General features: G+C 48.8%; 5 protein-coding genes and 3 long non-coding RNA genes across 9 annotated transcripts; 4 read left to right on the top strand and 4 right to left on the bottom strand.

Moving 5' to 3' along the window:
* The first annotated feature begins 7,193 nt into the window (after positions 1–7,193).
* On the top strand, positions 7,194–8,241 carry LOC147647577 (uncharacterized). Its single transcript, XR_015281494.1, has 2 exons — positions 7,194–7,510; positions 7,804–8,241. It is a non-coding gene; the product is annotated as an uncharacterized LOC147647577 (long non-coding RNA).
* Positions 8,242–13,432: 5,191 nt separating this feature from the next.
* On the bottom strand, positions 13,433–19,069 carry LOC111943506 (uncharacterized). Of its 2 annotated transcripts, none has more exons than XM_086871665.1 (10): positions 18,802–19,069; positions 18,374–18,445; positions 17,924–17,995; positions 17,649–17,720; positions 17,457–17,558; positions 16,896–17,003; positions 15,845–15,943; positions 15,293–15,400; positions 14,497–14,671; positions 13,433–13,968 (listed from the first exon to the last, which is right to left on the bottom strand). In XM_086871665.1, the coding sequence occupies exons 1-10, from the start codon at positions 18,896–18,898 to the stop codon at positions 13,725–13,727; spliced, it is 1,149 nt and encodes a 382-aa protein (XP_086727791.1). In that variant the 5' UTR covers positions 18,899–19,069; the 3' UTR covers positions 13,433–13,724. The 2 variants fall into 2 exon arrangements, with proteins under 2 accessions (XP_086727791.1, XP_086727792.1); XM_086871666.1 differs by having other exon boundaries at positions 13,433–13,909.
* A 78-nt stretch (positions 19,070–19,147) lies between these two features.
* LOC147647576 (uncharacterized) lies at positions 19,148–20,927 on the top strand. The gene is made up of 2 exons (XR_015281498.1): positions 19,148–19,306; positions 20,616–20,927. It is a non-coding gene; the product is annotated as an uncharacterized LOC147647576 (long non-coding RNA).
* Positions 20,928–21,023: 96 nt separating this feature from the next.
* LOC147647575 (uncharacterized) lies at positions 21,024–25,571 on the bottom strand. The gene is made up of 3 exons (XR_015281500.1): positions 25,445–25,571; positions 23,809–24,826; positions 21,024–23,153 (listed from the first exon to the last, which is right to left on the bottom strand). It is a non-coding gene; the product is annotated as an uncharacterized LOC147647575 (long non-coding RNA).
* Positions 25,572–26,771: 1,200 nt separating this feature from the next.
* Positions 26,772–43,448, top strand: LOC111942893 (CD276 antigen homolog). The gene is made up of 13 exons (XM_086871643.1): positions 26,772–27,273; positions 29,640–29,716; positions 30,396–30,743; positions 35,493–35,777; positions 38,085–38,183; positions 38,372–38,398; positions 38,945–38,971; positions 39,504–39,530; positions 39,798–39,824; positions 39,996–40,022; positions 40,242–40,262; positions 40,396–40,422; positions 42,870–43,448. Exons 2-13 carry the CDS (start codon positions 29,668–29,670, stop codon positions 43,415–43,417), a joined length of 1,512 nt encoding a protein of 503 aa, XP_086727769.1. The 5' UTR covers positions 26,772–27,273; positions 29,640–29,667; the 3' UTR covers positions 43,418–43,448.
* A 1,395-nt stretch (positions 43,449–44,843) lies between these two features.
* LOC111942894 (uncharacterized) lies at positions 44,844–50,032 on the top strand. Its single transcript, XM_086871658.1, has 3 exons — positions 44,844–45,411; positions 45,978–46,140; positions 47,053–50,032. Exons 1-3 carry the CDS (start codon positions 44,968–44,970, stop codon positions 47,694–47,696), a joined length of 1,251 nt encoding a protein of 416 aa, XP_086727784.1. The 5' UTR covers positions 44,844–44,967; the 3' UTR covers positions 47,697–50,032.
* Positions 49,965–56,403, bottom strand: LOC111942895 (natterin-4-like). Its single transcript, XM_086871667.1, has 4 exons — positions 54,368–56,403; positions 52,862–52,887; positions 52,421–52,496; positions 49,965–51,136 (listed from the first exon to the last, which is right to left on the bottom strand). The coding sequence occupies exons 2-4, from the start codon at positions 52,874–52,876 to the stop codon at positions 50,124–50,126; spliced, it is 1,104 nt and encodes a 367-aa protein (XP_086727793.1). The 5' UTR covers positions 52,877–52,887; positions 54,368–56,403; the 3' UTR covers positions 49,965–50,123.
* Positions 55,103–66,648, bottom strand: CHMP2A (charged multivesicular body protein 2A). Its single transcript, XM_086871694.1, has 6 exons — positions 66,624–66,648; positions 65,383–65,564; positions 62,237–62,416; positions 61,191–61,321; positions 59,990–60,051; positions 55,103–57,518 (listed from the first exon to the last, which is right to left on the bottom strand). Exons 2-6 carry the CDS (start codon positions 65,548–65,550, stop codon positions 57,391–57,393), a joined length of 669 nt encoding a protein of 222 aa, XP_086727820.1. The 5' UTR covers positions 65,551–65,564; positions 66,624–66,648; the 3' UTR covers positions 55,103–57,390.
* Between the last annotated feature and the right edge of the window lie 1,667 nt (positions 66,649–68,315).

Raw genomic sequence — 68,315 nt, 5'->3', positions numbered from 1 at the left:
GGGAAGTTTTTATGGGCCCCAGATGACCGGTGACTTCTAGAGATGGTTTTGGAGCGAGAGACATTCAAACTCAATGTACTCTTCCCCTATTTTACCCACACCAGGATTTCCCAATCCCAAACCTTGGCTGGATGGAGAGGAAGGCTGTGAGGAAGAGGAAGATGCCCCAGGACACCCAAGCAGGTGAGGAGGAAGTCAGTGCCCCTTTCCCCCTCTCTTCTGCTCCATCTCCCAGCCCAGCATGGCCCCGGCTGCAGGACAATCCCGCTGCTGACGCCGTCCTGCTGGGGATGCACTGGGGGGATCTCCTTCCCCTTCCATCTGGCATGGAGGCAAATCCCATCCTCTCCTTGTCCTTCCTCCCCCAGACAAGGAGCTGAGGATGGAGACCAGGGAGGACAAATTCCTGGGGCAGAACCTCATGGAAGAGGCCGTTTTGAGCAGCTTTACAGCGCAGGAATCCAATGGGGAGGAAAAGCCCCAGAGATCCCACAGGAGGAGAGGCTCCAAACCCATCCCAGGGTGCTCTGAGGAGGAAAGACCCACCCTGTGCCAGGAAGGTGACCAGAGATCCAGCCGGGGCTCTGAGCTGGTGGTCCATGAGCAGCTTCAGGATGGGGAGAAGCGCTACAAGTGCTTGGAGTGTGGGAAGAGCTTCAGCCACAGCAACAGCCTGATCTGCCACCAGATGATCCACACTGGGGAATGGGCCTATGAGTGTGGGAAATGTGGGAAGGGCTTCAGCTGCAACTCCCAGCTCGTCATCCATCATCACATCCACATGGGGGTGAGGCCCTACGAGTGTCCTGAGTGTGGGAAGAGGTTTCGGAGGAGCTCAGATCTCCTCGTGCACCAGCGGATTCACACGGATGAGAGGCCCTTCCGCTGCCCCGACTGTGGGGAGGGCTTCAAGTACAACTCCAACCTCATCAACCACCGGCGCATCCACACTGGGGAGAGGCCCTTTGAGTGTGGGGAATGTGGGAAGAGCTTCCGCCAGAGCTCCAGCCTCATTACCCACAAACGCATCCACACTGGGGAACGGCCCTATGAGTGTGGGGAATGTGGAATGACCTTCAGGTGTAGGTCCCAACTGATCATCCACCAGATGATCCACACTGGGGAGAGGCCCTACGAGTGTCCCGAGTGTGGGAAGAGGTTTCAGACCAGCTCCAGTCTCCTCCAGCACCAGCGGATTCACACGGATGAGAGGCCCTTCCGCTGCCCAGAATGTGGGAAGGGCTTCAAGGAAAGCTCCCACCTCTTCAGGCACCGGCGCATCCACACTGGGGAGAGGCCCTATGAGTGTCCCCAGTGTGGGAAGAGTTTCTCCAGGAGCTGTAACTTGACCAGACACCAACAGAGGCACCACTAAGGGAAGCCCTGTGAGTGCCCCGAGTGAAGGAAGAGCTTCATGTGCTGCTCCAGCTCCATCCCCTATGGGAGGCCCCACGCTGGACAGAGCCCTGATGACCCATGTTCCCAGTGATCTGCATTGGGAAGACAGTGAGCTGGTGGTGATTTTTTTTGGCTCTAATATTCTTTTGATTCATCTTCATCCCTTTAAAATTTACAAAATTGGAGTAACAACCAACAGATTCATCAAAGGCATCTAATACCTCACTTTTTACTAGTGCTTCAAGGGATCTGGAATTGAGGGAGGTACATGGGAGGGTTTTGGGGGTTATTTGGTGTATTTGTCTCCATCTTTTGGCACTCAAGGAGATGAGAGAGTTTGATCTGTCACCTCAAAACCACTCAATGCCCCCCAAAAAATATTCATTCCCACCCACAATTACTGGATTCCACAGGTTCTCAGGGTGTAATGCCTTAAGCTTTAGCTTTCATATTTTTCATATTCTGCGCTGCCTAGGTTTGTAGTTTTGAACTTCATATTAAGTTTTGGTGAGCTCTCTTCACAGAGTAGGTAGACAAAACAATTCCTTTTCTAGCTTGATACTAAGGGCACTTGTTACAAGTTTCAGGCCCAAAAGCATAAACAAAGGTGGACTGAAGAGAGAAAACAAGAAGGACAGGACTTCGTCATCTGAAGCTGTAATTGGACCATGAACCCAAGTATGGTGATGGACCTCAACTTCTAAAAATGTGAGACCTTGTGATCAGTTGTCCATTTTTGTGACCATTTTTGCTCCATCTTGGGTGTACTTTTGGCCAGGCTCTTGTACTGCCCAAGGTGTATCCTTTAAGGCCTTTAATAAACTTTATTCTTAACTTTGTCTATCCTCTGTTCTAGGTCAGCCTTCTCAAGGCATCAGGTGGAATGGAGTTGGAAGGGGATTGGGCCAAGTGGGATGCAAATCAGGAGGGGTGAGATGGGCATTGGGTGGGGCAGGATGGATGTGATGGAGCTTTGGAGGTGTGAAATGGGGGAAATAGGGCTTGGGAAGGGGGTCTTGATGTCCAGCAGGGATGGGATGGGTTGGGATTGGGACTGGGGAGGTGGGGTGGGGTCTGCAATGAGACAGTCAAAGTTTGGGGATAATGAACAAAGGGGGAGCCCATTACTGAGTGAGTTTTTGGATATTCCATGTTCCTGCAGAGATTTTGGGGTATCTTATGTTTCTGAGGTGGTTTTTGGGCACTCCCCAAGTCTTACGGGGCTCCTGAGAGCAGCTCCATGGAGCCCCATTGCCAGGAGTGGTTGCCATGGGCATGAGCTCAGAGCTGTTGCCAGAGTGCATTGCCTCAGTGCTGGAGAGCAGAGAAATGATGAATGGCCCCAGACATCTCCAGTGTGCGTTTGGTGTCAAGATGAAAAATGAGGGATGGGACCACTATGCTTTGAGATGATTTATTGCTCAAGTAGTTCGATAAGATATCAGTCTCAAGGCATGAGATTAATAGAGGAGCAACAAGTCAGCCATAGCTTGTGGAAGTCAGAGTTTCTTCTCCGCACAGAAATATATAACATTTTGGTCCAATAGGCCAATGGAAAACTGTTCAGACTATTCACTGAATCCTCATAGAGGTGTAGTGAATGTTGTTTATTTCTATCTTTAGCACACTTTTGTAGGGTCTGACAGGGTTCGCGGGGCTTAACAAGCTACTATTGGTTAACACGTATTGTTTACATTCTTTTGCATGTACACCATGCCATTGTTTTTCTTTATTCTCACTGTTCCAGGAGAATTTCAATGACACTGCCTTTAATATTGTCACCTGAATTAAAAGCTGGGTTGTGCAGACAGGCTTTTACTAAAATATCATGCTTTTACTCTATTAAAGTATTTCCCTACATAGGGAATATACATACAGTAAATACAGGATATGTTATAATACACAGAGTCCTAAGATCTTTCTTTTGTTGCCCAGGGTGTGCAGGGCATACGGGAAGAGACGGAAATGGGTGCTTGTGCTCAGCAACCTGTCAGGGCATGCTGTGGTGCAGGGAAAATGGCCAGAAACCCTTGGCCTTTGGTGGTTCTGCTGAAGGCACAAGCCCTGTCCCATCCAGGAAGCGCCATCTGTGTCCTGCTGCCCGTGTGGTGCTGGCTGGGTTGCTGAGGGCTCCCAGGTGCCTCTTGATCCGGCTCCTCTGGAGCTCCTGTGGGGCTGCAGCGCTGCTGCTGGGCCAGGCTGGGGGAGACACTGAGGGAACAGGGCACTGGGAGGCTGTAAATGGATGAGGGGCTGTGGAGGCCCAGACGGGACAAAACCATGGGAAGGCGTGAGGGGGATGTGTGGAGGCTGGAGGCTCCAAGGGGACAGGAGGCCCCTGAGGGGCCGGGGTGGTGGGAAGACCTGAGGAATTGGGAGTCAGAGGCCATAAGCAGCCCCCGGGCAGCCGCCTTGTTCCTGACACCCAGCTGCTCCGGTGCTTCCAAAAAATGTCTCCCAGGCCTGCAGCAGAAGCCCTCGAGGCTGGGACACCAGCCCTCCAGGAGGGTGGGGACAGCCCAAGGTGCCCAGGCTGGGCTGGCTGGGGACATGGAGGGCAGGGGGGTGCTGCCAGGCCACGGCCACTGGGTGCCTCCAGGAAGGGGCAGTGGGCAGAGGCAGGGCTGGCCACCAGCCCAGGCCCTCACGGCTGCCCAGGCCACGGTGCTGTGACCGAGGCCCCCCTGACACAGAGCTCAGGGCCCACAGAGCTGCTGCCACCATGGGGAGGGTGGCGATGTCTCCTCGAGCAGGGCTGCAGAGTCGCTGCTGCTGAAGAGGCTCTGGAGCCCACAGAAACAGCAGCAGAGTGGGCACAGGAACAGCAGCACCCCGAACGTCGGCACCTGCACAGTGAGGTGTCCGCAGCAGCCGAGTGCCAAACGGGGAGGCTGTGGGCACAGCTGCCTTTGGTTTGGCAAAAGCCTTCAGCAGAGTTGGCCACAATGGCTTTCTCTTCACTTGCAGCCTCACAGCAACACTTGGCAGCTTCAGCTGCAGCCTGTGCCCGTGACTGACTTGGATGGCCGTGCTTGAGGGTGGGCTCCCCTTCCACACTCAGGTGTCCCAAGGCAGTGGCATTGGTGCCATCGTGAGAGAGAGACACTGATGGGGTTCGAGCCTTGTGCTACACCTGTCCTCCCTCTCTTCTGTGAAGGCATCTTAATGACAGAGGCGTCAGCTCTGAAACTAAACCCTGGACTTGCTTAGAACAATGGAAGAAGCAGCATGTGCTGAAAAAAAGCAGGGACTTACACAGCTCAGTTTTGCTCTCCACTTGGGGAACCACAGAATTCCAGAGCACTTTGTGTTGCAAAGAATCATAAACATCATCCAGTTCCAACCACCCTGCCATGGGCACAGGTGGTGTGCAGACACAACTGTCACTAGAACTGGAAGAACATTTCTCCATGTTTACCTTTTCTTCTCCTGGATTTCAAGCAAAGATGAAAAAATCATCTGGTGAATCACAAATGAATATTGTAGCTCACAGAATTAGGAGCAGGAGTCTCCAGTGGCCCATGGTGTGTCCATTCAACCATTGTTAGATTGTCCAGTTGGACTCAGCCCGGTGCAGCCTGGGCACAGGCACCAGGCTGGTCCGTTTCAGCATCCCCAAGTCTTTGTGGTTCCCTGTGCACCCATTGCCTCCTGAATCCATTCTTGAATTCCCAGTTACTGCTGTGCAGGACATGAGAACACAGGAATAGCTTGTTTGGCTCATTCTTGTGTTCGCTGCTCCTGCCTAAAGGAATCATCAGGACTACATGCTGATGTAAAGATATAGCCAAACAGCAAAGATTTTTTCTGTAATGTCTAATACTAAAACCTTGTGTGACTGTTCAGACACTCTAAAATCCAGGGTGAAAATGACAGCTTTGGTATGGAAGAATCCTAGAAATTTTGACATGTGATTTTTCTAGTCAAGGATTTTAATGCCAATGCGGAAACTACAAAAATATTAAAACTTCTCATTTGCAACCCCTTTGAAATGGCATCAGCACACTTACAGGAGACAGGGTGTGACTGCAGGGACAGTACTTGGCAGTTCATGGCTTCAGATGTGGGAGATAAGTATTTTGCCTGGGTTCAACCTGATGTTCATGTTTTCCCAGTGTTTTGATTGACTGGTCATTGCAGGTAAATTTAATAAATGCAAAAGGATGTAAAAGCACAATTTCTGGAGAATGTGCACCTGGGAGAAAATTGGGAGAAAACCTTGAACACAGCCAGCAGGCTCTGGAAAAATTTTAAAAAGTTAAAATTAAAAAAAGATGTAGCTCTGTGATTGTCCAGGCAGGACTTTTTGTGTCTGGGGAAAATGTCTGCCTTGTACCAGCTGCACACAGACAGACAGGCAGCAACTGAAGCCTTGAACATCAGAGAGTGGGCTAATGTTTCTCCCAGAAAAACAGACCGAAGATCAGACTGAAATGTGACAGTGCCTCCGTACAATCAAACCATCCTAGGAAACTCAGCAGCTGATGGTGTTTTTGTGCTACTGCAAACCCCTTCCATGGAAAACCTCATTCCAGGAAGGAGCAACATCATCTGACAGATAGCAAGTGGCCAGCAGTAGCTCCAGGAGCTTCCTGCAGGAAGGAGCCCAGCCCCCAATGCACATGGGCTTTGGCTGCCCTCTGGCACAGAAGCCCCTCAGGGGCACAGGTGTCTGGGGCAGGAGATGGGCACCAGCACTGCCAGGGCTCGGGGGGTGGCAGGTCTGCCTCGGTGGGGACTCTGCCACACCTGCTGATTTCAGTGCTGGCTGGGCCCCAGGGCTCAGAGCAGCATTCGTGCCCCTGCCCAGTGCCGCACCCAGGGGCGCCAGCCTGCGCCGCACACACCGCTCCCTTCCCTGGGCCGCACACGTTCTTCTCCAGGCTCCCGTGGCCCCGAGCCAGGTGCCAATGGAGCCCTTGGTATGCGGATAGAAAACCTCTGTAACTCACAGAGTAGTTATGAGAGTAGGTATGAATTTATTCAGTGCTGAGGTGCATGGGGGATATCTCCTCCAAAAGCATGCACACCTTGGAGACTTGTTTCTCCCTTTTTATTCTCTACAAACCAGGGTTACACAGTATGCCTAATACATATTCATTTGCTAACCCTGCCTTTCCCCGCTTCATACTAAAATTAGTTCCACGCCTATTTGCAGCTGCACACTGCTCCTTGTTGGTCACTCTGGTGGTCGTCTGGAGGCCTTTGGGTCTGAAGTCAGCAATTTTCCTGCAGCTGAACTTGTGGCTTAGGGGTCCAAAAGAATCCAAGGAACCCCCCTCATCCTGTGGTGCATTTATGCTTGCATCCTGTTTATGTATTCTAGCTCTTTATCTCATCCTGCAGTCTTTATTCTCTTCCTGCTCTTAGGGGAGCAGTCAGCATTTCACACGGGTTTTGTAGCCTTTCTTTTACTCAAGGCAATTTTTATAAATGATTCCTAATTCCTAATTTCTCTGTTTCACCCTGGCCCACTGGGGCTGTGGGCCGGGTCGGCACCGCGGCTCCCCAGGCAGCACCCGGCCCTCTGCCCCCTCCAGAGCCCGGCGCCAGCGGCTGCTGGCCGGGCCTCAGGGCTGGGTGGGCACGGGAGGCCGGGGCTGGCCGCAGGCAGTGCCCGACCGAGGGGCACAGCCCGCGCCAACCCTTCCCTCCTGCCGCTCTCTGCAGCTGGCACAGGACGAGAGGCGAGCAGCTGAGCACCTGCGCCGGGCCCTGCCGTACCTGCAGAGCCCACAGGAGTCCCTGCGAGCGGCGGCCATCAGGTTCATCGGTGAGCCACGAACCTGGCTGGGCTCCCTCCCCGCCCCGCCGCAGCTCGGGCCCAGCCCCGGCTGCTGCCCCGGCAGCGGCACCCGGGCCCGGCGCCCTGGAGCCCCGGCTGCCCGCGGGGCTGCTGCCGGCCTCTGGCAGCCGTGCCCTTGGGCTGAGTCAGGATGCGGCACGGGCCCGGGCTGAGCCCTGCCGGGGGCGGGAGGGCGTGTGGCCCCAGGGCTGGCAGCGCCGCTGGCAGGGAGCTGTGCCGCTGGGGCCCTGACAGGCTCTGTGTTCCCAGAGATGGTCGAGGTGCCAATGAGGGGGCAGCAGGAAGAGCTCTAGGCCTTCAGTAAGGGTGAGTGAGTGCTGTCCGTGGGGGCTGGCGGGGGGAGCTGCAGTCTCTGCCCTGGCCACTGAGGGCTTTGCTCCCTGTGTGGACAAGGGGTGGTGAGGGCAGAGCACAGAGAGATTTCAGGGACGTGGGGCGGGGGATTTGGCGGGTGTGCATTCGTGACCAGGACCTTGCAGCTGATCCCGTTGGCCACTCTCCTCTTGTAACTCTGGCAAGAGCAGGCTGGGATGGCCTTGGCAGGACATTCTCCTAGGATTCCCACAGGTGTGGGCTCTGATTGTTCCTCTCTCTTCCAGCCTTTTAAGCCCTGAGGAGGAATGACAGCCCTTCCCAGACAAACATAGTAGTTCAACTGATATTCAGTGAAAGAGCTGCAGAAGTACACTCATCTGCTGGCTCAGAAGAAACAGTGTTCATTGAAGACCTCCAGATGCCATGGAAGATGAGAACACCTTGACACCAGAAGAGACCAGCTGGAGCTCCAGGCACAGCTAATGATTGGCACAGCTGAGCCTGTGGGAAGCTCATGTGGCTTCAGCCCTCTCCCTGCCTGTAGATAGTTCCCTCCCTGCAGCCCTCAGACACTGCCCACTCCTTCTTTTTCCCTTCCACTCTCCCTCCCTTTTGACAGCTCCATCCCCCCAGCCCTCAGATTGTGCCACCCCCTTTTTTGCCTCTCAGCTCATCCCTTTGCTTTGCCTTCCAGCAATAAACAGTTTGGCTTTTTCACTTAACCTGCATCTATGTGGAGCTGAAGGGTCACAATTCTGGAGTTCTGTGACACAAATCCTGAGCCCTGAGACACACGGGCCCCTCCTGCTGTTCTCTTCTGCACTGTGTTTTGTTCAGAGATGCAGAGGAACGAGCGCAGATCAGGCTGGATAGGTCCCTGTGCTGAAGGTCCAGTTCCACAACATAGTGGAGTTAAAGGTCTTGCTGAGCACCCTGAGCCTTGGATTTTGGAAGAGCCAAGCTGAGTATGCCCTGAACCCTGCTGTGAGGGGTTCTGTGTCAAGCATCCACAGACAGCAAAGGAGCTTAGAATGCCTGAGGCTTTCAAGAATAGCTTCCTGAAAGCACAGTAATGCTCCATCCCTGCTCAGGATCAGGAAGAGGGCAGAACCAGAGAGCATCTGGGCTTAACAGGGAGCTGTGGGTGTGTCTAAGAGCAAATGAAGCAGCAGCACAGTGGCCGAGACTCGGACGCACAACCGTGCCAGTGTCCGGAGCGCTGTCAGGCAGTGCCGGGATCCCGGCCTTGGTTCTGGGCCCCACAACTGAGGAACTGCAGCCCCTGCCTCAGAGCCTGTCAGAAAGCCAAGCAAGTGAGACCAGAGGGAGGGCATCCTTCCAGTCTCTCTTGGGCATGGCCACAAAACAGCTCCTGCTCCTTCTTCCTTCGCCTCTGTTTGGGCTCTGCTGTTACAAATGGAGACAAGTTTAGACAAGTTCTGCCTTTGTCTCAGCTTTGTGGCAGCAGCTCATTTTGAGGCAGCCTGCACCCCAAATGTCTCTCATTCACAAGTTCTTAAGAATGGCTGATTGGGTTTATTATAAAATGAATTCTTTATTGAATTGACAAAGGATTAACAGACATCAGACTTTAAATAGACCACTTAGTACCTAGGACAAAACAAAAAGAGCCACTACTAGATCAAAAATACAGTGGACAATAAAGGGTACCTTGTTATAAATCCATGTTGTGATACTGGCTTTTGCAAGTATTAAGATGAATGCTGTATGTTCTATGCTTTTGCAATGTCTTTTTCTCCTGCTAGCAAGTTTTAGGCATAGGTCAAGAAGAATTTTGGACGTTAGGGCAATGTCCTGTCTGTGCAAAGCAAGATAACCTCCAGGAAACAAATGATGGGGCCCAGGCTGCTATCAACACTGACCACCTGCAGAAGAAGGAAGCCCAGACCAAATAAAAATGTGATAAAGGGAAATAAAATCTGTAAGACACATGCTCTAAAAAGGCAGATTCAGGGGGTAGACATGCAAAATACTTTTTGGAAAAATATGAATATGCATTAAAACCCCACAGCAGAATGGGAGTGTTCCAAAGATATCAGGTGTGTTCCTGGCAACGCACCAGGATACCCTGGCTGGTTTAACCCTTTGCTTTATTGTCTTTGTCTCCTAATTGTCTTTTTGTTTATATTAAACCTTTTATAATTTATTAAGTGAGTGAACCTCGTTTTTCACAATAGGAAGGAGTTCTTCACAGAAAGGCTGATTGGGAATTGGAATGGGCTGGCCAGAGGGGAGGTGGTGGAGTCACTGTGTCTCTCCAGTGGTGTGGGGGAGTGACATCAATCTCTGTGCAATAACTGATTTTGCTTTAAAACAATTGCTTCAAAATTGCTTCCTGTTCCACCGTGAGTGTCTGTGCTGGTTTGTATTAGTTGATAGTTGGTGAGGAGGGAAGAAGCCACCCATGCAAATGCTTTTTCTAGGAGGGGGCTGCTAAGAGCTTCCTCTGTGCTTAGCAAAACCAATAGCTGGCTGGCTCTGAGAATTGACAACCTATGAAACCATTTAGAAGCTGGATTCTCCTCTGTGAAATCCACATTTTAAAGACAGTCAAGCCGAGGAAAGCTCTCTGTTGTTTCCAGCTGTGAAGAGTTAACTGGGTGCTGGTCAGGCTGGCCCTGCTCCACCCTGGCCAGCACCGAGCCGGGCTCCGCCAGGCCCCCTTCACCACAGCCCGCGCAGCCCCAGCGGCTGCCGGGCACAGGGAGGGGAAGCCATCGGCCCGCAGCTGAAATTGAAGGAAGCAGGGGCCTGGGACCAGCCATGTGGGCAGAATAGCCATGACTGTTCTGGCTGGGCCCCCTGAGATCTTTGCACAGCTCCAGGGCAGCCTGAAATTCATCACTGTGACTGCTTTTGGACCAGGCAAAAACCATCATGATCATCTGCAGGCCTGGGTGAGATATTAACTATTTCAGTGCACAGATGAGACCTGCAGACCTCGATCCTCCTCTTGGGTGAGAGAAAAGGACAGAGTGAGGACATGTAGAAGACAACATGAAGACGCCAAAGTCAGTAAAGAAGGAGTCAAGTCCCAGATGAAAGGAGAATGAGGAGATGCCTTAGTATTGGGGCTGAAAGTTCTTTTGGTAAGGCCATGGACATGGACTATGATACACTAAAATATCCCCTTTAATTCATTAGAAAATATGGAGAGCTGGAGTGTTCAAACTCTAAACATGGGCAGAGGCCTGTAAGAAACGGTCCGAAGTTTCCCTAATCTGCCTCACAACCATTGCAAGAACAGAGACCGAGACCCTGAAGACACCAAGGGAATTTGTGCAGGGGTTCTGGCCTGGTTGAGGTGGAAGCTTGCCAGGCGATTGTTTGCAGGCGTGCTTGCTGTGCTGTCAAGGTACACTGCCTTCATTCCTGCTGGTGAGCAGGGACTTGTAAGGAGCGGCCTGTTCTGTACCTTACACCTGCTTCCCAGAGCAAGGGGTCTCATCAAAATAGCCGAGGAATTTCCCCACCTCTTGGCCAGCTGCCCCTTGCTTTGAAACAGACTGTAAAAATGACTTTTCCAAGTTACTTTTTTTGAGAGAGATGGAAGAAGACACCGGCGACCCTGTCTTGTCCGTTGGTAGCTATAACCCCCCCCCCCCCCCCTTTTTTTTCTCCTTGCATTTTGCCTCTTTATCCCTCTCTCCCTCTCTCTCTCCCTATCCTCTATCGCATCACCCTTGTTGCTGGCACTAAAATAAAGATGTATTACTGCTGATGTGATTTAAACTGAAATCCTTTGGTGTCCTTTTTGCAATCTGAGATCAAACGAACCTCTCATGACTCCCACTTGTGTTAGCGGATCGTGACACTCGGGAGCGGGGTGACCCAAGGTGCGGCTTAGAGCAAATGCTCCACGGCACGAGGATATTGGTAGGCGCACGGTGGAGACCAGGATGAGGAGGAGATCTCCAGTATGGGTTCCAAAGGCTTTTACTCCACTGGAGCGTCCAGGGACTGAAGACCAAGAACACAACTGAGTGTGGGTTTTTATATGGGGGAGGCCAGAGGGAGGGTACAAAATTTTAACCAATCGGAAGAAACTATGGGAGGAGTGGAAGGTTCCATTCAACAATACAATAGGGGAAACAAGGGGAGCAGAGTGGGTCACATGGGCCAATGGGGAATTGGAGATTAGGGGATTTCCAGAGGGGTGGTTCAGGTAGGAGGCTGGCCTAAGGGAAGACTGACAAATGGGTGTAATGACAGATGGGGAACATGAGAAAACAAGGGCTAGGCTTGAGGCAGGTTGGATTGATAGGTGGGCAGGAGGATACAAACTCGGAGCAAACCAATGACTATGGGGAATAATTGGAGAAACCATTCAAACAAAGCAGACATCACAACAATAGAACTGTTAACCATTACAGGAGGTGGCATCTTCAAGAGGCTATGGCATGTGAGTGAGCTCTTGCCACATTGACACTCATTGTTCTACGTGGAAAGGGACATTGAGAACTTGCCTCCAGCATTCTCCATGGATCTCAAACTGTCATGTGCCAGGGCTTCCAGATAATCCATGTTCTGATATCAATCTAGACGGGAGCACAGATCAGAAGCCTTTCCATGGTGCCCCCAGTGGAGCCGCGTCCACCTTTGTCTGTCAGGAAAAGGGATGCGGGAAAAGTGGGCAGGTGCCACCCTGCTCTATTTGTGTGCCAGGCCTGAGCCTCAAGTGTTTCTGGTTTCTTAGCTAATTTCTCCCTGGCTCCTCTTTAATACAAGCAAGAGAATAGCATTGCACAGTCCAGTTTGACAAATAAGGCTTGTGCACAACTGAGTGCTTCCACTAAATTAAGAACCCAATGTGCTTGAAAGCCGACCTTCTGTTTGCTCAGGCCTCCTCACCTCTGTAGATGAGGTGACTTTATGCTGCTGGTATGTGGGTTTTAGGACTATGTGGGTTTTTATCTGTGATAGAGGTGAGGAAGTGTTGAACTCATTCCAATGAGCTGGCCAAAGCAGTGACTTTAGTGTCTCTTTGGCTGGGAAGTAGCACTAGCCTTGTTGAACGCAGCTGCACGAGCAGGGCTCCTCCAGCAGCAGGGACACACCATGAACCAGGAGGGGACCGTGGCACCAGAGGGGACTGTGGCACCAGAGGGGACTGTGTCACCAGAGGGGACCGTGGTACCAGAGGGGACTGTGGTACCAGAGGGGACCGTGGCACCAGCTGTGCCCAAGGCCTGAAAAGGGTGGCAAAGTCAGGTGGTGCTGCCTGGCTGCATGAACAGCTCAGGCAGGGCGTGGTGAGGAGCCAGATCTGGGGGCCATCCAAGGAGTCCTGTCAAGAGCAAATTGTTCTAATATTCTCTCTGGGAAAAAAAAGGAGCAATCTTTAGAGTGAACTGAAGTGCTAATAAATATTTGCTCACGTATGGTGAGGTTTCTCTGCAAATGGGCTTTGATGGGAAATTTCTGACCACATTTAGTTTTGCTCTTTAAGTTGAGCACCTGAGTAGCTTTGTTGAGGAATGGAGAATTGTTTGTAGCTCAGTATTTTCTCAGGAGGAGCCTTACATTTTAGCACAGGAGGAAGATAAGGCAAAGGTTTAAAAGCTTTCCCCTCCTGAAGTGACACACTTTCTGAGGAGTCTGAGGAGAATTCCCCTCAGCCGCTGCCAGGGCTGTTTGCCTCCTCTGCAGGCTCAGGATTCTGGGAGTTCCAGGAGCCTCAGTTGACACGGTATTTTCCTCTGAATATTTCTTGTTGTGCAGTATACAGGGAGAATATTTTGTGTGAGATTCTCATCTGGGCTTTGAGGTGAATCTCAGTAATTCTGTTGATTTTCATGTCCAGATGAACTTTTTGTAGATAGAAAGGAAAAGGGAAGAGGCACCATGGAAAATTAATTGTTCAAAATTTGAGTGGCCCAACCACAATAAAACTGAAGTCTAAACTGAAAAAAAACTTTTATTTTTTTTTTTCCTTGATAGGTGGGTTAAAATATGAAGTGTAAATAATGTTCTTTGAAAAGGTTCAGCCAGCACCCAGCTGTATGAAAATCAAAAGGGATAAGGCAGGGCATGGGAAGAATCTTCAGCCCTTCCCGTTGAAGGTAGAAGAGTAGGACAAGTGCCTCTGGCTGTTACCCACAGGTAATGTGTTATTTGAAGCCAAGAGCAGATGCCCCAAGCTGCTGGTGGCCCAAGCCCTGTCATGGCCGTTCCACTTTCAGTCCTAGCTGGACCAGGGTGGCTGGCTCGGGAGGGGAGGAGGTGAGGGGATCTCAGGGGGCTTCCTCATCACAGCCGGGCTGGGGGGCCGTGGGGGAGGCACGGAGTGCTGGTGCTCTGCTTTCCAGGTCGACTCCTGCTTCTGAGGCCACATCTGAGAGCTGTCGAACGAGGCAGTCTCTGGGCTCCCTGGGGGCAAGGGAGAGTCACACCTTCTTGGCTGGTATGCTGGAGCTGCAGCAGGGTGACTGTGGAGAGAGGAGGTGGCTGAGGCCCCCAGCTGCCATGGGCACTCAGGGACCCTCCTGTACAGCAGGGCCCAGAGCGGCCAAGGCTCCCCAGCACGGCTGGAGCTGCTGGCACAGCTTGGCCCAGCTGGACAGCTGCCCCTCAAGGCCCCAAGCAAGCAGGGGATGGCTCTGGGCAGGGTCCCTGGCCAGGAGCGGGCCCCAGAGCACCTCTGCCTTTCAAGGGCAATCTCGTCCCCGCTCTTTCTCCTGCCCACCTTGCTTTGCCTCTGCCCGCTGCTCCTGGGGCTGCTCTTGGCCAGGCAGCCTCAGTGGGAGCCAGCACTGGCTGCAGCCCCAGCGGGCTCCCCAGGACAAGGCCCAGCAATTAAGAGGCCAATGAAAGGCCTGGGCAGCAGCAGAACTCTCAGCAGAGTTATTTGGGCAACCACTGATTACCCACAAGTGCACAGCAGCCTCACTGGGAATGTTTCCTGACTATGAGCAGCCTTTCAAGAAGCTGGAGGGTGGAGATGAACAACAACTTACCGTTTCTTGTTCTTCCACCACCGGAATCCAACATAGCACAGGACCATGGAAAGTGGCACTGTGAACAGTGTCACTGCTGTGCCTATCATGCAGGACTTGCGCACATCCTGCGGGCAGAACACTCTTGGGGTGCTCGGTGGATTCTCAGCATTTATACTGGACTTGCCAAGTGCATCTGTGGGAGCAATGGGCAGCATGAGCCTGTGCTGTGCTCCATTGCTGAGCTGGCAGCACGGTGGATACAGCCAGGACATTCTCTGTTTCCCCCAGAGCTGGGGCCTGCAGGCACCTTGCCACCCCTTGGCACAGGCTGTGCCACCCAACAAAGCCCAGAAGGCCGAGAGCAGAGCCCGGGACAGCACAGCTGCTTGGGCAGTGGCCCCTTCCAGGGACATGGGCCAAACCCATCCCTGAGCAGCCACTGCCACCCCTGACCCTCCCTGCTCTGTGACAGCTCCCCCAGCCCAAGGGGACAGAGCCAGGCCCTGTAAGGGGCCAGTGCATCCCCTGCCCAGTTGGGAGCCAGGGCTGGCTGTGGCCCTGGGCTCACGGCAGGGCTCCCACTCGGGGCTGCTCCTGTGTCTTGGGCCTCTGGATGCTTAGGGCCAGCTCCAGGAGCAGCTGCTGGGGGAGAGATGTTGGTGCACAAGTCCTGATTCCCAGGGGCTGGGAATGAGCTCCAGAGGCCTGGAAGCCGCGGCACCTCCAGCTTTGGCTGCTGCCAGGCCATGCAGGCCCTGAGGGAAGAGCTGCTGGCACACAGCCCTGCCGAGGGAGAGCCCAGCACAGCAATTACCTCCTGTGCCTGGGCCTGGCATCTCCTCCTTTCCTGCAACAGGAGCTCGCACAGGGCCATTCCTTCCTCTAGCATATGCCATCATCTGCACAAACATCTGCTCCAGCACTTGAGAAAGGAAAAAGGACAGCTGGATAAGATAGAACTGCTCACCATTAGGGGAGGTGGTATCTTCAGGAGGCAATTCTTGTTAAAGTCATGGATAAAGGTCAGGAAAATATCCAGGTTATTTGGGCTGGGCCAGGGCCCTCCCTCCTCCAAACAGTCCCTACACCTGATCTAGCCCAAGACCAGGAAATTGCAGGGGATCTCAGGGTGTGCATGGCCCATGCTGCAGTTTGGGCTCCCTGTCAGCTGATGCCAAATGCCTTCCTGCAGAGGCTGGGGAGAAGCTGCAGCCAGGCCAGGCTGGGAAACAGCCCTGCAGGCCATGAAAGCAGCAGCAGGGCAGCAAGGCTGCCATGGATCCCTTCCTGCTGTGCCAGGCACAGCGTGTCCAGATTTGCCCCTGGCTGCTGAGTGTCAGGAGGAGGCTGAGGGACATGAACCCACCACGGCGTCTCTCCAGATCACTCAGCATCCTGTCCAGAAGTTGGGATGCCTCCAGGGATTTCTTGTCTTCTATCTCTTTGTTCTTCCATCTTGGAGGACCTTAATGGAAAGTAGTTCCATTTCTCCTTCAGTCCAGAGTGGCAGTGAGTGCACCTGGGTGACTGGTGCCCTCCAAGGCACTCCCTCCTCTCTGCCTTCCACTCAGGAGCAGGAGCAGGGGGACAAGGTGCCTGCAGTGGGCCCACAGTGGGATGGAAGGAGCCCCTTGCATGGCAGTCAGGGGAGAAAGGACTCCCTGGAGCTGCCAGCAGCTCTGAACTGCACCCCAGGCAGGGCCAGGGCTTGGCAGCAGCAATGGGAGCAGCTCAGGCTCCCTGGGGCTGGCAAAGGAGCCACACACGGCACAGCCCCGGGGCACAGCCCTGGGCCCAGCCCCTTCCTCTCTGATCTTCTCTGTGGCTGCACAGAGCACATGGAAGGTGACACTGGCATTGCACATAGGAGGAGATTGACAGCTAAATGCTCCTTCCTCCCACTGACAGCAATGCTGTGGGATCACTCAGGGCTCCAGAAGGGAGTGGGGCAAGGTTTCCAGAATCCATCAACCTTCAGATTCTTAAGGGAAATGGCATGAGAGTGAGCTCTTGCCACACTCACACTGATAATTCTGTGCAGAAATGGACATAGAGAACTTGCCTCCAGCATTCTCCATGGGTCTCAAACCATTATGTGCCAGGGCTTTCAGATGCTCCATGTCACCATCCCAATCTAGAAGGGAGCACAGATCAGAACCATTCCATGTTGAGCTGGGATCCCCTTCTGCCTTAGGGAACTGGGCACTGCAAGGGGGTCGGGGAAGGCCATGGGAGCCACATGTCAATGGACATGGCCAAAGCTGCAGAGGGACCTGGGCAGTTCTGGGCTGGCCCTGGACACTCTCAACACCTTTTCCATGCTCTGTGCAAAATCCCTGAAAGGCAGGCACTGCCAAGCAGCAGATATTTACAGCTCAAGCCTCAGCAGGGCTCAGGCCCAGGGGCACAGCAATTACCTCCTGGGGCTGTGCCTGGCATGGCCTCCCTTCCTGCAGCAGAGGCTGCCCATGAGCCACTGCTTCCTCCGGGAAATGGCACCTTCAGCACAGCCTTTGGGTTCATCTCTGGAGAAAGGAAAAGTGATAACTGGATTGGATGGAACCATTCCCCTTTCAGGGAAGTGGTGTCATCATGATGCGGTACTAGTCGAGGTCAAAGATAAGGATTAGGAAATCATATAAACTTATGGGATTAGCCAGAGCCCTCCCTCCTCCAAACAGTCCCTACACCTGATCTAGCCCAAGACCAGGAAATTGCAGGGGATCTCAGGGTGTGCATGGCCCATGCTGCAGTTTGGGCTCCCTGTCAGCTGATGCCAAATGCCTTCCTGCAGAGGCTGGGGAGAAGCTGCAGCCAGGCCAGGCTGGGAAACAGCCCTGCAGGCCATGAAAGCAGCAGTGGGGCAGCAAGGCTGCCATCGATCTGCTTCCTGCTGTGCCGGGCACGGCGTGTCCAGATGTGCAGAGAAAGCCCTCGGCTGCTGAGTGTCAGGAGGAGGCTGAGGGACATGGACCCACCTTGTCCTCCCTGCAGCATTTCCTTCAGCATTTGCTGCATGGTATTGGATGGCTCATGGGGTTTCCAGTGTCCTGCAGCTTTGTTCTTTCCTCTTGGAGGACCTAATTAAAAAAATATATATCCATGTCCCAGGAATGGATCCTACAAAATCAGGGTTCAGCTTGTGGGATCAGCAAGGACACAATACTCACCCCTGCAACGGGAGCTGGGCTTGCGTGCAGCATCCAGCCCAGGAGCCTGGAAAGTCCTCCCTGCAGACACACCTGTAACTCAACAGCCACAGAAGCTTCAGTCATGTCTGCTGATCTGCACAGGCAGCACTGAGCTGCAGGAGCGGTGAGGGGATCACGCAGGGCGAGGGTAACACACGTGCACAGCTCTGTCCTGGCACCTGCAGCGATGCTGCCCTGGCTGAGCTTTGGGCTCTGAGCTGGCAGCTCTCCCAGGGGGAAAGGCCTTGACCTACCCTCACCATCTCCCAGAGCCTCAGTCCTGGATGTGGGTTGAGAAGCCAGATCACCTTCACCAAGAGGCTTGGCTGCAAAGAAAGGCAGGACAGAAGAGTTCCCGTGGCTCTGTAGGAGATCCTCAGGCTCCCTGGGGCTGGCAAAGGAGCCACACAAGGCACAGCCCTGGGGCACAGCCCTGGGCCCGGCCCCTTCCCTCTCTGCTCTTCTCTGTGGCTGCACAGAGCACACGGAAGGAGACACTGGCATTGCACATGGGAAGAGATTGACAGCTAAATACTCATTCCTCCCACTGACAGCAATGCTGTGGGATCACTCAGGGCTCCAGAAGGGAGCAGAGCGAAGTTTCCAGAATCCATCAACCTTCAGACTCTTAAGTGAAGTGGCACGTAAGTTCTTGCCACTTCGACACTGATTATTGTGTGCGGAAAGGGACATTGAGAACTTGCCTCCAGCATTCTCCATGGGTCTCAAACCGTCATGTCCTAGGGCTTTCAGATGCTCCATGTCACGATCCCAGTCTAGAAGGGAGCACAGATCAGAACCATTCCATGGTGTGCTGGGATCCCCTTCTGCCTTAGGGAACTGGGCACTGCAAGGGGGTCAGGTAAGACCATGGGAGCCAGATGTCAATGGACATGGCCAAAGCTGCAGAGGGGCCTGGGGAGCTCTAGGCTGGCTCTGGTCACTCTCCACCCTCTTTACAGGCCCTGTGCAAAATCCCTGGTGGGGTAGCAGGACCAGCCCAGGGGCTCTGGGGACTCTGTCCCTCCCACAGAGGAAACCCACCCTCAAGCCCTGGGGAAAACCATCGCCAATGCTTCCCAGGGAGAAGGAAGTGCTGTCCCAGGAAAGGGAAGCCAGGCCGTGGGCTCACCTGCTCCCTGTGCTCGCCACGGAGCAGCCTGGGCAGCCCTGTCAGGCAGGGCCACTGCCAGGAGGAGCAGGAGGAAGAGGCGCAGAGCAAAGGCCATGGTGCCTTGCCCACTGCCAGTCCTGCAGCTCTTGCTGCCACCACTGTCCTGACACCGCTGTCACAATGTCAGCACCGCTGCTGCCGCCGCCGCTGCTGCCACAACAGTCGTGGTCAAGGACTGACTGCTCGGTCCTTGTGGTGCTGTGCAACCACGGGGCTCTGGGACCTCTGTGACCTCAGAGCCTGCTGTCACCTCAGCCTGCTGTCACCCCAGAGACTGCTGTGACCTCATGGCCAGGGTGGAATTGTGTGGGGAGTGGGATCTGCCTCCTTCAGTAGGGAGCTCCTCCTGCCCAGCAGCTCTGTCCAAGGGCTATGACAGGGTCCCAGCCCAGCTGATCTCACAGGCTGGGGGATGAAGGGATGGAGAGCAGCCCTGCTGAGAAGGACTTGTGGCTGCTGTAAGGTGAGAGGCTGGACATGAGCCAGCCATGTGCCTCCTAAGGAGGCTGCCCAGCAGCTTGAAGGAGGTGATTCCACCACCCCTCTGCTCTGCTGCGAGCCCACCTGGAGTACTGCATCCACCTCTGGGTGCCCAACACAGGAAGGACATGGTCCTGTTGGAGCTGGTCCAGAGGAGGGACAGAATGCTCTGAGGGCTGGAGCCCCTCTGCTTTGGAGACAGGCTGGGATAGCTGGGGGTGTTCAGCCTGGAAGAGAGAAGGCTCCATGGAGACCTGATTGCTCCCTTTCAGTACTTTAAAGGGGCTTGTAAAAAAGATGGGACAGAATTTTTAGTAGGGCCTGTTGTGACAAGACTGAGGGGGAATGCTTTCAATCTAAAAGATGGTAGATTCTGACTAGACAGAAGAAAGACATTTTTCACACTGTGGGTTTTGAAACCCTGGCACAGGTTGCCCAGAGAGGTGGGCATCCATCCCTGCTGACATTCAAACTCCTGACCTAAAGGTGTCCCTGCTCACTGCAGGGCACTGGACTAGATGGCCTTTAGTTGTCACCTCCAAACCAAGCCATTCTGTACTCCTGTGCACCAGCAGAGCAGTGCTGGAATAATGCTGGGGTGATGATGCCGGCACCTGTGTTTTGGTAGTTGTGCCATTTAGCTGTTGGCCAAGAGAGGATTGATGGGCTGCACAGTGAAGTCTGCAAGAACAGTGTGCTCAAGGAGAAACAGGAGAGGAACATTGCTTCCAGTTCAGATAAATGCCAGGATTTTGCTGCCCATTCCTTGTTAAGAAATAAAGGAATGTCCTGAAGATCCCTTCAATGTGGGTGCAGCATTGGCTGTATCAGTACTTGTATTCAGTAAAACAGGTGAGTTGCTACAGCTTCTTGCCCCATTTATCTCTGGATAAAACCCAAATACTGCATTGCTCCATCTCTACTTTCTTCCAAGTAAAGGCAGATTTTGTTCATTCTTCAGTGGGACATATTCATCTGTTGACAAGCAAGTTCTTCTTGCCATTCACACAACGTTGATTTGCTCTAATCTAATTTTAATTAACACCTACCTCTCACTATAATTAAGGCTGATGGATTCTGAGACAAAGTGTTGCATAATTTTCCCTGGCGAGATTTTTTCTCTAATTCAGTGACATATGAAGACAGGTGTAGCCTACCATGCATACTAGAAATGAAAAAATAACATTTGAAACAGGATTTTATCCTTTCTTCCTCCTCTTCCTCCCAGGAATTTGAATCCCTGAAGTCTGAGCTCTTCATCTGCCTCACAAACATTGTTTTAATTCACACAGGCATCCATGAAGCGAGCAACAAATCAGGACGGTGGCTGTGAAGCTGGAAGCAATGCAGGTTTAGAGCACCAAATATAATAATCCATTTCCCAGGTTAAGCCAACCCAAATAACTCTGCCTGTCCTCAGGGATGTTTCAAAGATTATCACAGTAAAAACTGGGAGTTAGGAGAGAGAATATCAACAAAATTAAAAATGCAGCTTCCTGATCTATTTTTATTCCTATAAAAGCAGAGTCAAAATTGTTTATATATTGAACATTAACTAAGAAGTGAACAACAGGTTGCCAAAATAATCGCTCAGGAAACAAAAACACCTAAATAAAAATAAGTTTACATGCGGATTTATAAGAAAACAAATATTCTAATGAAAAAACAGACCTGCCAAAACTAAAAGCAATAAGGCTGCCTCGTCTGTCTCAATACAAAAAAAGAAAAAAAAAAATCATTGAAAGCCAAAGTGAGCCACAAGGCCTTGTTGTACCACCAGAAAAAAATCACAAAATATTGCAGTGATTTTAACTTGTACAGCCTGTCTGGAGAGACCTGCCAAGTTCTGTAATGACCTTCCAATAAACACGAGAAACAAGATTCTAACGAGCTTGGGAGTTTTTCTTCAAACCCAGAGAACTGAGATGAGCGGGACTGCCCTCTAAGGAGGATCCCAAAGGAGCTCAGCTCAAAGGAGGCTGAGAAATCCAAGAAGAGAAAGAAAAATACAGCAAAAGTATTTTGCAAAAAAAAAAAAAAATTAAAAAAAAAAAAAAGAAGTGCAGCAGAATCAGAGAAAGAGAAAAAAAAGAAACTAAAAGGAATTTTAGAGAAAAAATTTACACATCCAACAAGTTTACTTTCATTTTGCTTTAAAGCCAGGGAAGCACGTGGCGCTCGGCACAGGAACCAAAACCACCATTCCGTTCTTGTCCCAGGGTGTTGGAGGCACTGAGAGTGTGCCCTTATCTCTGATACCTGCCTCTGACATCCAAGAAAACACTGAATTTCATATAACACCCTGAAAACAACTGTTAAAGTTAAATAGATATACTGAAAGTGTGTAATTTAGAGAGTTTTCTTAAGCCACTGGGTGAGAAAGTTAAACTTCAAGGTTTAAATTAGTTTAGAAAATAAGAGGCAAGATGGAGGAATTAGGGTGTTGTCTCTTTTCTTTTTCTTTCTTCTTTATCTTCTTCTTCTAGAGGTTTTTGGGTAGTAGTAGGTGATTGGATGGAAAATGCCCAATACAGCACACAGGTGTTGGGTCATTGGGTCGCTAAAATAAATAGTTTACTTGACAATTGTTAATTGGATAAATAGACATATAAAAAACCTGGAAAAAGTTCTTTGTTAGCCAATCTACACCTTTCTGTCTTAGTGCATGTAGCTCCTTGTACATTGTACGTGTGTAAATAAAAAAAAAAATGTAAAGTGTAAAAAATAAATTTAATGTAAATAAAAGAAGAAGAAAACAACCAAGCCTGGACAAGAGAAAACTGCCTCTCATCAGTCTCAGTCCAAGGGGGAAAAAGAACCCAACCCCAAGTGTCCCATCAGGACACCACGGTGCCAGGTTATACTCTGCCTTTTTGGGTTAAAACCAGGCTTCTCTAGATCATCTAGATATTGTAATTTTCTTTTGTAAATTGTAGCTCCAGCCTGCAATGTCTCTTGAGGCAGAGGAGTTCATTTCTCCGGCCAGTTTATTTTTAAATGTTGACAAACATCGATAACCCAAAAATCTTGGGAAAATCCCTGGAGATGCCTCTGGTTTTAGGGGGGAAAGAAGGAATTTCATCCCTTGCACCCACCTACCACATCCAGGTCCACCTCGACCTCATCATACTGATAGTAAAAGGTTTTAAAAGCTTAGAAAATTCAGAGACTTAGAAAGAAAGTTAGGTTTGGAAAGGCCTTGGAAAAGTTGGCCCTGGGAAATGTTAGGCCTTGTACTTGCTAAAGATCAGGTCAAACTGCACCTGTGTAATCAGTAGATGATCATGATACAATTGTTAGATATGACTGAATATAATTATTGTTTAAAGAACATGAGGAACAATGTTAGGGGGCTGGGGAGGATGAGGAGAAATCCATGCTTGCATACAATAGAACAATGTAAGTTTAATAATTAATATGTAAGTTATATAACGATAGAGTATAAAAACATGTTCAACTCAAAAACCAAGATGGGAGAGATTTGGGTATGTGTACCCCTGACACCCAGAGCTCTTCAATAAAGCACCTGCATATAATCATTTGTGATTATGTGTGTTCCTGAATGCTAACAATACCGGTACCTGAAGAAGATTCTGCAGGTGTATTTCCCTTTGTCCAGGGGATGGGTGTTCTTCAGGAAGAGAGACACATTCTGCTGGTGAAATACTGATGGGAATCCAGAACTTGATTGTGATGGTTTTGCCAGTTGTGACCATCTTGTGGAATTTCTGTCAAAGAACCACTGTACGTGAATTCTCTCCGGGATTATTCTGTCTCATAACTGACAGGTCAGGTTCTGATAATTCTGATGGCAAAGTTGATATCTTGCCCTGCGAGGAGAGAGAGAGATGGAAAAATTGGTCATCCTACGGTCAACCCTGGAATGGGTTGGGTTGGGTTGGGTTGGTCTGGGTTGGGTTGGGTTGGGTTGGTCTGGGTTGGGTTGGGTTGGGTTGGGTTGGGTTGAGTTGGGTTGGGTTGGGTTGGGTTGGGTTGGGTTGGGTTGGGTTGGGTTGGGTTGGGTTGGGTTGGGTTGGTCTGGGTTGGGTTGGGTTGGTCTGGGTTGGGTTGGGTTGGGTTGGGTTGGTCTGGGTTGGGTTGGGTTGGGTTGGTCTGGGTTGGGTTGGGTTGGGTTGGGTTGGTCTGGGTTGGGTTGGTCTGGGTTGGGTTGGGTTGGGTTGGGTTGGGTTGGGTTGGGTTGGGTTGGTCTGGGTTGGGTTGGGTTGGGTTGGGTTGGGTTGGGTTGGATTGGTTTGGGTTGGGTTGGGTTGGGTTGGGTTGGGTTGGTCTGGGTTGGGTTGGGTTGGGTTGGAAGAGAGTTTTCATGGCATTTGGACTTGTTATCAAAGTTCCCATCAGCGCTTCCTATGGGAAACTGGGATGTGGCGAAGTCAGAAAAAATGAGCTGGGAAAACAAAGATATTTCACCTAGAAGCTAATTCCCTTCCAAAACAAAACGGGGATTGGGACAGAACCAGAATTTACCAATAACCCAGAGGATCAACTGTAGGAAAACAAAGATGGCAAAGAGTCACTGTTGGCCGGAATCTGGATCCCAGCGTTCTGCAGCTTGGGAAGGCATCAATAACTCAAATATCCAGGGAAAATCTCACCAAGCTCCTGCCAAGCACAGAGACACAAGGGGAAGAGGGAAGCAAGCCGGAGCCATAGATTTATCTCCATTTATGGGGAAATCCTCTGAGGTGCTTCAGCCCCTTTGAGGGAAATCAGGAAAATGCCAGGATCAGCTAAGGACATTCAAGGAACTGAGCTGTGATTCCCAGATTAAATCCAAGCCCAATGGGATGTGGATAACCTCAGGCAGGAGAGAAACTGAGGCAGAATTCCTAAGGAACACAAGTTGGCTTTCAAATGGTCATTCCAGGCCCATCCAGTCAGGATCATTTGGGCTGGAAAAATCTTCCAAGGTCACTGAGTTCAACGTGTGCCCAATCCCCACCGTGTCACCAGCCCAGAGCTCCAAGTGCCACGTAAAGTCTTTCCTTGGACACCTCCAGGGGTGACAACTCCACCATCCCCTGGACAGCCCCTTCCAAGCCTTTCCAGGAAGAAATTCCTCCTGGTAACCAACCTGACCGTCCCTGGCAGAGCCTGAGCGATCTCCTCTCATCCCGACCCTTGTTCCCTGGGATCTGATCCCGACCTGTCCTTGGCTTCACCGTCCGGTCAGGGAATTGTGGGGAAACAGCAGGTTCTCCTGGAACCTCATTTTTCTCTGGGATGAGCCCCTCGGGGCCTTTCCCAACTTCCCAGCCCCTGGGAAGGACAGAGCTCCTTGGACATCCCTCTTTGATTCCCTGAGGTTCTCCTGGCATGGAATTGGCAGATGGGACCTGGGTGATAAAATCATGGGATATCCCACATTTGGAAGGGATATTTCTTAGACTTCTCCTCCAGCCTGGAGCCTCGGTTGTTCTGCAGGAGTTTTTGGCACTCCAGCTCCCATCCCTGTGGAAGCCAATCCATGTCCAGCTCCACGTGCCTGAGGAAAGAAAATCATGGAATTTTCCAAAAGACAAGCACAGGGAAGGAAAGAGATGGGAATGAAAGTTGGGATTGGGATTCTGGGATTCCAGGCCGGTTTTTGAGCACAGATGTTTCTGTTCAATCATTAACCCAAGGGGAAATTCCCTTTCCCAAGAATTCAAATGAACAACAGAAGAATAGAAAAAGTTAACAGCTCTGGAGCCATTTCCATCTTGGTTTTGGTTTTGTTTTTTTTTAATTAATTTCTGGTTTATGCTCCTTCAAATAAAGGTAAAATCTCTCCAAACTAAAAATTAATTCAAACTGGGAAAGAGAAAATAAATTCCATTAGTCATTCCAACAATTTCATGTCTGATTCCCCTAATAAAGGACCAAAATCCCAATTATAAATCAGATATAAGCAAGGGCAGATTGTTTAATTCATTCAATTAGGCATCAAAGAAATTAACATAAAATGATCATTAACATCCTGACTTGACATCATCCACAAATAACAGGATTTTTCCATTGAGGCAAAAAACATTTGTATCATTTGAATATCAGTAACAACCCCCCAGCTCAGTATTCTCCCAAAAACTCTCATCATGGACATTTCTAACCAAGCCAAACTTACCTGAACAGCCAGATTTGGAATATCCATGTTGAATTCCAGGTGGGTTAAGGAATTGAGGAATTTTTGTATTCCCTGGACACGAATCTTTTCCACATCTGTGAGGTAACAGACTCCAGGAACCCCTGCACCAAACCCTACAAGTTTTAAAAAGGGACTTTGACCACAAAAAACTTTTTTTTTTTTTTTTCTCTCAGGTGCAACATTCCAACCAATCCCAACAGCCTGGAATCGGGAAATTCCAAAGATTCCGTTTGTGGCACGCCTTGATCCAAAGGACAGCAGGAAAAGGTTTCGAATCCTCAGCACACGGCAGCTCCTTTTCCAGCCTGATTTTCCCACAATTCAAAAAACCTCAGGAATGGGAGGTGAAGAATCCCAAACTGGGGGTGGATTGTACCAGCAGGATGACTCGGAGTTAAAACTGGGACTGCACAACACAGAGACCGGGTCGGAATCCACGGATATCGAAAAATTGTGGGATTTAGATCTTTAAGGTTCAAAAATTTTCCAGATTTGTTTATTCCCACACCAGTTTTGTTCTGGATTAGGGACCAGGAGAGAGTCAGGTTGCGCAGGGAGCTGGAAAATAATTTGATTTACAAGATTCCCATCCTTCAGGACTAACGAACAAGGCAAAATTTCGGGAACTGTGGTGATTCCAGGTGGGATCAAACAAGGCCAGGACTCAAAACCAACGAGGTTTCCAAGGAATCTGGGTTTCCTTGGACAAACTTTGTGGTTTTATGACATCCTGGATGGATGTCCTGGAATTCCACTGACTTTCCCAATCCAAGGAAAATCAAGACTGCTTTCTCCTGGATATTTTCTCCACGCTGGACGCCATCCTATAAATCCATGGGATTAATGGAATACTGAGTTCTGGCTCCGGGTGGAGGATTGAAGCCGCCTGTTTTCTGATTGTGGGGTTTTTCTTCAAAAATATTCCAAACATATTCCAAAAAATATTCCAAACATATTCCAAAAAATATTCCAAACATAATCCAAAAACTTTTCTGGGAAAACTGTGCCTTGGCCTCACCACCCTCACAGGGAGGAATTTCTCCCAGGTGTGGAATCTTTTCCTTCCCCTTTTTTCAAGATAAATCAAGGAATTTTTATTTGTTTTATTTTTATTTATATTTATTTATATTTATTTTGTTTTATTGCATTTTATTGCATTATATATATTTTATTTTTATTATTTATATTTTTATTATATATTTATATTTATATTATATATATATTTTATTTATATATTTTTATATATATATATTTTATTGCATCTTATAACTTTTTTTAAATAGATATCATGATTTAATTAATCAACAAATTGCCATCAAAAAATTTTCCATTACGAAACCAGGAAAAGCTTTGCCCCAAAAACTCAACCACCTCCTCCCACTCCAAAAATAAACAGAACAATCCCAAACTAAGCTTGGAATTTCCATGACAAAAAGGAAGAAAACCAGGATAACCCTGACCAAAAAAAACCCACCCAACACCATTCCTAGGGAAAAAGAAATCCCAAACCGAACATGATTTTTTCCCACCACTGGGATTTCCCTTTTTTCCCCTGAATTTTTGGTCCGTGGAACCCTTTTTCCCACTAAACCCTGGTGGAACAGGGAATGTTTTCCCACGGGAGGATGAGGAGGAACAGCTCGATGGAAGATGACTCAGGAAGCGAGATGGGATTTTCCTGATGTTTTTCCCGAGCTCCAACCCCCTCTGGAAAACGCAAATCTCGGCTTCCAGCGACCATAAATCCGAGGACAAAGGTTGATCCCAACCCCATTCCCGAGGGAGCCGTTGGGTCCTTCCCTGCTCAGGTACGGAATTCCCCGTTGGGAAAAAAAATATCCCTGGATTAACCAGGATTAATTAATTGAACTGGGATAAATTAATTTAGCAGGAATAGATTAATTGTTTTCATGGTTTGGGAGGAATGCTGGGCGTAACCAGACTTTCCTTGTGGGAATTCCTCTCCCAAGGGATTATCTGTGATTTGAGACATGGAGGAAAACACAGGAAATCCTAGGAAACCGAGATTAAATCTCAATTAAATCCCAGTTTGCTGATCAATTTGAGCATTTATATTCACCCAGAGCAGGAAATCCTCAGAGCCAGATCCATAAAATCACGGAATTCCCTTTAACACAGCAGGATCAAGATCCTGCTGCTCCTGGGAATCTGTTGGTTGTTGGAATTTTTTACCATATAAAATTATAAATCAAAATATTATATTGAAATATAAAATTAAATTATTATATTTATTATGATAAAATATATGTCATATCATTATAGTTATATATATATATAAATATAATTATTACATTACATATTATTACACTATAAACCAACTGTAATTATTATAAATTATTATTAACTATTAAAGTATAATAATTATATTGTATATTAATTATTAAATAAATATTATTATATAGTTATACATAAATTATTTTCTTATATAATAAATACAGTAATTCTAATAAAATAATAATATATATAATTTATGTCTTTTAAATACTTCTTTTAAATATCATTTATTTCTTTTAAAATTTCTTTTAAATAAATTTTTTTAAAAATATATATCAAAATAACAAAATACAATTACAAAACACATTAAATTATAATATCAAAATATAATCCAAATACATCAAAATATATCAAAATAAAGTGTTAAAATATAATATCAAATATCATCCCGAAATACAGCATGAGAATATAAAACTTAATATAATATAAAAATATAGTCCTAAAATAGAATATTAAAAATAATCTTGAAATATAACTTTAGAAATAGAGTATTTAAAATATATAAGAATATTGTATTGAAATATAATATTAAAGTATGATACCAAAATAATATCAGAATAAAACCTCAAAGCATTAGAAAAAGCTTATATAAAATCTAATAGCAAAATGTAATAGCAAAATCAATTATTGAAGATTAAAATATGCCAAATCACAGTATTAAAATATAATATTAAAATATATCAAAATACAACATTGAAATGTAATATCCAAATATAATAATATTAGATTAAATTAATACTACAATATTAATACTTGAATGGAATGTGGAGGTGTATTATAAAAGATGGCATCGAAATATAATAGCAAATACAATAATACAATAATACAGTATTAATATAATATTCTTAAAATAATATAATTATAATATAAAATGTGGTATCAAAATACAATGTTAAAATACAAAATTAAAATATAATATCCAAAAAATTCAATAAGAATTTATTATTCTATTAAGAGGAAAATATAAAATTAAAATATTAACTCAAAGTACAATATTAAAGTATATTATCAAAATATGATACAATTCTAAATTAACATTATAATATTCATGATTGAATATGTTACCATATAAAATATGGTATCAAAGTACAATGTTAAAATTTAATATTAAAATATAACAATATAATATTAAAATACACTATTTTGATCTTAATATTATATCTTTTATAATTGAATACAATTTAAACATGTAAGATATGGTATTAAAATATATTAAAACATAACATTAAAATCTAATTAAAAGAGAAAATATTTAAATATATCCAAATAGAATTATGATATTTATAATTTAATAAAATGCATGTTATAAATACATATCAAAATATATGAATATCTAAATATAATATCCAAATATAATAAAACAATATTAAATTCATTTAATAAAAACGTTATAATGTCATAAAAATATTGTATCAAACCATTATATAAAAATATAATATTGAAATATTATATATGAATATAATACATTATCAAATTAATGTTATAATATTAATAATTTTATATAATTTTAATGTATAATATTAAAAATTTAATCGAAATATAATGTCAAAATACACTTTTAAAATTAATATTTAAATATAATCCCAAAATCCAATATAAAAATCCGATATCAGAATCTGATATCAAAGTAACATCAAAACCCCACCAAAGTCTGATACCAAAATAACCTCCAAAGATCCCACGAAACGCTTGGAATTCCTCAGTGACGGGGAATGAGGAATCTCTGGAAATCTCTTTAAAACCATGGAAGGATTTAATGGATGGATTTAAATGGCATGTGGATCCGCGGGAAGGAAAATCCCGTTTTCCATGGGATTTCACTGGATGTTTCTCTCTGAGTTTTCCTCTCTCCCTTCTTTCCTTGTTTCCCACCTGGAAGAGCCCGAGGGACTCTCACGGGATTGTCCATGGATTCCCGGCTCTGGTGGCTGGTGCTGCTCCCAGTCCTGGCTGCAGGTGAGGGCAATTCCATTTGGGATCTGTTCCCATGAAATGGCCAATTCCTGCTCCGAAACATGAATTAAAACCTAAAGAGGATGTGGGATTCAACTTGGAAAAGGTTCCTTTTCCAGAGGGTGGAGCAGCTGGCATTCCGGAGCTCACGGAGCACTGGGACAGCGTTCCCAGGGATTGTTGGGATTGTCCAGGGGTTGGACTTGGATCCTCTTCCAGCTCAGGGTATTCCATGATTTTATCACCCGCATCCAAATCCCGTGCCGGGAGAGCCTCTGGGAATGGGGATGTCCAAGGAACACCTCGTGTATCCTTGGGAATCTGAGAGCTTCCACATCTGGCCATGTAGGGATGAATTCTACACCCTGGGGCATCCCAAACCTTCCTGGGGCGGGCAGTTCCCACCTGGAATTTTCTGGAGGTAAATCCCAGGTTTGAAGCTTCTATTTTGGATAGAATTTGCTGTTTCCATCTATTTTTTCCCAGGCTTTCCCAATGCTTTAACAGCCAAGAAATTGAATTATTGTTCAAAATGTCAAAGGATAAACCCACAAGCACCACATCCCCATTCTTTTTGTTTTCCTGTGGAATCCTCTCCTGTTGAGGATCCAGGTCCCGATGAAATTCCACGGAAAACACATCGCAGAAAACCAGAACCAAGCCCCATTTTACCCTGAAACAGGTGGATTCCTTGGCCCTCCCAAAACTCGCATCCTTGGAATCATCGGGGATAGGGTGGTCCTGCCCTGCCAGGTGAGATCCACACCAATTCCCGAGGATTTCTCCGTCCGCTGGACATTCCGCGGCCAATCCCAGCGGATCCCCGTGAGCAGCTACAGCGGAAAGGGCCGGAGAGAGGAGCCCAGCGAGCGATACTGGGGCCGGACGGAATTTTTCCACGGGGAATTCCGAGCTGGGAACGTGTCCCTGCTCCTGAGGGACGTCCGCAGCTCCGACCAGGGATCCTACAGCTGCGAGGTGTCATTCCAGGATGTGTCCCAGGAAGTCTTGATGGAGCTGGAAGTGGCAGGTTGGTGCTGTTCCCTCTTTTTCCTTCACTGCACAAAACTGGGTGAATATTCAAAATATTGTTAAACATTTTAACTTTTTTTTTTTTCCTTTTACGGTTATTAATTAAATAATATAAAAAGAATTTGTTTCATATTTTACATGCAATAATTTATATTTTTTAATCATTGATTTTTATTTTTATATTTTTTTGTAGTATTTATATTCAACGTCTTACATGTTGTATATCACATGTATAACACACGTTGTATAATATGAATATTAATATATTATTATTTTTATAATTATATATTATTAATTATTATTATAATATTTATAAATTGTATATTAATATCTATTAATGTATTGATATTTATATAAGATATAATATATAAATATATAAATATATATAAACACATTATATAAATGTTGATATAATTTACATCTTTATATAATAATAAATATTATTGTATTTTATTATATAAATATCATATATAATTATATATTACATTTATATAATTTTATCTATATTTATAAAATAAATATATTTTATATATTTTATATATAAAATATATTTATATATATTATATATTTTATATATATATATATATATACAGTATAGGCCTGTCTGCACAAACCAGTCTTTGAAATAGGTCGTGATATTAAAAGCTGAAGTCCTTGAAACCTTCCTGCAGAAGAGAGAGTAAAGAAAAACAATATCCTTGTGTATAAGAGAAAGAATGTAAACCTGTGTGTATTAGCCAATGGTAACTTGCATTAGCTCGCAGAGCCTGTAGAACCCTATAAAAGCGTGCTAAAAATAGAAATAAACAGCATTCACTTTTACTTCTATGAAGAGTGGTGAAAAAGCTGTCCGTCTCTCAATATAATATATATATAATAATATATATAAATATATATATATGTATTTATATATATATATAAATTTTATTAAATAAATTAATTCTTTACATATTATATAATTATATAATGATATATTATCATTGACTTTTATATTACAAAATTATATTAAATTAATTGTATTATTATATTAAATATATTAATATATTATAAAATGATATTATATAAGGTATGATATATGATATTATATTATATGATCTATAGTGTACTTGTATTAATGCATTTATAAATATTAATTCATTTATTAATATATTACTCATATATTAATTAATGCATTTATAAATGTATTTATAAATTTTATATTAACTATATATTATTGATTTTATATTAATTATTATATTTTATGTTAATATTTATATTAATTATATAGGTTTTATATTAATATTATTTATAGTGTTTATATTTTATATAAATAATTATATTAATTTTAATTTATATTTATTATATTATAAGATAATTATATTTATATATTAATGGATTTATAAATATATTACAGTATATGTTATATATCATATATATAATCTATAAGAAAATAAATATAAGTAGTATATTCTTTTTTACATTAATATATATCTGTGTTTATAGGTCTATATATCATGGTTTATAGCTGTATTTTTATCTTTCATACTTTTACATTTTATGTATTTGTTTCTACAACTTTTATATTTCACACATTCCCCAAAATCCTGGGAAATTCCAGTCCCAAATCCATCCCAGAACTGCCCCCACCCCTCCACCCGTTTCCAGATTCTCCATTAAATCCTTCATTCCCAAGGACATTCTTGGATCCATCGACCGCTGAGAACCTCCAGACCCCATGGATCAAATCCTGGAAATTCCTCTGAGATTTTCCAACTCCTGGGCAAAAAAACTGAGTTCCAGAAAAGCCCAATTGAATAGAATTGAAATGGAAAATTCCTGGTTTTCCACAGCTGTTAGAGAACCTCCGTCTTTGATCCCACAACGGCAACTCCTCAATGAACAGAACAGTCGGTTTCCAGAAAACCCAAATTTAATGGAATTAAGTGGAAAATTCCTCTTCTTTTCCACTGAGGTTCCGTCCATCATCCTTTGGTGGCAACTCCTCGATGAATAGAATCACTGAGTTCCAGAAAACCCAAATTTAACTGGATTGAAATGGAAAATTCCTCCGGCTCTCCACAGACGATCACATCCGTGATCGTGTGGTGACAGCACCTCAATGAACGGGACCCTTCCGTTCCAGAAAACCCAAATTTAAAGGAATTAAAATGGAAATCCTTCTGGTTTTCCACAGCCATTGGCACCGTCCATGATCCTGCAGAGCCCCCAGGAATTAGACCTGGGCAGGTCCTCGGAGAACAGAACTGTTGAATTGCAAAAATCACAATTTAACAGGAATAAAAGGGAAAATTTTCCCATTTTTCCACAGCCCTTGGAGAGTTCCATCCATCATCCTTTGGCGGCAACTCCTCAATGAACAGAATTGTTGAGTTCCAAAAAGCCCAAATTTAATGGGTTTGAAATGGAAAAATCCTTTGTTTTTTCACAGCCATTGGAGAGTTCCATCCATCATCCTTTGGCGGCAACTCTCAATGAACGGAATCGTTGATTTCAAAAAAAACCCCCGATTTTAACGTTAGGATTAAACCTGAAAATTCCTGTTTTTCCACAGCCATTGGAGAGGTTCCATCCATGATCCTGCGGCAGCAAGTCCTCAATGAATGGAATTGTTGAGTTCCAAAAAGTCCAAATTTAATGGGATTGAAATGGAAAATTCCTCTGTTTTTCCACAGCCATTGGAGAGTTCCATCCATCATCCTTTGACGGCAACTCCTCAACGAACAAAATCGCTGATTTCCAAAAAAACCCGATTTAACATTAGGATTAAACCTGAAAATTCCTGGTTTTCCACAGCCACTGGAGAATCTCCATTCGTGATCCTTTGGCGGCAACTGCTCAATGAACAGAAATGTTGAGTTCCAAAAAGCCCAAATTTAACGGGATTAAAATGGAAAATTCCTGTTTTTCCACAGCCACTGGAGAGGTTCCATCCATGATCCATTGGCAGCAACTCCTCACCGAACGGAATTGTTGATTTCAAAAAAAACCCCGATTTAACGTTAGGATTAAAATGGAAAATTCCTGTTTTTCCACAGCCATTGGAGAATCTCCATCCGTGATCCTGCGGCAGCAGCTCCTCACCGAATGGAATCATTGATTTCCAAAAAAACCCCAATTTTAACATTAGGATTAAAATGGAAAATTCCTGGTTTTCCACAGCCACTGGAGAGGTTCCATCCATGATCCTTTGGCAGCAACTCCTCAATGAACAGAATTGTTGAGTTCCAAAAAGCCCAAATTTAATGGGTTTGAAATGGAAAAATCCTTTGTTTTTTCACAGCCATTGGAGAGGTTCCATCCATGATCCTGCGGCAGCAACTGCTCCACGAATGGAATTGTTGAGTTCCAAAACATCCCAAATTTTATGGGATTGAAATGGAAAATTCCTCTGTTTTTCCACAGCCATTGGAGAGGTTCCATCCATGATCCTGCGGCAGCAACTGCTCCACGAATGGAATTGTTGAGTTCCAAAACATCCCAAATTTTATGGGATTGAAATGGAAAATTCCTCTGTTTTTCCACAGCCATTGGAGAGGTTCCATCCATGATCCTGCGGCAGCAGCTCCTCACCGAACGGAATTGTTGATTTCCAAAAAACCCCAATTTAACATTAGGATTAAAAGGGAAAATTCCTCTGTTTTTCCACAGCCATTGGAGAATCTCCATCCGTGATCCTGCGGCAGCAACTCTCAATGAACGGAATCGTTGATTTCCAAAAAACCCCCGATTTTAACGTTAGGATTAAACCTGAAAATTCCTGTTTTTCCACAGCCACTGGAGAGGTTCCATCCATGATCCTGCGGCAGCAAGTCCTCAATGAATGGAATTGTTGAGTTCCAAAAAGCCCAAATTTAATGGGATTGAAATGGAAAATTCCTCTGTTTTTCCACAGCCATTGGAGAATCTCCATCCATCACCCTTTGACGGCAACTCCTCAACGAACAAAATCGCTGATTTCCAAAAAAACCCGATTTAACATTAGGATTAAACCTGAAAATTCCTGGTTTTCCACAGCCACTGGAGAATCTCCATTCGTGATCCTTTGGCGGCAACTCCTCAATGAACAGATTTGTTGAGTTCCAAAAAGCCGAAATTTAATGGGATTGAAATGGAAAAATCCTCTGTTTTTCCACAGCCATTGGAGAGGTTCCATCCATGATCCTGCGGCAGCAGCTCCTCACCGAACGGAATTGTTGATTTCCAAAAAACCCCAATTTAACATTAGGATTAAAAGGGAAAATTCCTGTTTTTCCACAGCCATTGGAGAATCTCCATCCGTGATCCTGCGGCAGCAACTCCTCAACAAACGGAATCGTTGATTTCCAAAAAAACACCGATTTTAACGTTAGGATTAAACCTGAAAATTCCTGTTTTTCCACAGCCACTGGAGAGGTTCCATCCATGATCCTGCGGCAGCAAGTCCTCAATGAATGGAATTGTTGAGTTCCAAAAAGCCCAAATTTAATGGGATTGAAATGGAAAATTCCTCTGTTTTTCCACAGCCATTGGAGAGTTCCATCCATCACCCTTTGACGGCAACTCCTCAACGAACAAAATCGCTGATTTCCAAAAAAACCCGATTTAACATTAGGATTAAACCTGAAAATTCCTGTTTTTCCACAGCCACTGGAGAATCTCCATTCGTGATCCTGCGGCAGCAACTCCTCAACAAACGGAATCGTTGATTTCCAAAAAAACACCAATTTTAACGTTAGGATTAAACCTGAAAATTCCTGTTTTTCCACAGCCATTGGAGAATCTCCATCGGTGCTCCTGCGGAGCCCCGGGAAGCAGAGCCTGGGCGTTTCCTGCCGTGCCTCCGGGTGGTTCCCGCGGCCGCAGCTGCTCTGGCTGGACGGACGCGGCGAGGTCCGGCCGGAGCCGATGACCACCACGGCCGAGGTGATGCCTGGGGGACTCTTCAACGTCGAGGCTTCCATGAGGATCCAGCAGGGATCCGACCTGGAGATCTCCTGCCGGGTCCTCAACCGCCGGCTCAACGCCTCCCGCGAGTCCCGGATCCGCATCCATGGTGGGAAACAATTCCCGGGAAAAATTCCTGCGGGAGCTGCTCTGCTCCTGCTTTAATTTGATTTTTCCTAATTAGTTGAGTGAAAAGGGTCGGCTCTGCTCCTGCTTTAATTTGATTTTTCCTAATTAGTTGAGTGAAAAGGGTCGGAAGGCTTTAATTTTATTGCTTAGCGTATATTGGATTTTTAAATTTAATTTAATTTTATTTAATTTAAAATTTATTTTGTATTATTTTGGTTTGGTAATTAGCAGCTCTTACCAAGGTCTTTTATTGATTATCATTTATTGATGTTTTAATTTAATTTAATTCAATTTAATTTAATTCAATTTAATTTAATTTAATTTAGTTCAATTTAATTAAATTTAAAATTTATTTTCTTTTATTCTATTTTGGTTTTGCTAATTAGCAGCTCTCATCAAAGCCTTTAATTTCATTTGTTATCATTTAATGATTGATTGACTAATTGAATTTGATTTTTGTAATTAGCCTGTCCAGTTGCATCTGAAGGGTTGGAATCACTAATTTTATGGATTAGCATTTGATAATTGGTTTATTTAATTTAATTTTTTGCTAAAGAGCAGCTTCAGTTGAATTCAAATGGTTCGGAGTCACTCATTTTATTGATTACCACTGATTGCTTGATTGTTTTAATTTAATTCTTACTAATTAACAATTCTTTTGAAAATCTTTAATTTTATTGATTATCATTGACTAACTGATTGAATTTGATTTTTGCTCATTGGTTAATTGGATGCAAAAGGTTGGAAGTCTTTAACTTTTTTGATTCTTATTTATTGATTGGTTGAGTTTATTCTATTTCATCTTTGCAAATGACCAGCTCTTGTTGAAATCCTAAATTTGATTTTATTTTTAATTTAATTTTTTTGATATTTCTATTTTATTTTCTAGTTTTATTTTTATTTTTGTATCTATTTATACCTTCATATTTTATTTTTGCATTTTATTTATTAGCAGAATTTGCCTTAATCAAATGCTTAATCATGAAATCATTATTAGAATATTTATTAATTTATGGAAATCCAAAACATTAATTAATTAGTTAATAATTTACTAATTAATTAGTACAATAGCTTACTGGAATACATAATCCTTAAAACATTATTAGAATATTTATTAATTAACAGTTTTAAATATTAATTAATAAAAATTAATAAATATTTCTGGTTTTTAAATTAATGCAATAGTTAATCCTTAATCAATTATTTAATTATTAACTCATTAATCGAATATTTAATCCTTAATGGAATATTTACTATATAAATCCTTAACAGATCATGTAAAAGCTAATGGAAAATTGAATCCTTAAATAATTAGTAAATTATTTAACCCTTAATGGAAAAATTAATTATTAAATCGTTATCAGAATAATTAATAGTTCATGGGAAATTCAAACCTTAAATAACTGAGATAATATTTAATCCTTAATAGAATATTTCATACTTAAATCATTAATTTTATATTTAATAATTAACGGGAATTAAAGCCTTAAATCATTAATAAAACATGGAATAAGTATTTTAATATCTAGGCCTGAAATCATTAATATAATATTTATTAATTATTTTATAATTATATCATTAATTGTACATTTAATGATTAATGGCAAATAATAGCCCTAAATAATTAATAAATTAATGAATAACTATTTTAATATTTAGACCTTAAATGATAGAATTGTAAATTAAATTTAGGCCTTCAATTAATAGAATATAAATATACATATTAATTATTTATTATTTATTATTAATTATTAATTATCGATCATTAATTGTTATTAATTATTAATTATTAATTATTAATTATTAAGCATTAATTATTAATTATTAATTATTAATTATTAATTATTAATCATTAATTATTAATAATATTGATTTGTGCTAATTATCAAACCTACTAATTACTAATTACTAATTATAATCAATACTCGTAATAATAAATAATAAATAATAGATACTTGATACTTTATAATTAAGGATTAATAATTAATAATTAATAATGATTAATCATTAATCATTACTTATTAATTAATAGTTATTAATTATTATTTGTTAATTATTATTAATTATTAATTATTAATTATTATTAGTAAATCGTGTTAATTATCAAACCAACTAATTACTAATTATAATCAATACTCGTAATAATAAATAATAAATAATAGATGCTTGATACTTGATACTTGATACTTGATACTTAATAATTAATAATTAATAATTAATAATTAATAATTAATAATTAATAATTAATTAAATAAATAACCTGAATTTTTTCCTCTGTTTTTCCCAGACAGTTTCTTCCCCTCCATCTCCCGGTGGCTGCAGATTTTCCTGGTGGTTTTGTTCCTGAACTTGGCCCTGATTTCCGTCGTTTTCTGCCTGCTCCAGGGTGAGTTCCGGCTCCTGTGGGAAAATCCCAAATCCCACCGGAATCCAGGGAAAAACCGGCTCGTTTCAGTGAACAACCAAACCTGGGAAAAGAAACCAAATTTCCCATCCCAAACATGAGGAAAAATGGAATTTTGTTTTTATTTTATTTTTATTTTATTTTTCCTTTTTATTTTTATTTTTACCCAGCGAGCCACAAGAGAACTGTGAATGCAGGTGAGGAAACTAATTATTAATTAATGTTCCCTAATGGCATCATTGCTATGTATTTTTATACTTTAATTATTACTTTTAATTATTATATTAATTTTTAATTTTATTATTTATTATTTATTATCACTCTCACAACGTAAAATAAAAATTATGAGTCATTAAATTTCAAAAGATAAAACATTAAATGCAAAACATTGTATGTATTAATAAAAAAATTAACTAGAAAATAACATATATGATATTTTATTAAATATTACTAAACTAGATATAGAAGTAGAAAACACTATAAAATATTGAAAATATTAAATCTATTCATTTCCAAATTAATTTAAATAAAAGCTAATTAAAGACATTAAATATATTAATATTTAATAGTTAATGAAACATCGATTGAATACTTAAGGCAACAATATCAAGTATTAAATATTAGATAATAATTAAATATAAATACAAAATTAATTTAATATAAATATAACCATAAATAGTTAAATAATATTAGTTTAAAAATCTTACAGAATTAAATAATTTAAAGTTTTCTCGATTTTCCAGGAAAGGCAAATCTGGAATTGGAGGAAGGTAAAAATCCTCTGTATTTGAAATTATTTTTTGCTGTAGTTACAAAATCTTTTACAATTTAAAAATTCTAAAATTTGTTTTCTTCCATTTATGTTTTTGATTGAGTTGCTAATTTTTTTAAATTTGATTTAATTTGATTTAATTTTTGTATTTTTTAATCAATTGAAAACTTTAAATACGTCCTAATTAAATTTTTTTTAAATTACCAATATTTTGCAGTTAGAATTTTTAAGTCATTTCTGATTTTTTACCATTAAAAAGTAATAAAATCTACTTTTATGGGGTTGATTTTTTGCAAATGTCTTTAAGTTTAAATGTAAAAACAATTAAAATATTAAAAATATAAAATCTTATTATTAAAAATAATAATCACTGAATTGCATAAACCTCATCTATTAAATAAATGAATTTCAAAGATTTCAATACTTCCATGAATTGAATATTCCAAATAATCAAAAAATGAACTTCCAGTGTGATCGAGGTTCCTGAATTGGCATTTTTGCGGGTCAAAATTCCACATTTTCTCTTCCAGAGAAAAAGAAAGTGAAGTCGGTGCTGGGTGAGTCTTTCCCTTTTTCTTTTTCCCTTTTTTTCCTTTTTCCACCTTTTTTTCCCTTTTTTCCCCACCTTTTTTCCCCTTTTTACCCCTTTTTTCCCCGTTTTTCCCCTTTTTCCCCCTTTTTTCCCCTTTCTCCCCTTTCCCTATGGACAGGAGTCTACAAACAACATTAATAATAAATATAAATGAACATTATTAAATATTAATAAATTAATAAATTAATATTTCTCCCTCTTATCCCTTTGATTCCACGTCTGGAATTCCCAGATGGAGAAAAAGCCAAGAAACGAGAAGGTAAATCCCATTTTCTTGAAATTTCGGAATTTTTTTCCCCAATTTTCCCTCCCCCTTTTTTTTCCCCCTTTTCTCCTTTCCCCCCTTTTTTTCCCCAATGCCATTCCCGCTGATATTTTCATTTTTCCATGGAATTTTTATCATCGCTCATTCCTCGCTTTTTCTTTCCAGCAAAAATCCAGTTCAAGAAACGCTTCGGTAATTAATTCCGTAAATCCGCATTTCCCCCCGAAGTTTATTCAAGATATAACGGGAATCCCGGTTATTACCCACGTTTTCCCTGGAATTCGGAGCTAATTAAGCCAGGGAGAGGAATTTCCTCCTGTTCCAAACTCGGGGGTTGTTCTGACGGGAAAAACCGGGATGGGTGGAACAGGAAAATCCAACAAAACTGACGGGAATAACCTTCCCTTTCAGGTCAGCTGAAAGCCGAGCTGGGTAAGCTTGGAAAACCGCCGGAATATCCAAATTCCTGGGATTTGGTGGGGATTAAATTGGAATTCTGGGGGAGGGGGAAGTATGGAATTCCTCTATAAAAGGAGAATTCCCTTTTTTTCCCTTCTTCTCGTAGATTTCTGGGAAGTGCGGAGCCACGCGGGTGAGCTGGAAGGAGCTGGAGCTCTGGGATTTTGGGATTTGGAAATTCAGGGATTCGGGGATTTGGGGTCTCAGGAATTCGGTGGCCCCTTGGATCCTCAGTGGCCACATCCCATATTCTGTGGAATGTTTGAATTCCTTGTTGAACCACCCCAGGACATGCCCACTCTGGGATTTGGGAATTTGGGGATTCGGGGACTCCAGGATTCAGAGATTCTGGGATTTGGGAATTCCAGGATTCCAAGATTCAGAGATTCTGGGATTTGGGAATTCCAGGATTCCAGGATTCCAGGATTCAGGGTTTCTGGGATTTGGGGATTTGGGGATTCCAGGATTCCAGGATTCAGAGATTCTGGGATTTGGGGATTCCAGGATTCAGGGTTTCTGGGATTCGGGGATTCCAGGATTCAGAGATTCTGGGATTTGGGGATTTGGGATTTGGGGATTCCAGGATTCAGAGATTCTGGGATTTGGGGATTTCGGGATTTGGGGTTTCTGGGATTTGGGGATTCCAGGATTCAGAGATTCTGGGATTTGGGGATTTCGGGATTTGGGGTTTCTGGGATTTGGGGATTCCAGGATTCAGAGATTCTGGGATTTGGGGATTCCAGGATTCAGAGATTCTGGGATTTGGGGATTTCAGGATTTGGGGTTTCTGGGATTTGGGGATTCCAGAATTTTGGGATTCAGGGTTTCTGGGATTTGGGGATTCGAGGTTTCTGTGATTTGGGGATTCGGGGATTCCAGGATTCAGGGTTTTTGGGATTTGGGGATTCCAGGATTCAGAGATTCTGGGACTTGGGGATTTGGGATTTGGGGATTCCAGGATTCCAGGATTCAGAGATTCTGGGATTTAGGGATTCCAGGATTCAGAGATTCTGGGATTTGGGGATTTCAGGATTTGGGGTTTCTGGGATTTCGGGATTCCAGAATTTTGGGATTCAGGGTTTCTGGGATTTGGGGATTCTGGGATGTGGGGATTTGGGGATTCCTGGATTCAGGGTTTCTGGGATTTTGGGATTCCAGGATTTTGGGATTCAGAGATTCTGGGATTTGGGGATTCCAAGATTCAGGCTTCCTGGGATTTGGGGATTTGGGGATTCCTGGATTCAGGGTTTCTGGGATTTGGGGATTCCAGGATTCAGGGTTTCTGGGCTTTGGGAATTCCAGGATTCGAGGGATCTATGATTTGGGGATTTGGGGATTCCAGTATTCAAGGATTTCTTGGGGATTGCAGATTTTGGGGTTCGGGGTTTCTGGGATTGTGGATCTTGGGATACTGGGATTCCAGGATTTGGGGGTTTTGTGATTTGGGGATGTTGATATCCAGGAATTCAAAGGTTTGTGGATTCTGGGATTTGGGGTTTCTGTGATTTGGGGATTTTGGGGATTCCAAGATTCAGAGTTTCTGGGATTTGGGGTTTCCAGGATTCGGGGTTTCTGTGATTTGTGGATTTGGGGATTCAGGGTTTCTGTGATTTTGGGATTCAGGGTTTCTGGGATTTGTGGATTTGGGGATTCAGGGTTTCTGTGATTTTGGGATTCAGGGTTTCTGGGATTTGTGGATTTGGGGATTCAGGGTTTCTGTGATTTTGGGATTCAGGGTTTCTGGGATTTGTGGATTCCAGGATTCAGGGTTTCTGTGATTTTGGGATTCAGGGTTTCTGGGATTTGTGGATTTGGGGATTCAGGGTTTCTGTGATTTTGGGATTCAGGGTTTCGGGGATTTGGGGATTTGGGGATTCAGGGTTTCTGTGATTTTGGGATTCAGGGTTTCGGGGATTTGGGGATTTGGGGATTCAGGGTTTCTGTGATTTTGGGATTCAGGGTTTCTGGGATTTGGGGATTTGGGGATTCAGGGTTTCTGTGATTTTGGGATTCAGGGTTTCTGGGATTTGTGGATTTGGGGATTCAGGGTTTCTGTGATTTTGGGATTCAGGGTTTCTGGGATTTGTGGATTCCAGGATTCAGGGTTTCTGTGATTTTGGGATTCAGGGTTTCTGTGATTTGGGGATTTGGGGATTCAGGGTTTCTGTGATTTTGGGATTCAGGGTTTCTGTGATTTGTGGATTTGGGGATTCAGGGTTTCTGTGATTTTGGGATTCAGGGTTTCTGTGATTTGTGGATTTGTGGATTCAGGGTTTCTGTGATTTTGGGATTCAGGGTTTCTGGGATTTGTGGATTTGGGGATTCAGGGTTTCTGTGATTTTGGGATTCAGGGTTTCTGTGATTTGTGGATTTGGGGATTCAGGGTTTCTGTGATTTTGGGATTCAGGGTTTCTGTGATTTTGGGATTCAGGGTTTCTGGGATTTGGCCATTCAGGGATTCCGAAATTTGCGGGTTCTGGGACTCAGGGATTCCGCAGCCCCTCAGTTCCTCAGCGGCCGCATCCCCTGCAGTCCCCGGGAATATCCCAATCCCTCACGGACCCTTCCCGCTCCCCGCAGTTCCCGTGGCGCTGGATCCCGAGCCGCGGCCCCTGGACCTCGGGGACGCGCAGGATCCGCTGCCGCTCCCGGTTCTGGTGGCGCGGGACTCGCTGGGATCCGGATACTGGGAGGTGGAGCTGGGCCGGGAGCAGCGCTGGGCTCTGGGCGTGCTGCGGAGCCTTCCCGAGGCGGATTCCCGGGATTCCCGCGGCTCCCGGCACATCTGGGCTGTGCGCGCATCCCGCGGCCAGCTGTTCTCCAGCTGCGGCCGCGCCCTCGGGGAGCAGCGCCCCGGCCTCGCCGCGCTCGGCGTCTTCCTGCAGCTGGAAAAGCGACAGCTGGAATTCTACGACGTGGAGCGGATGGATCTGCTGGCGGGGATGCCGCTGGAGGCCGGGGAGGATCATTCTGGAAAGTTCTTCCCGTTCGTATCGCGGACGGGAGAGGGGACGCCGCGGATCCGCCCGGTGCGCATCCCGGTGCCGCTGGAAATCCCCGGGGATCCCGGAGAGGCTCCGCGGGAAGAGGGAAATGGTGAAAAATTAAATGCGGGTGGTGGGAGTTAAAAAATAATCGTGGAAGTTTTGGTTTTGTTTTTTTTAAAAAAAAAAAAAGAGGGAAAGTGGGAAAAAGTAAAAAAAAAAAGGTGGGAGAGCTGGGAAAGATAAATGGAAAAGGGAAAAGGGAGTTGGCAAAAAAGAAGGGAAAAGGTGAAAAAGAAGGGGGGGACGAAAAAGGAAGAAAAAAGGAGGGAAAAGGGAAAAAAGGAGGAAAAGGAGGAAAAGGGGAAAAAAAGAAAAAGGGGGACAGGGAATAGAAGGGAAAAAGGAAAATGGGAGGGGAGAATTTGTGGCAGGAAAAGGAGTTAAAAGAGGGAATTTTCTCTAAAATTGGAGTTAGTTTGTCCTTTTTTTCCTGCTCTGTGGAATGTATGGGGTTCTTTATCCTCAAATCCGTTCAGGCTGGATTTCCTTGGATAAAATCCCCTCTTTTCACCGATTTTCCCTGGATGAAAACCCCGGGTTTTAGCGGTTTTCCCGGGAATTGCCCTCCTGGGGATTCCAGAAGCCCCCCGGGGGTTTTGGGGGGTCCCCTTTGTGTCCCCTTCCTGTCCCCCCCGCTTTGGTGACACCCCCGAAGCTCCCCCGGTCCCAACGCTTCCAGGGGGCGTGGCTTCCTCTCAGCCCCCGCCTCTTCAGAGTACTCCCACTCCCATTGGCTCTCTGAGCTGTCAGTCACTGCCCACAGCCAGCCAGAATGGCTCCTGCCGGCCCGCCCGTGTCCCGCCTCTTTACAGCATCTCGCTTTTCTATTGGCTGCCTTCGCTGTCGATCTGAGCCCACAGGGTCCCGCCCCCAGCCGGCGGTGTGGGCGGGGCCTCCCTGTAATTGACAGCGCGCTCGCCCAATGAGGGGCGGAGCCTCGCCGCCTCCCCAGCGTACGGCGGGCCGGGGGGGGGGAGAATTTGGGGAGTGGGGAAAAATTTGGGGGCCTCGGGACCCTCCGGGACCCCCCGGGATCCCCCCGGGACCCCTGAGGGGCGGGGCCGGGCCCGGCCACTCCGGCCCTTTGTGTCGGCGAGCGGCGGGCGAGGGGCCGGGAGCGGCTCGGGGGGGCTGCGGGAGGGACCCCCAGGTTTGAATGGGGGGCGGGGGGCTCTGGACACCCCGGGTTTGGTGAGTGGGGGGCAGGACCCCGTGTCTGGGGGGGCTGCGGGACCCAGGGCTGGGAGGGCTTCAAGGATGGGAGGGGTCGGGGGGGGCTCAGCGACCCCCGGTTTGGAATGGGGGGGTCGGCGGGGGGGAGGGAGTCCAGGTCCGGGGGGGCTTCACGGGCGGGAGGGGGTGGGGACCCCCAGGGCTGGGGGGATTTGGGGATCCCGGGGCAGGAGGGAGGGGGTCGGGACCCCAATTTGGACTCGGGGAGGGGGAGGACATAACAAAGGGGGTTTTGGGGGGGAAGGTGGGGCCGGGGGGGGTCGATGGGGGGGAGTTGTAAAGCCTGGGGACCCCCAGGATGAGAATGGGGGGGGTCATTTCTTAACCACCCGCTGTCCCCCCCCCTCCCCAGATCCACAGCGGGATATTCGGGGGGGGTCACGGCGGAGCCCCGCAGGATGGAGCCCCCTCCTCCCCGCCCGCGCTGGCGGCTGCGACCCCCGGAGGCGGCCCCGGACCGGGGAGGGGACCCGGGGGGGTGGACACCCCGAGGGGAGTGGACACGGCGCCTGGTGCCGGGCGGTGCCGGGGGAGGCTCGGGCGGTGCCGGTACCGAGCTGCGGCGGCTGCGGTTCCGGCAGTTCCGCTACCAGGAGGCGGCGGGACCGCGGGACGTGTGGCGGAGGCTGCGGGAGCTGTCGCAGCGCTGGCTGCGGCCCGAGGAGCGCAGCAAGGAGCAGATCATGGAGCTGCTGGTGCTGGAGCAGTTCCTGAGCATCCTGCCCGAGGACATCCAGAGCTGGGTGTGGGTGCGGCACCCCGAGTCCTGCGCGCAGGCCGTGGCCTTGGCCGAGAGCTTCCAGCTGGGGCGAGCAGATCCCGACGGGATTTGGGAGCAGCAGGTGGGAGCGGGTCCGGATGTGGGGCGGGAAGGGGGATTGGGAATGATTTCCCCCTTCCTGCATTTCCTCCCGCTCCATCCCACCTCTGCTCTGGGATTCTGAGCTCATTCCCAAGAAAACCCTCCCCAAACTGGAAAGGGGGTCCTGGGCACCCAAAATCCCCTTGGCAGCTTTTAGGGGTCCTGGGCACCCAAATCCCTTTTGGGGAGTTTGGGGATCTCCAGCACTCAAATTCTCTCAGGAGCTTTTGTGGCTCCCGGGCCCCTCCGTGGCTCTGAGGGTCCTGGGAACTCGGAACAGCATCTTTTGGGGGTCCCCAGCACCCAAAACTTTTGAGACCTTTTGGGTGATCCCAGGCACCTCAAATCCCCTCCAGAACTGCTGGGGGTCCCCAGCATCCAAATCCCCTCTGCAGCTTTTTAGGGGCCCCAAAATCTCCTGGGCATCTTCTGGGGGTCCCCAGCACCCAAATCCCCTCTGCAGCTTTTTAGGGGCCCCAAAATCTCCTGGGCATCTTCTGGGGATCCCCAGCACCCAAATCCCCTCAGCAGCCCCGTGTCCCCCAGGTGACCGTGAGGGTGAAGGTGGAGGACGTGGCCCCGGGGGATGTGGAGGACCCTGCAGCTTTGGGGGTCCCTCCCAGCACCCCCTCGGATTCCCCCCGGGAGGAGGCGGCTCCGGGCAAGGAGAAGGCGGTGGTGGCCGAGGAAGAGGAGCCACAAGAAGGAGGTACCGGCATGGGGGGGGAGGAAAACCTTCAGGCACCCCAAAAATGGGGTGAGGGGGGTGCTGCTGGAGCCTGGAGGAACCTGGAGGTGAGGTACAATCTCAGTGGCCCCAAAAATCATCTCCTGGGGATCAAAATTATCTCGATGGACCAAAAGTTTCTCTGCAGAGAAGTCCTCTGCAGAGGTCCAAGTGCCAGGTCCTGCATTTTGGTCACAAAAACCCCTGCAGCAATGGTCAAAACCCATTTCCTTGGGTCAAAACCATCTCACTGGGTCAAAAAACATCTCCTTGGGTGAAAAACCATCTCTTTGGGCTCAAAACCCTTCTTGTTTGGGCTCCAAAACATCTCCTTGGGTTCAAAACCATCTTCTTGGGATCAAAAACCATTTTGGGCCCCAAAACTATTTTCTTGGGTCAAAAACCATCCCTTTGGGCCAAAGTCATCTACTTGTGTCAAAAACCATCTTGGGCTCAAAACCATCTCATTGGGTCAAAACCGTCTTGGGTCAAAAACCTTCTCCTTTGGGTCAAAAACTGTCTCCTTTGGGTCAAAAACCATTTTGGGTTCAAAAAATATCTCAGTGGACACAAAACCATCTCCTTGGGCTCCAAAACCATCTCCTTGAGTCAAAAACCATCTCCTTGGGTCAAAAACCATCTCCTTTGAGTAAAAACCCATTTTGGGTTCAAAAAACATCTCGGGCACAAAACCGTCTCCTTGGGCTCCAAAACCATCTCCCTAACCCCAACCTCACCCTTCTCCTGATGGTCCCGATGTCCCCCCATGTGTGGGTTTGGGGGGTCAGAGCGGGGAGCCGGACCCTCCCCACCCCCGTTGGAGCACGGAGGGGCCGGAGCCGTGCGATCCCCATCGGGAACCGCTCCAGGGACCCTTCTTGTGTCCCCCCACAGGTCCCACCACGGCCCCAGAGCCGCCCCAACCCCAACACCCTCACGGCGTCCGGCGAGGACCCCCCCGGCGCCAAAGCCAGCGGGACCCCAGCACCCCCAAACCGGACGGCGGGAGCGCGGCCGAGCCGCCGGCGCGGCCGTACCCCTGCGGTCAGTGCGGGAAGAGCTTCGGCCGCCTGACCCACCTGAAGACCCACGAGCGGACGCACACGGGGGTGAAGCCCTACGGCTGCGGCGCCTGCGGCAAGCGCTTCGGCCACCTGTCCACGCTGACCACGCACCGGCGGCTGCACACCGGCGAGCGGCCCTACGGCTGCGGCGCCTGCGGGAAGAGCTTCACCAACCCCTCGGACCTCAACAAGCACCAGCGCTCGCACACGGGCGAGCGGCCGTACCCCTGCCCGGCCTGCGGCAAGCGCTTCAGCCAGCAGTCCAACCTGACCATGCACCGCCGCAGCCACACCCAGGAGCGGCCCTACCCCTGCCGGACCTGCAGCAAGAGCTTCAAGTACCTGGCGGATCTGACGGTGCACGAGCGCTCCCACACCGGCGAGCGGCCCTTCCCCTGCGGCCACTGCGGCAAGAGCTTCAGCAACAAGTCCTCGCTGGCCCGGCACACGCGGATCCACGCCAGGGACAAGTGACGGCGGCTGGGGGGCGGTGGTGGCCGTGGGGGGACAGCGCTGGGTGGTGTCGGATCGGGGGATGAGGCCCCAAGAGCCTGGTGGCTCCAGGTCTTTGATCCTGGAGATGGGAGCGGTGTTGCCCAGGAGCTGGTGGCCCCAGGACTGTCCTGACGTGGCTCAAACATGGATGAGGATGGACATCAGTTGATGGTTGATGTCTCCCAGATCCCGTTCCCTGCTCTCAGAGGTCCAACATGGGTGGGATTGATGTCCCCCAGGAGCTGGTGGCCTCAGGACTGTCCTGAGGTGGCTCAAACGTGGATGAGGATGGACATCAGTTGATGGTTGATGTCTCCCAGATCCCGTTCCCTGCTCCCAGAGGTCCAACATGGGTGGTGGGACATCCCCCAGGACCTGCTGCTCTGGGATCCCATTCCCTGCGCTCAGAGGTCCAGCATGGGTGGGATTGATGTCCCCCAGGAGCTGGTGGCCCCAGGACTGTCCTGAGGTGGCTCAAACGTGGATGAGGATGGACGTGAGCTGATGGTTGTTGTCTCCCAGATCCCGTTCCCTGCTCCCAGAGGTCCAGCATGGGTGGGATTGATGTCCCCCAGGAGCTGGTGGCCCCAGGACTGTCCTGAGGTGGTTCAAACATGGATGAGGATGGACGTGAGCTGATGGTTGATGTCTCCCATGGCCTGGTGGCTCCATCATCCCATTCCCTGCTCCTGGAGATCCAGAAGGATAACGGGACCATGACTGATGGGCCCCGTGAGCCTGGTGGCTCCAGATCTTTGATCCTGGAGATGGGAACGGTGTCCCCCGGGAGCTGGTGGCCCCAGGACTGTCCTGAGGTGGCTCAAACATGGATGAGGATGGACGTGAGCTGATGGTTGATGTCTCCCAGATCCCGTTCCCTGCTCCCAGAGGTCCAGCATGGGTGGGATTGATGTCCCCCGGGAGCTGGTGGCCTCAGGACTGTCCTAAGGTGGTTCAAACACGGATGAGGATGGACATCAGTTGATGGCTGATGTCTCCCAGATCCCGTTCCCTGCTCCCAGAGGTCCAGCATGGGTGGGATTGATGTCCCCCAGGAGCTGGTGACCCCAGGACTGTCCTGAGGTGGCTCAAACGTGGATGAGGATGGACATGAGCTGATGGTTGATGTCTCCCAGATCCCGTTCCCTGCTCCCAGAGATCCAGCACAGGTGGTGGCACCATGACTGGTGGACTCCACGGGCCCAGTGGCTCCAGGGCTTGTCTCTCTGGTCCCGGAGAGGGGACAGAGGTGAGGGATGTTCCCCGGGACCTGGTGGCCCCAGGATTGTTCCCAAGTGGATCAGACACAGATGAGGAGGGGCATGAGCTGATGATGTTGACTCCACAATCCCATTCCCTGCTCCTGAAGATCCAACATGACTGTTGACACCCCCATGGTGGCTCCATGATCCCATTTCCCCCAAAAATTCGGGATATCCCCAAATTCCTGCTCCCTCCCCCAGCTCCCTGGACCCCCCAGAATTCCAGGACCCCCAATCTCTCCCTCCCAAACCTGGATTGTCCCAGAGACTCCTCCCCCCAATCCCAGATCCCCAAAAATCCTGGACATTCCCCCCAAGCCTTGGAATGGGGTTCCTTCATTGAATTCTGGGATTTTTTTTTTCCCCCTCCTGAGCTCCCCAGGGAAACCCCACCCCAGAGATCCCTCTGCATCCTTTATTTTGGTTTTTTCCCCCCATCTTTCCTTATCTCTTTGCTTCCAAAATCCCCTTTTTTGGTGGAAAATTCAGATGGAAAACGCCACGTTTTCCTGCATTGACGCTCCACAGTTTTGGGCGGCAGGGATGAAGGTTGTGCCACAAAAAACACCAGAAAAACGGGAGACAAACCAAACCCAGCGGTTTTTTCCATGGAGGAAAGAACCTGGAGGTTTTTTGGGGGGAGAAAAGGGAAATTTTAGTGGATAAGACCAGAGTTTTTTGCCATTTCAGACAGGGGTGAAGGTTCTGCCATGCAAATGAAAAGGGTTGGAAAAAAAAAAAAAAAAACAACAAATGGAGCAATTTTCCTGGATTTCAGGAACCTGGAGGGGGTTTGGGGAGAAAACAGGAAATTCCAGCAGATTTCCCAGCGTTGTTCCAGGCAGGGATGGAGGTTACACCACGAAACCAAAAAATACTGGGAAAAAAAACCCCCAGAACCTTTTCCTGAAAGGGTTTTCCCGAGTTTCACGGTGGCGTTGGATTTTCGGGGAGAAAAAAAAGGAAACACAGCCAGAAAACCACATTTCCCTGCATTTTGGGGTGAAGTTTATGCCATAAAAGCTGAAAATACGGGAAAACCGCACCAAAGCCGAGAGTTTCCGTGGATTTTTGGAGGGGGGTTTTTTTTTGGGGGGGTGGGGAAGGAAAAACCATGAGGAAAAGCTCAATTCCAGGAATTGCCTTAATTGGGGCACGGCGGAAGCTCGGCGAGCTGGCGGCAGCGCTCCAGGCCGGCGTGGACGCCGGTGACTGCCCGGCTCTGCGCCCAGCCGGTGATGACCACGCGGTGCTGGCGGCCGGAGCGGAATTCCCTGGTCAGCCAAGCCGAGAAGGGGACGCGGATCTCGCGCCGGATCCCCCGGAGAACCACGGCGCACTCGGAGCGCGCCGGGATCTCCTCGCGGAGCCGGTGGACGCGCCACACGAACTCGGTGGCGCTGGCGCCGCCGGCCCACGGCACCGAGGTGACGTTCCCCACGTCCCAACCTCCCGATTCCGTGAAAACCAGCGGAGCCGCCCGCAGCACCCCGCGAGAAGCCGCCAGCGCCGGCAGCTCGGCGCTCCAGCCGTGTTCCACCTCCGTGGCCTCCTCCAAGGTGACGGATTTTGGGGCCACCTGGCAGCCGTCGTTCCTCGCCAGCACCTCGGCCAGCGCCACGGCCTCGGCGCTCTCCAGCGCCGCGCTGCCGTTGTAGGACGCGTCGGCGATGGAGACGTCGGCCGGGCCTTGCCGGACCACCAGGATTTGGTACCATTTGTACCAAATCTCCTCGCCGTCCACGGCCACGAACAGCGCCTGCTGCTCCTTGGACACCTTTCCCAGCCCGTCCGGGCTGCGGCCGACGAAGATGTCGGTGAGGGGACATCCCTCCACCGCGCCCTCGGGGGTGCTGCCGAAGGACGTGTCCACCCAGTCCAGCGCCTCGAAGCCGCCGGGGTTGATCAGGAGCTGGAATTCGGAGCTGGTCTCCTCCTCCTCGGCCCAGGGGAAGAAGCAGAAGGGGCCGCGCTGGGGGTCGAAGGCGCCCAGGTTGCAGTTCCGGCGGCGAGTGGAGCAGACGAACTGCGGGCGGCCGGAGCGCTGGATCCAGCTGGACACGGCGTCGGCCGGGATGTGGCCGCGGAAAGGGAGCCAGCAGAGCCAGGAGTCACCGGCCCTGGAGCACGGCTCGGGGTGGAGGGACTGGGTGGGAACTGGAACGAGAGTGGGATGGACTGGGATAAACTGGGATGGACTGGGATGGACTGGGAGGGGACTGGAACGAGAGGAGGATGGACTGGGATGGAATGGGAGGGGATTGGGGTGGACTGGGAAGGTACTGGGATATACTGGGAGGGACTGGGATGGACTGGGAAGGGATTGGGATAGACTGGGATGGACTGGGATGGACTGGGAGGGGATTGGGAGGGAACCAGGGTGGACTAGGATGGACTGGGAGAGAACTGGAACGAGAGGAGGATGGACTGGGATGGACTGGGAGGGGACTGGGATGGACTGGGATAAACTGGGATGGACTGAGAGGGGACTGGGATGGACTGGGAGGGGATTGGGAGGAGACTGGGATAAACTGGGATGGACTGGGAGGGGACTGGGATGGACTGGGAGGGACTGGGAGGGGATTGGAACGAGAGTAGGATGGACTGGGATGGACTGGGAGGGGACTGGGATGGACTGGGATAAACTGGGATGGACTGGGAGGGGATTGGGATGGACTGGAATGGACTGGGAGGGGATTGGAACGAGAGTAGGATGGACTGGGAGGGGACTGGGATGGACTGGGTGGGAACTGGAACAAGAAGAGGATGGACTGGGATAAACTGGGATGGACTGGGAGGGGACTGGGAGGGAACAAGGGTGGACTAGGATGGACTGGGAGAGAACTGGAACGAGAGGAGGATGGACTGGGATAAACTGGGATGGACTGAGAGGGGACTGGGATGGACTGGGAGGGGACTGGGATAGACTGGGAGGGACTGGGAGGGGATTGGGAGGAGACTGGGATAGACTGGGAGGGACTGGGAGGGGATTCAGATGGACTGGGATGGACTGGGATGGACTGGGAGGGAACCGGGGTGGACTGGGATGGACTGGGTGGAAAATGGAATGAGAGGAGGATGGACTGGGATGGACTGGGATAAACTGGGATGGACTGGGATGGACTGGGAGGGGATTGGGAGGGGATTGGGGTGGACTGGGAAGGTACTGGGATATACTGGGAGGGACTGGGATGGACTGGGATAAACTGGGATGGACTGGGATGGACTGGGAGGGGACTGGGATGGACTGGGAAGGAACCGAGCTGGACTAGGACGGACTGGGTGGGAACTGGAACGAGAGGAGGATGGACTGGGATGGACTGGGATGGACTGGGGTAAACTGGGATGGACTGGGAGGGAACTGGGAGGGGACTGGGATGGACTGGGATGAACTGGGATGGACTGGGAGGGAACTGGGCCATTCCTCATGCTCGGACTCACCGGGCAGCTCCACTGGAATTCCCCAAATTCCCGAAATTCCCGAAATTCCCGCGCCGAGAAGCAGCAGAGCCAAGAACTGGGGGGAGGGGAGACCCGGGGGGCGTCACCTTTCCCCCACCCCAAAACCCCCGACCCCAAAATCCCCCTTTTCCCACCGAGTTTTTGGGGCTGAAAAATTGGGATTTCCCCAATTCCTCCTGTTTTTTATAAAAAAAAACTGGGAAAGGAAAAGGGGGATGGCCCCTCCTAATTCCTTAATTTCGGATTTAATTCCATTCTTTTCGTTATTTCCTGGAATGGTTTTTAAAAATTGCAATTTTTGGGGTGCTGGGGGAAAAAAAAAGTCAATTTTTTGGGGTTTATTTCCCCCTAGAAATGGTTAAAAAGTCCCAGAATATTCCCAAATATTCCAAATATCCCAAAAAAGGGATCCAACCGTACCTGGAGTGGCGGCATCGCTCCAGAGCCTGCGGAAAAATCTGGGATTATCCTCAGAAATCACATCAAACTTCCCAAAATCCACGTTTCCCAAAATCCCCTTTTATTGTTCCTCCTTCCCTTCAATTTTTGGGGTTTTTCCCTCCTCCAATATTCCCCAAAATCCAAATTTTGGGGTTCCCCAAATTCGAAACTTCAAATTTTGGGTTTTCCCCATTTCCCAGATCCCAATTTTGGGGTTTCCCCCACAAAAAAAAACCCAAATCCAAGTGTTGGGAATCCCAAGCTCCAAATTTTGGGGGTTTTCCTCCCCAAACTCCAAATTTGGGGTCCCCTTCCCCAAAATCCGAATTTTGTAGTTCCCAGATGCAAATTTGGGGGATTTTTCCTCCCCAAACTCTAAATTTTGGAGTTTTTCCTCCCCAAACCCCAAATTTTAGGGATTTTTCCTCCCCAAACTCCAAATTTTGGGGGTTTTCCTTCCCAAATTTTAAATTTTGGGGTTTTTTCCTCCCCAAATTTTGTGGTTTTGTCCTCCCCAAACTCCAAATTTTGGGGATTTTTCCTCCCAAAATTCCAAATTTTGGAGTTTTTCCTCCCCAAACCCCAAATTTTGGGGATTTTTCCTCCCCAAACTCCAAATTTTGGGGATTTTTCCTCCCCAAACTCCAAATTTTGGGGGGTTTTCCTCCCCAAACTCCAAATTTGGGGTCCCCTTCCCCAAAATCCGAATTTTGTAGTTCCCAGATGCAAATTTGGGGGATTTTTCCTCCCCAAACTCCAAATTTTGGAAGTTTTTCCTCCCCAAACCCCAAATTTTAGGGATTTTTCCTCCCCAAACTCCAAAGTTTGGGGGTTTTCCTTCCCAAATTTGAAATTTTGGGGTTTTTTTCCTCCCCAAATTTTGGAGTTTTTCCTCCCCAAACCCCAAATTTTGGGGATTTTACTTCCCAAACCCCAAATTTTGGGGCTTTTTCCTCCCCAAACTCCAAATTTTGGGGGTTTTCCTTCCCAAATTTGAAATTTTAGGGTTTTTTCCTCCCCAAATTTTGTGGTTTTGTCCTCCCCAAACTCCAAATTTTGGGGATTTTTCCTCCCCAAACTCCAAATTTTGGGGGTTTTTCCTCCCCAAACTCCAAATTTGGGGTCCCCTTCCCCAAAATCCGAATTTTGTAGTTCCCAGATGCAAATTTGGGGGATTTTCCTCCCCAGACTCCAAATTTTGGGGATTTTCCTTCCCAAATTTGAAATTTTGGGGTTTTTTCCTCCCCAAATTTTGGGGTTTTTCCTCCCCAAACCCCAAATTTTGGGGATTTTCCTCCCCAAACTCCAAATTTTGGGAGTTTTTCTTCCCCAAACTCCAAATTTTGGGGATTTTTCCTCCCCAAACTCCAAATTTTGGGGATTTTTCCTCGCCAAACTCCAAATATAGGGATTTTTTTCCTCCCCAAACCCCAAATTTTTGGGTTTTTCCTCCCCAAACCCCAAATTTTGGGGTTCCCCCCTCACCTGCGCTCCCGTTTCCAGGTAAATCTCTTTTTTCTGGGTGTTCTCGGCTGTTTTTGGCGATTTTCGTGTGATTTGAGACCCGAAAACGCCCCCAAAACCCCCCAGGAAAAACGTCAAGAATGCAAAAAAAACCCCAAACACGCAAAAAAAAAAGAGAAGTGGGATTTTTTGGGGGGGATTTTTCCGCTTTTGGGGGATTTTCACTTCACTTTTTAAAGTTTGTTTTTTTTTTAATTGAGCCCCGAAAAGGTCAAAAATCCCCAAAATCGGCGATTTGGGGAGAAATCCAGAAAATTCCTGGTTTTTCCAGGAGTGAGGTTTTTAAAAAAATTCTTTTTTTTTTAAGAAATTAAAAAAAAATTGAGAAATTTTAAAAAAAAATTTAAAAATTAAAAAAATCAGCCAAAAACCCCCCCCCAAAAATGAGCCAAAACACCCCAAAAATCACCGCCAGACCCCAAATATCCCCCCCAAAATTAACCAAAACCTCGCAAAATGAACCCAAAATCGCCACAGAGACCCCCCCCCCAAAAAAAAAATCAGGCGGGGAGATGGCGAAAATCCCAAATTTTGGGGTTTTTCCCACCCAGAAATGATTCCCAGCCTTCCCCAAAATCCCAAATTGACCCCAAAAATCCCAAATTGACCCCAAAACACCCCAAAAATCCCCGAACGACCCCCCCAGTGCCCCTCCCAGTGCTCCCAGTCCCAAACTGGGAAGGAACTGGAGCAGCCGCAGGTCCAAGGAAACTTTATTGGGGGAGGGGAGGAAACCCCAAAAACGGGGGAAAAAACCCCAAAAATGGGAGAAAGACCCCAAAAAAGAGGGGGAAAACCCCCTGGGAAAGGGGAATTTACCCCAGAGTAGTGTCAGTGTCCCAAAAAGAGGGGGGAGAAGACCCCCGGGGAGGGGGATCAGAAATCCCTAAAAAAAGGGGGGAAATCCCAAAAAAAGGGGAAAATCCCAAAAAAAGGGGAAAAACCCAAAAAAAAAAGGGGGAAATTCCAAAAAATGGGGAAAAATCCCCAAAAAAAGGGGGAAAAATCTCAAATAAAGGGGGAAAATCCCAAAAAAGAGGGAAAAATCCCAAAAAAAGGGTGAAATCCCAAAAAAAGGGTGAAAATCCCAAAAAAAGGGGGAAAATCCCAAAAAAAGGGTGAAATCCCAAAAAAGGGGGAAAAATCCCAAAAAAAGGGGGAAAAATCCCAAAAAAAGGGTGAAAATCCCAAAAAAAGGGGAAAAACAAAAAAAAAGGGGGAAAATCCCAAAAAAAGGGGAAAAATCCCAAAAAAAGGGGGAAAAATCCCAAAAAAAGGGGGGAAAATCCCAAATGAAGGGGGGGACTCCAAAACTGCCCCAAAAATGGGAAAAAAGGGGGAAATTCCCCCCCAAAAAAATGTTAAATAAGGGAGGGAAATCACAAATAAAGAGTAAAAGTCAGAAAGAAAAGTAAAAGGGGGTGAAATCCCAAAAAAAGGGGAAATCCCAAAAAAAAAGTGGAAAAATCCCAAATAAAGGGGGGGAAAATCCCAAAAAAAGGGGAAAATCCCAAATAAAGGGGGAAATCCCCAAAAAAAGGGGGGGAAATCCCAAAAAAGGAGAAAAATCCCAAAAAAAGGGGGGAAAATCTCAAATAAAGGGGAAAACCCCAAAACAAGGGGGAAAAATCTCAAAAAAAAGGAGGAAAATAAAAAAAAAAAAAAGGAGAAAAATCCCAAATAAAGGGGGAAACCCCAAAACAAGGGGGAAAAATCCCAAAAAAAGAGAAAAATCCCCAAAGCAAGGGGGAAAAAATCCCAGAAAAGGGGGAAAAAACCCCAAAAAAAGGAGAAAAATCCCCAAAAAAAGTGGAGAAATCCCAAATAAAAGGGGAAATCCCAAATAAAGGGGGGAAAAATCCTAAATAAAGGGGTGATATCCCAAAAGAAGGGTGGAAAAATCCCAAATAAAAGGTGAAAATCCAAAAAAAAAAAGGAGAAAAATCCCCCAAAAAAAGGGAAAAAAGTCTCAAAAAAAAAGGGAAAAAAATCTGAAAAAAAAGGGAAAAAAATCTGGAAAAAAAGGGAAAAAAATCCCAAAAAAAAGGAAAAAAATCCCAAAAAAAGGGGAGAAATCCCAAAAAAAAGGAGAAAAATCCCAAATAAAAGGGGAAATCCCAACTAAAGGGGGGAAAAATCCTAAAAGAAGGGGTGAAATCCCAAAAGAAGGGGTGAAATCCCAAAAGAAAGGTGGAAAAATCCCAAATAAAAGGTGAAAATCCAAAAAAAAAAAGGAGAAAAATCCCCCAAAAAAAGGGAAAAAAATCTCAAAAAAAAAGGGAAAAAAATCTGAAAAAAAAGGGAAAAAAATCTGAAAAAAAAGGGAAAAAAATCCCAAAAAAAAGGAAAAAAATCCCAAAAAAAAGGAGAAAAATCCCAAATAAAAGGGGAAATCCCAAATAAAAGGGTGGAAAAATCCTAAAAGAAGGGGTGAAATCCCAAAAGAAGGGTGGAAAAATCCCAAATAAAAGGTGAAAATCCAAAAAAAAAAAGGAGAAAAATCCCCCAAAAAAAGGGAAAAAATCTGAAAAAATGGGAAAAAAATCCCAAAAAAAGGGGAGAAATCCCAAAAAAAAGGAGAAAAATCCCAAATAAAAGGGGAAATCCCAAATAAAGGGGGGAAAAATCCTAAAAGAAGGGGTGATATCCCAAAAGAAGTGGAGAAATCCTAAAAGAAGGGGTGAAATCCCAAAAGAAAGGTGGAAAAATCCCAAATAAAAGGTGAAAATCCAAAAAAAAAAAGGAGAAAAATCCCCCAAAAAAAGGGAAAAAAATCTCAAAAAAAAAGGGAAAAAAATCTGAAAAAAAAGGGAAAAAAATCTGGAAAAAAAGGGAAAAAAATCCCAAAAAAAAGGAAAAAAATCCCAAAAAAAGGGGAGAAATCCCAAAAAAAAGGAGAAAAATCCCAAATAAAAGGGGAAATCCCAAATAAAGGGGGGAAAAATCCTAAAAGAAGGGGTGAAATCCCGAAAGAAGGGGTGTTCTCAGTCCCGGCGCAGGTTCTTGAGCCGCTCCTCCAGGTCGGCGTCGGCGTCGGCCAAAGCGGCCGAGGCGGCCTCGGCCCCCCCGCGCCCCTCCCCCGCCGCCAGGGACCCCCCCGGGGGGGGCAGCGCTGGGGACAGAGGGACACTCAGGGGACAGCCAAAAACAAACCCCAAAAACGCCCCAAATCAGCCCCAAAAAATCCCCCCGGAACGCCCTGGGAATGGCCCCGGAATCGCCAAAAAACACCGGGGCCGAGGGGCTGAAATATCCCAAAAATGTTCCCAAATTCTGCCCAAATGTCCCCAAATTCTGCCCAAATGTTCCCAAATTCTGCCCAGGAGATCCCAAAATATTCCCAAATTCTGCCCAGAAAATCCCAAATGTTCCCAAATTCTGCACAAATGTTCCCAAATTCTGCACAAATGTTCCCAAATTCAGCCCAAATGTCCCCAAATGTTCCCAAATGCTGCACAAATGTTCCCAAATTCTGCACAAATGTTCCCAAATTCTGCCCAGGTTATCCCAAAATGTTCCCAAATTCTGCCCAAATGTTCCGAAATTCTGCCCAAATGTCCCCAAATTCAGCCCAAATGTTCCCAAATTCTGCCCAAATGTTCCCAAATTCTGCACAAATGTTCCCAAATTCTGCACAAATGTTCCCAAATTCTGCACAAATGTTCCCAAATTCTGCCCAAATGTCCCCAAATTCTGCACAAATGTTCCCAAATTCTGCACAAATGTTCCCAAATTCTGCCCAAATGTTCCCAAATTCTGCCCAGGTTATCCCAAATGTTCCCAAATTCTGCCCAAATATTCCCAAATTCTGCCCAAATATTCCCAAATTCTGCCCAAATGTTCCCAAATTCTGCACAAATGTCCCCAAATTCTGCACAAATGTCCCCAAATTCAGCCCAAATGTTCCCAAATTCAGCCCAGGATATCCCAAATGTTCCCAAATTCTGCCCAGCAAATCCCAAATGGTCCCAAATTCTGCCCAAATGTTCCCAAATATTCCCAAATTCTGCCCAGGAGATCCCAAATGTTCCCAAATTCTGCCCAAATGTTCCCAAATTCTGCCCAAATGTTCCCAAATTCTGCACAAATGTCCCCAAATTCTGCACAAATGTTCCCAAATTCTGCCCAAATGTTCCCAAATTCAGCCCAAATGTTCCCAAATTCAGCCCAAATGTTCCCAAATTCAGCCCAAATGTTCCCAAATGTTCCCAAATTCTGCCCAAATGTCCCCAAATTCTGCCCAAATGTTCCCAAATTCAGCCCAAATGTTCCCAAAATATTCCCAAATTCTGCCCAGGATATCCCAAATGTTCCCAAATTCTGTCTGGGATATCCCAAATGTTCCCAAATCCCTCCCAGGACCCCCTTAACCCCTCCCAGAATTCCCCCCCAGATCCCCAAAATCCCCCCAAATTTCCCCAAATTTCCCCAAATCTCCCCAAATTCCCACCCTGGGTCCTTTAAATCCCCCCCAAATTTCTCCCAAATCCCACCCAGGCTCCCCAAAACGTCCCAAATTCCTCCCGAAATCTTCCCAAATTCCCCCCAAATTCCCCAGATCTGACCCAGATTCACCAAAATCCCCCAAATTCCCCACAAATATCCCCAAATTCTCACAAATTCCCCTCAAAATCCCCCCAAATCCTCCAAATTCTCCCCGAATTCTCCCCAAATTCCCCTCAAAATCCCCCAAAATCCCCCAAATCCCTCAAATTTTCTACAAATCCCCCAAAATCCCCAAATTCTCCCCCAAATCCTCCAAATTCTCCCCCAAATCCCCCCAAATTCCCCTCAAAATCCCCCAAATTCCCCACAAATATCCCCAAATTCTCCCAAATTCCCCTCAAAATCCCCCCAAAATCCTCCAAATTCTCCCCGAATTCCCCCAAATTCTCCCCAAATCCCCTAAATTTCCCCCAAATCCCCCAAATTCCCCTTAAAATTCCCCCAAATCCCCAAAACCCCCCAAATTCCCCCCAAATTCTCCCCCAAATCCCTCAAGTTCCCCCCAAATCCCCCAAACTCTTCCCAAATTCCCTGCAAATTTCCCCCAAGTTCTCCCCCAAATCCCCCCAAAATCCCCCAAATTCCCCTCAAAATTTCCCAAAATCCCCCAAATTCTCCCCAAAATCCCCCAAATTCCCCCAAATTTCCCCCAAATTCTTCCCCAAATCCCCTAAATTTCCCCCAAATCTCCCCAAATTCCCCTTAAAATCCCCCAAAATCCCCCAAAGTCCCCCAAATTCTCCCCAAATCCCCCAAATTCCCCCCAAAATCTCCAAATTCTCCCCCAAATCCCCCCCAAAATCCCCCAAACTCTCCCCAAATTCTCCCCAAATTCCCCCAAAATCTCCAAAATCCCCCAAATCCCCAAATTCCCCCCAAAATCCCCCAAACTCTCCCCAAATTCCCCCCAAATTCCCCCAAATTCCCCCAAATTCTTCCCCAAAATCTCCAAATTCCCCCCAAATTCCCCTCAAAATCCCCCAAACTCTCCCCAAATTCCCCCCAAATCCCCCCCAAAATCCCCCCAAATTTCCCCCAAATTCTCCCCAAAATCCCCCCAAATCCCCCAGTCCTCACTGGCCAGTTCGTCCGTCAGGTTCAGCCCCAGCTCGTCCAGCACCTGCGACACCACGGCGTCACTGCGGGGACAGGGGACACTGAGGCACGGGGACAGCCCTGACACCCTGTCCCCTCCCTGTCCCCACGCACAGGTGTCCCTTGGTGTCCCCCAGGGTGTCCCCAGGTGTCCCCAGGTATCTCCAGGGTATCCCCAGGTGTCCCTCAGGTGTCCCCTGAGTGTCCCCAGGTGTCCCCAGGTGTCTCCAGGGTGTCCTCTGAGTGTCCCCAGGTGTCCCTCAGGTGTCCCCAGGTGTCCCCCAGGTGTCCCCAGGTGTCCCTCAGGTGTCCCTTGAGTGTCCCCAGGTGTCCCCAGGTGTCCCCAGGTGTCCCCCAGGTGTCCCCAGGTGTGTCCCCAGGTGTGACCCCAGGTGTCCCCAGGGTGTCCCCAGGTGTCCCCAGGTGTCCCCAGGTGCCCCCAGGTGTCCCCCAGGTGTCCCCAGGGTGTCCCCAGGTGTCCCCAGGTGTCCCCTGAGTGTCTCCAGGTGTCCCCCAGGTGTCCCCAGGTGTCCCCCAGGTGTCCCCAGGTGTCCCTCAGGTGTCTCCAGGTGTCCTCAGGTGTCCCCAGGTACCCCCTGCCCCCCCCCAGGGTGAGCTTTACCTGCTCTCTTTCCCCCCCCAGGTGTCCCCAGGTGTCCCCTGGGTGTCTCAAAGTGTTCCCTGGCTGTCCCCTGAGTGTCCCCAAGTGTCCCCAGCTGTCTCCTGAGTACCCCTGGCTGTCCCCAACTGTCCCCTGGGTGTCCCCAAGTGTCCTCTGGGTGTCCCCAGCTATCTCCTGGATGTCCCAGCTTGTCCCCTGAGTGTCCCCAAGTGTCCCCAGGTATCTGCTGGGTGTCCCCAAATGTCTCCCGAGTACCCCTGATGTCCCCAAGAGTCCCCTGAGTGTCTCCAGGTGTCCCCTTGAGTGTCCCTGAGTGTCCCCTGGTGTCCCCAGGGTGCCCCCAGGTGTCCCCAGGTGTCCCCAGGTGTCCCCAGGGTGCCCCCAGGTGTCCCCCAGGTGTTTCCAGGTGCCCCCAGGTGTCCCCAGGTGTCCCCAGGTGCCCCCAGGTACCCCCAGGGTGTCCCCAGGGTGCCCCCAGGTGTCCCCAGGTGTCCCCAGGGTGTCCCCAGGTGTCCCCCAGGTGTCCCCCAGGTGTCCCCAGGTGTCCCCAGGTGTCCCCACCTCTCATCCTCGTCGTCCTCGTCCCCGAGGGCGTCGTCGATGGCGTCGTTCATCAGCTCCTCCTTCATGTCCATGAGCTCGGATTGCTTCTGGAATTCCAGCAGGATCCGCTGGATCTGGGGCAGCTTCAGCTGGGAGGGGACATCGGGGACATCAGGGGACACTGGGGACACCCAGGGGACATTGGGGACTATGGGGACATTGAGGGGACACCGGGGACAGCAGGCTGGCAGTGGGGACACGCAGGTGACTTCGGTGCCTCCCGTCTGTGTCTGTGGTGTCACCATGGCCTGGATGTCCCCAGGTGTCCCCCAGGTGTCCCCCAGGTGTGTCACAGGTGTGTCCCCAGGTGTCCCCAGGTGTGTCCCAGGTGTGTCCCAGGTGAGCACACCTGCCGGTTCATGGTGGCCATGGCCTGGGTGACACAGCTGACCCCAGGTGACACAGGTGTCCCCCCCCAGGTGTCCCAGCTGTGTCCCCAGGTACCCCCAGGTGTCCCCAGGTGTCCCACATGACCCCCCAGGTGCGCTCACCTGCCGGTTCATGGTGGCCATGGCCCGTGTCACCCCCCAGGTGTCCCCAGGTGTCCCACATGACCCCCCAGGTGCGCTCACCTGCCGGTTCATGGTGGCCATGGCCCAGATGACCCCAGATGTCCCCCCAGGTGTCCCCCAGGTGTCCCCAGGTGTGTCCCCAGGTGTGTCCCCAGGTGTCCCCAGGTGCCCCAGATGACCCCCCAGGTGTCCCCAGGTGTGTCCCAGGTGTGTCCCCAGGTGTCCCCAGGTGTCCCAGGTGTCCCCAGGTGTGTCCCCAGGTGTCCCAGGTGTGCTCACCTGCCGGTTCATGGTGGCCATGGCCCATGTCACCCCCCAGGTGTCCCCAGGTGTCCCCAGGTGTCCCCAGGTGTCCCATGTCACCCCCCAGGTGTCCCCAGGTGTCCCATGTCACCCCCCAGGTGACCCCAGGTGTCCCCAGGTGTGTCCCCAGGTGTCCCCAGGTGTCCCCAGGTGTCCCCAGGTGTCCCCAGGTGTCCCAGGTGCGCTCACCTGCCGGTTCATGGTGGCCATGGCCCGTGTCACCCCGCGCATGGCGCTGGCCATGGCGCTGTTGGATTTCAGGGTCTGCACCCGCAGCGCCACGCCCTGCACGTTGGCTCGCATGGCGATGAACTTGCGCACGTAGCGCCGCGTCCGCACCAGGTCCTTGGCCATCACCCGCACCGCGTCCTGGGGACAGCGACAGCGTGGGGACAGGGACAGGGACAGCGTGGGGACAGGGACAGGGTGGGGACAGGGACAGTGTGGGGACAGGGACAGTGTGGGGACACTGTGGGGACACTGTGGGGACAGTGTGGGGACAGGGACAGTGTGGGGACACTGTGGGGACAGTGTGGGGACAGGGACAGTGTGGGGACAGGGACAGTGTGGGGACACTGTGGGGACAGTGTGGGGACAGGGACAGTGTGGGGACAGGGACAGTGTGGGGACACTGTGGGGACAGGGACAGTGTGGGGACAGGGACAGTGTGGGGACAGGGACAGTGTGGGGACAGGGACATCTCATGGCGATGAACTTGCGCACGTAGCGCCGCGTCCGCACCAGGTCCTTGGCCATCACCCACACCGCGTCCTGGGGACAGCGACAGCGTGGGGACAGGGACAGGGACAGCGTGGGGACACTGTGGGGACACTGTGGGGACAGGGACATCTCATGGCGATGAACTTGTGCCGCGTCCGCACCAGGTCCTTGGCCATCACCCGCACCGCGTCCTGGGGACAGCGTGGGGACAGAGTGGGGACAGGGTGGGGACAGGGTGGGGACAGGGACAGCAGCCTGGGGACAGGGACAGCGTGGGGACAGGGACAGTGTGGGGACAGGGACAGCGTGGGGACAGGGACATCTCATGGCGATGAACTTGCGCACGTAGCGCCGCGTCCGCACCAGGTCCTTGGCCATCACCCACACCGCGTCCTGGGGACAGCGACAGCGTGGGGACAGGGACAGGGACAGCGTGGGGACAGGGACAGGGACAGCGTGGGGACAGGGACAGGGACACTGTGGGGACACTGTGGGGACACTGCAGGGACAGGGACACTATGGGGACACTGTGGGGACACTGTGGGGACGCTGTGGGGACACTGCGGGGACAGGGACACTGTGGGGACACTGTGGGGACACTATGGGGACACTGTGGGGACACTGTGGGGACGGTGTGGGGACACTGTGGGGACAGGGACACTATGGGGACACTGTGGGGACACTGTGGGGACGGTGTGGGGACACTGTGGGGACAGGGACACTATGGGGACACTGTGGGGACACTGTGGGGACACTGTGGGGACAGGGACAGCGTGGGGACACTGTGGGGACAGGGACACTATGGGGACAGCGTGGGGACACTGTGGGGACACTGTGGGGACAGGGACATCTCATGGCGATGAACTTGTGCCGTGTCCACACCAGGTCCTTGGCCACCACCTGCACCGCGTCCTGGGGACAGCGTGGGGACAGGGACAGCAGCCTGGGGACAGTGCAGGGACAGCGTGGGGACAGGGACAGCGTCCTGGGGATGGGGACAGTGTGGGGACAGGGACAGGGACAGTGTGGGGACAGGGACAGGGACAGTGTGGGGACAGGGACAGTGTGGGGACAGGGACAGGGTGGGGACAGTGTCCTGGGGACAGGGACAGCGTGGGGACAGTGACAACATTCTGGGGACAGTGTGTGGACAGGGACAGGGACAGTGGGGACAGTGTCAGGGACAGTGACAGGGACAGTGGGGACAGTGTCAGGGACAGTGTCAGGGACAGTGGGGACAGCAGCAGGGACAGCAGCAGGGACAGGGACAGGGGCAGTGACAGGGACAGTGTGGACAGCAGCAGGGACAGTGACAGGGACAGTGTCAGGGACAGTGGGGACAGTGGGGACAGTGTCAGGGACAGTGTGGACAGCAGCAGGGACAGTGACAGGGACAGTGTCAGGGACAGTGGGGACAGTGTGGACAGTGTCAGGGACAGGGACAGTGTCAGGGACAGTGGGGACAGCAGCAGGGACAGGGACATTGGGGACAGTGTCAGGGACAGGGACAGGGACAGGCACAGTGGGGACACCAGTGCACAGCAGGGATGTCACACGGGTGGACAGGGGGACACAGGGGGACACCAGGACAGCAGGGACAAGGGAGGGACAGACAAGGGACACCGCAGGGACAGCACCAGGACACGCAGGGACAGTGAGGGGACAGCGGGGACAGCAGCAAGAGACAGGGGACACTCCATGTCCCCCTCAGCACTCCCAGTCCCCTCCGTGTCCCTTTGTCCCTTGTCCTGTGTCCCCCGGTCCGTGCCTCTCCCCTTGTCCCCTCCACATCCTCGTGTCCCCTCCGTGTCCCTTTATCTCTTGTCCTGTGTCCCCCTGTCCCCTCCATGTCCCCTTGTCCCCTCCATGTCCCTCTGTCCCCTTGTCTCATGTCCTGTGTCCCCGGTCCCTGCCTGTCCCCTTGTCCTGTGTCCCCTTATCCCCTCCATGTCCCCTCCATGTCCCCTTTATGTCCCTGTGTCCCCTCCATGTCCCTGTGTCCCTTGTCCTCTCCATGTCCCCCTGTCCCCTCCATGTCCCCTTGTCCCCTTTATGTCCCCATGTCCCTTGTCCTGTGCCCCCTTGTCCTCTCCATGTCCCTTTGTCCCCTGCTGTCCTCCCCCAGCCCCACCCCCGCAGTGTCCCCAGTGTCCCCGTGGTGTCCCCATGGTGTCCCCAGTGTCCCCGTGGTGTCCCCATGGTGTCCCCAGTGTCCCTGCAGTGTCCCTGTGGTGTCCCCGTGGTGTCCCCATGGTGTCCCCAGTGTCCCTGTGGTGTCCCCGTGGTGTCCCCATGGTGTCCCCAGTGTCCCTTCGGTGTCCCCAGTGTCCCTGGTGTCCCTGTGGTGTCCCTGTGGTGTCCTTGTGGTGTCACCAGTGTCCTGGTGTCCCTGGTGTCTCCAGTGTCCCCGTGGTGTCCCCGTGGTGTCCTCATGGTGTCCCTGTGGTGTCTCTGTGGTGTCCCCATGGTGTCCCCATGGTGTCCCCAGTGTCCCCATGGTGTCCCTGTGCTGTCCCTGTGGTGTCCCTGCGGTGTCCCCCGTGTTGTCCCCAGTGTCCCCGCGGTGTCCCCAGTGTCCCCGTGCTGTCCCCAGTGTCCCTGGTGTCCCCTCTGACCATCTGGCCCTGCTTGGCCATCTTCTTGATGTCCACGATGATTTTCTTCTCCTGCGCCTCCAGCTTCTGCCGCTCGCGGTCCAGCTCCCGCACGGCGCGGGCCAGGGCGCGCTGGTTCTGCCTCAGCAGCTCCTCCGGCGTCCTCCGGCGCCCGAACAGCAGCTCCATGGGGACAGGGACACCTGGGGACAGTGGGGACAGTGATGGGACAGTGATGGGACATTGGGGACAGTGATGGGACAGGGCCAGGGCGCGCTGGTTCTGCCTCAGCAGCTCCTCCGGCGCCCGAACAGCAGCTCCATGGGGACAGGGACACCTGGGGACAGTGGGGACAGTGATGGGACACCTGGGGACAGTGGGGACAGTGATGGGACAGTGATGGGACAGGGCCAGGGCGCGCTGGTTCTGCCTCAGCAGCTCCTCCGGCATCCAAACAGCAGCTCCATGGGGACAGGGACACCTGGGGACACCTGGGGACATTGGGGACAGTGACGGGACACCTGGGGACAGTGACGGGACACTGGGGACACCTGGGGACAATGGGGACAGTGACAGGACACTGGGGACACCTGTGGGACACCAGGGCCAGCGAGGCTGGCGGTGGCACACGGCCCAGGGTGCGCTGGCTCTGCGGGAGAAACTCCTGCGGTGACCAAAGAGCGGCTCCAAGGGGACACTGGGGACACTGGGGACACCTGGGGACACATCTGGGGACACCTGGGGACACACCTGGGGACAGCTGGGGACACCTGGGGACACATCTGGGGACACATCTGGGGACACATCTGGGGACACCTGGGGACACATCTGGGGACACCTAGGGACACCTGGGAACTCCAGGGGACACTGGGGACACCTGTGGGACGTTGGGGACACCTGGGGACAGCTCTGGGACACCGATGGGACACTGGGGACACTCACGGGGTGTTGGGGACACCGTGTTGGACACCAGGGGACACGAGAAGAGGACACGGCCATGGTGGCACCCGGCCATGGGGACAGGGGACACGGGGAGGGGACAGCGAGGTGACACGGGGACACCTGGCCTTGTCCCACAGACCCACTGTCCCCTCAGGGCCCTCCCCAGAGCCGCTCCCGGCTCCTCAAATCCGCCCCAAATCCGACCCAAATCCCCTTAAATCCCCCCCCAAGAGCCACCCGGGCCCCTTAATTCCCCCCCACGATCCCAAAATGTCCCCAAATGTCCCCAAATGTCCCCCCCGAACGCCCCCGGAGCTCACCCGGCTCCGCCCGGGCACTTCCGCAAACAGTGACGTCACGCGCGGTTCCGATCACGTGAGCCAGGCGGGTTTCGGTCACGTGACGGCGCCTCCGGGCGGGGAGGAACAAACCACAGAGGAGCGGCCGGAGCGGCCACTTCCGGGGCGGGGCAGCGAGAGCAGGGGGGCACTTCCGGGGCGGGGCAGAGAGAGCAGCGGCCGGAGTGGCTCCGCCCGAGGAGGGCGACACCTGGCGGCGTGGAGGTGTCCGGGAGGCTGAGGGCAACTGGGAGAGCTGGGAATGGGAACTGGGAACACTGGGAGTGCTGGGAATGGGAACTGGGAACACTGGGAGTGCTGGGAATGGGAACTGGGAACACTGCGAGTGCTGGGAATGGGAACTGGGAACACTGGGAGTGCTGGGATTGGGAACTGGGAACACTGGGAGAGCTGGGAATGGGAACTGGGAACACTGGGATTGGGAACTGGGAACACTGGGAGAGCTGGGAATGGGAACTGGGAACACTGGGATTGGGAACTGGGAACACTGGGAGTGCTGGGAATGGGAACTGGGAACACTGGGAGTGCTGGGAATGGGAACTGGGAACAGTGGGAGTGCTGGGAATGGGAACTGGGAACAGTGGGAGTGCTGGGAGGGGGAACTGGGAACACTGGGAACACTGGGAACACTGGGATTGGGAACTGGGAACACTGGGAACTTTGAGCAATGGAACCGGCCCCATCCCAGTTTAACCAGTGACACCCCCATGCCCCTCCCAGTATAGACCAGTACAGCCCAGTATAACCCAGTACAGACCAGTATAACCCAGTCTAACCCAGTATAACCCAGCACAGACCAGTATAACCCAGCACAGACCAGTATAACCCAGTACAGACCAGTATAACCCAGTACAAACCAGTATAACCCAGTATAACCCAGTATAGACCAGTACAGACCAGTATAACCCAGTACAGACCAGTATAACCCAGCACAGACCAGTATAACCCAGTACAGACCAGTATAACCCAGTACAGACCAGTATAACCCAGTACAGACCAGTATAACCCAGTATAACCCAGTGCAGCCCAGTAAAAACCAGTATAACCCAGTCTAACCCAGTATAACCCAGCACAGACCAGTATAACCCAGTACAGACCAGTATAACCCGGTACAGACCAGTATAACCCAGTACAACCCAGCACAGACCAGTATAACCCAGTCTAACCCAGTATAACCCAGCACAGACCAGTATAACCCAGCACAGACCAGTATAACCCAGTACAGCCCAGTATAACCCAGTATAACCCAGTACAGACCAGTATAACCCAGTACAGACCAGTATAACCCAGTACAACCCAGCACAGACCAGTATAACCCAGTACAGACCAGTATAACCCAGTACAGCCCAGTACAACCCAGCACAGCCACTGGGTCCCACCTGGTCTGAGCCAGTACAAACCAGTACAAACCAGTACAAACCAGTACAAACCAGTACAAACCAGTATGACTAGTAACATCCCTCCTGGTATAACCCAGTGAAATCAGGAACACGTCCCCAGTTTAACCCAGTTTAAACCAGCCCAAGCCAGCCCAAACCAACCCAAACCACTCCAAACCAGTCTAAACCAGTCCAAACCAGTCCAAACCAGCCCAAACCAACCCAAACCACTCCAAACCAGCCTAAACCAGCCCAAACCAGCCCAAACCAACCC

This window comes from Cyanistes caeruleus, chromosome 36, assembly GCF_971803275.1.
Source record: "Cyanistes caeruleus chromosome 36, bCyaCae1.hap1.1, whole genome shotgun sequence".
Lineage (NCBI taxonomy): Eukaryota > Metazoa > Chordata > Aves > Passeriformes > Paridae > Cyanistes > Cyanistes caeruleus.
The sequence above is the reverse complement of the archived record's forward strand: the minus strand, read 5'-3'. Positions and strand labels throughout refer to the sequence as shown.

What these genes read in the sequence shown, in the direction of transcription:
- LOC111942893 (XM_086871643.1), top strand. Translation starts at nt 29,668, where the DNA reads ATGGATTCCCGGCTCTGGTGGCTGGTGCTGCTCCCAGTCCTGGCTGCA. An exon ending in CGTTTTCTGCCTGCTCCAGG is followed by an intron (nt 38,184 to 38,371) that starts GTGAGTTCCGGC and finishes ATTTTTACCCAG; the next exon opens with CGAGCCACAAGAGAACTGTG. An exon ending in TCAGCTGAAAGCCGAGCTGG is followed by an intron (nt 40,263 to 40,395) that starts GTAAGCTTGGAA and finishes TTCTTCTCGTAG; the next exon opens with ATTTCTGGGAAGTGCGGAGC.
- LOC111942894 (XM_086871658.1), top strand. Translation starts at nt 44,968, where the DNA reads ATGGAGCCCCCTCCTCCCCGCCCGCGCTGGCGGCTGCGACCCCCGGAG. An exon ending in ACGGGATTTGGGAGCAGCAG is followed by an intron (nt 45,412 to 45,977) that starts GTGGGAGCGGGT and finishes CGTGTCCCCCAG; the next exon opens with GTGACCGTGAGGGTGAAGGT. An exon ending in AGAGGAGCCACAAGAAGGAG is followed by an intron (nt 46,141 to 47,052) that starts GTACCGGCATGG and finishes GTCCCCCCACAG; the next exon opens with GTCCCACCACGGCCCCAGAG.
- LOC111942895 (XM_086871667.1), bottom strand. An exon ending in AATTCCAGTGGAGCTGCCCG is followed by an intron (nt 51,137 to 52,420) that starts GTGAGTCCGAGC and finishes CTCTCGTTCCAG; the next exon opens with TTCCCACCCAGTCCCTCCAC.
- CHMP2A (XM_086871694.1), bottom strand. Translation starts at nt 65,550, where the DNA reads ATGGAGCTGCTGTTCGGGCGCCGGAGGACGCCGGAGGAGCTGCTGAGG. An exon ending in TGGCCACCATGAACCGGCAG is followed by an intron (nt 61,322 to 62,236) that starts GTGAGCGCACCT and finishes GTCCCCTCCCAG; the next exon opens with CTGAAGCTGCCCCAGATCCA. An exon ending in CCTGACGGACGAACTGGCCA is followed by an intron (nt 57,519 to 59,989) that starts GTGAGGACTGGG and finishes CTCTGTCCCCAG; the next exon opens with CGCTGCCCCCCCCGGGGGGG.
- LOC111943506 (XM_086871665.1), bottom strand. Translation starts at nt 18,898, where the DNA reads ATGGCCTTTGCTCTGCGCCTCTTCCTCCTGCTCCTCCTGGCAGTGGCC. An exon ending in GCCCAGCTCCCGTTGCAGGG is followed by an intron (nt 17,559 to 17,648) that starts GTGAGTATTGTG and finishes TTTTTTAATTAG; the next exon opens with GTCCTCCAAGAGGAAAGAAC. An exon ending in GCCAGGCACAGCCCCAGGAG is followed by an intron (nt 15,944 to 16,895) that starts GTAATTGCTGTG and finishes CTTTCCATTAAG; the next exon opens with GTCCTCCAAGATGGAAGAAC.